Here is a 70,441-nt window from a genome sequence, read left to right on the forward strand (position 1 = left end):
TGCACGCACAGCAGCGTTTTAATTAGAACGAAACAAAATGAAATCTAATTGAACATGAAAGTGTTCCAGATCCAATTGCAAGTCCGTTTAATCTTGTTTGTCTTAGTTTGTCTTATCAAACCTATTTTACAGGGGGGGAGCCTGGCTGAGAATCAAAACAACGCAGTCTCACTCCAGATCCTTAACATGTCTTTCATTTTCCAACACACATTTTCCAACACACATTTTAACACCCGTCGCAATGCCGTGTCCACTGACTCAAAACTCTTAAAAACCCATTTGTGGTATCAGTGGGCTACACAAGTGAAACCCAGTATTCTTCTGCTCGGCGCTGACACAAAATGAATTCAATCACTGCTTCCTCCCAAACCCATGAATACCTCTCCCAGTCAATGTACGCCACCAGCGAAATTCTATGCAAATGCAACCAATTGTGCAGACAGCGGGATACTCTTTTCAAAACAGTTAAATTTCAGGTCAGAATTTATTGAAATCACATAAGTGCACAGCAGATTGAAATATGCTGCATTTTATGAGGGTGCACATTTGCTCTAACATAGATATGTATAATTCCAACCAAGAGTTAAGTAAATGTATTCTTTTGTTCCTTTGTTGCCATCTATACACATGAGATCCCACTTTTTAAATGGAGGTATCACAGTTACAGCAAGTTTGCACTCAGTAGTTGTGGGTACTTTGGTGTAAGTGGCAGAATACAGAGGACGTCATCAGTATTGGATCAGTATAACTTAGGGCTATAACAGATTTTTTATATCGATTTTTTCTCACATGAAGGTGAACCAAACACTTAATTAAATCTTTACAGTACCTAGTTGGCTCCACATCTGTGTTGGCAGTCTCATTAGCCTTTTCATTTCATACAATTCCAGCACACTGCTCTCTATTCAGCCTGAGAATAGTTGGAGCATAAAATTTGGAGCCGATTCTTTCTGAGTTAATTGGTGAACTTTCAATTTATTCTGACCTATCTTGTTTCTTTTGTCCAAAAAACAACTATAGCCTCTGCATTATTCTCTGCAAGTTCTCCGTCTCACTTTGTTCAAGCCGGAAATTTGGATCATTAATTTTGATGTTATCAAATAGACACCACAGACAAGTATAGTAGCGACAGAAAAAGTGGAAATACAGCTCACATCCCAGTCCCGTGGGATCTGAAAGGCTTTTCACCTTCCGTTATTTCTTTCAAGCAGCAATTGTAGTTTGGAGCTGACAAATTTCTGCTACCATATACCCAATATCAAACTGTTTATGCTCATATTGCATATGAGCATCAGTCATTTGATCGAAAGGGTTCATTAATTCTTGACTACATTCTCAGCTGTTCATTTAATTAAGATAATTTGTATGACATGAGCTCCACCAAAAAGGCCAAAAGAAGAGCATCTACAATGTTTAACTGTCATCTCCCCAAGGTTTTGCTCTTTCCTTTTTAAAGCCTTATCACATTTCTGAATTAAATGAGTGAATACCAAAAGATGGCAGCTTTCAATGTGCAACCCACTTCTCATGCTCATGGCTGGCCCCCGCCTGCCGCCTCTCAGCCTACAGACTTTGCTTTGTAATGGGATCCCAACAAAGAGGGTGCAGGGGGACATACAGAAATGAAACCCACTGGTATTTATTTTTCATAATATGAAATGGAAAACGCCTTTTGGTTCGGAGGGGCCCTCTTTTAAGGCAATACCATAAGTAACAATTGGCACAATTTGCTGGTGAGACACAGTGGTGAAGATGTATGAAGCTCTCTTGATCACTCTTCTGAATTACAGTTTGCAAAAAGTCCTTAAAGGAGCCTGCAGAATTCTGGAAAGAGGTGTTATGGACAGACAAAACCAAGATTAACCTGTATCAGAGCGATGGCACGAAAAAAGTGTGGAAACGAAAAAGGACTGCCCAAGATCCAAAGCATTGCAGCTCTGTTAAACATGGTGGTGGGAGTGTTATGTCCTGGGCATGTATTCACTGATGATGTAACTGCTGATGGCAGCAGCACAATGAATTTTAAAGGAGTTATCTGCTCAGGTTTCAGAAAAATGCCTCCAAACCCAAAGATAATAATCCCCAACGTACTGTTAAGGCAACACGAAAGTTTCCCAAAATATTAGTGGTCATCCAAATTATTGAATGACCACACCAGCCCAATTGAGCATACCTTGTATGTGTATACTGAAGAAAAAACTTAAAGGGGCAAGCTCTCGGATCAAGCAGGAGTTGTAGGTGGTTGCAGTAGAGGTTTGGCAGAGCATCTCCAGAGAAGACACTCAGCTCCTGGTGATGTCATCTATCGCTGACTTCAAGCTTTCAATGCATGTAAGGGATGTGCAGCAAATTGCTAAACATGACTACTTTAATGTACCTACCATTACTCTGTTCTCTGACATAAGGGGAACTATGTACAAAATGTACATGGTTGAACTGAAATGAATGAAAATGACTTTAAATTAAAGTGTGGAATGTGCACTTTTATCACGTCTAAATTGTTTAATTTAGATTTTTACCCTGAGGAGCAGTGGGGGGCTTGTTGTCCCAGACATTATGGAAGGCACTGCACTTGAGAATGTCTTCTAAATGTTATTTAATACACCTGTGTGTGACTGGCTAGCAAGTTTACAGTAACAACAGCAAATGTTAGACTGATCTCCATTCACAAAATCTTTCAAAAGAAATTTGCAAAAAAAGAAATGTAAAACGGATAGATTTTCATTTGCGGGTCTGAAGTGAATAAAGCGGGCTGTGTTGTGTTGACGCAGGGTGTCAGTGCAGCTTATGTTCCCAGTGGTTGTAATGTACTAACCTCAGAAACTAGCCTCAAGACCACCAACTGTGGTGGACATCCACAAGGGGAAAAAGCAGAGCTCTTCTTCAGGAGTTACCTTAATCCCCAGAAAGATCTGGGATATCATATATCTGTGAAGACACTGTCCAGTAGTGAGTTTATTCTTGCTGACTCAAAGAGGAAACAGACAGCAAGTCAACACTCTTTTTTTTCTTCTTACTTTTTGAGAAACAGCCATTGCCACACTGCTATTGTCTTTATGTTCCCTCTATCAGAAGCCCCATGATATAAAGTGGTGCTCTTTCATTTCTATTGGAGAGATAATGAATTACAAACAGATTGTTTTTGTGGAGTACTTTATTGAGTCAAAAACTTGAATCAAGCAAGCAATGCTGTGTGTGCATCAATGGCTTCAGTGAATACAAAACCACAATGCACACAAAAGCGACACGTCAGACAGACCATACATAAGTAAGTAGCTCTTATCTCCCCTTCTCTTCCTGGGGAAAAACAGTCTCACAAAACTTATTCTGTATATACTTTTATGGGCTCTTCAGAATCTACCAGCTGTTTATGGAGTTTATGGTAACACTGTTACCATCATGTGTGTCAGGGAAGATGATATAAAAAGAACCCAAACAACTATCTATTGCATGCTCTGTGCAATAGATTAGCACAAAAATGACATTCAGTTACAAAGAGTTACAGGAAACGCTACACTGATCTTCGTACATGTGTACATCCTGGGAATTCTTGTTAAGGAAAACAACAGATGCATTTTGAAGGTCACTTGAATCTTTTGAATAACCCTGCAAGGGACAAAAAGTCAAATGAGTACCATGCTCACTGAAGAACATGCTCGATGAAGGTGTTTTTAAGCGGCATCTAACAGGAGCGACAGATTCTGCAGTGGGGACTTACGGTGAATTGAGCTTTCACGTCCCCAATTTCTCTAAGCAGAGGATCCTTCTCTGGAAACGGATAGAGGGCATATTCAAGCCACGAGTAGTAATTATCAAAGGTTGTCTTCTGCATTTCACATGATTAGTAGTGTGGTAAAGCATCTTTCAAAACGACAAGTGTCCTTACTGTGCTGTTTCCACAACTTTTTTGCCAAGAGGACCATGGCCACAAGGAACAAGAGCGACGAACACACCACCACAGACGCGAGCATGAGGCTGGAACACAGACAGGGAGCAGTCTGAAGGCAGCCCACATTCATTTAAACTGAACAGATGAAATACCTCAAACTTACCCGTGACTATTCCACAACTCCTTAGTGATGGGTTTTGGTGGAAGCAAGTGTGCAAGAGTCTGATTTGATGTTGGTGGGGATGTCACAGATACTGCTGCTGTAAATGAGGCATTAAAGATTGAGCTGACAATACACAGTACAATATACAGAGTTCATACCATCAATATTATTGATAGGTGAGATGTAATAATCGATACCCCGCATAGTTGCAGACCCGGGAGCCCCCTGCTATGCAAACTAAATGCATATTGATGTACAAAGCTGCTTCTTGTCATTTCTGCAGCCGCAAAATGACAGCTTCTATTGGCCTTGCAATTACAGAATGGTGCTTCCTTTGTACACCTACAATGCCCAATTTTAACACTTTTCAGTGACATTTAGAAGTTTTAAGTGGCAAGTTGGTTTAGAAGAACTAAAATGTACATTTCAAGGCTGCACAGTTTTTTTTTCAATCAGACGATTAGGGAGACTGCATGAATAACAATATTGGTCAGCTCGTTGAAATGACTCACCAGTTCAGTCGGCCCATCAATCCACGCCATTTTCACAACTACGAGAAAAGGTGGCAACAAAATGTTGTGCAGATAAGTAGAGCTTCTATCACCCTTCGGTAACCTCTGACTTTTTGTATTACTTTTGTAAAATTTTCATTTTGTACAGTTTACATGGAATGTAAAATTTGAGACGTGTTAAACTGTGATATTGAAATAGTGGACATCAAACCTGTTAAAAGTCAAATATACAGTATTTTAAACCTTAACTCAGTAGCAAACAACAACGTGCTAAGTAAAGATCATAGACTGTGCACATGATGGACAGCACCATCTGCTGTTCGTAGCAGAGAGGTCTTAAATTACCAAAGTGTTTAATGACATATGTCTGAATACAGACGGTGGAAAAATGTCAGTCTTAGTTTTACTAGATCTCAGTGCTGCATTTGATACAGCTGACCACACTTTATTACTCAAACGACTGGAGAACTGGGCAGGTCTTTCCGGAACTGTACTAAACTGGTTCAAAACATACAGGAACTACTTTGTGTCAATAGGTAACTTTACGTCTGAGCAGACAACAATCACATGTGGAGTTCCCCAAGGTTCCATCCTGGGACCTCTTCTATGTAACATCGACATGTTCCCACTGGCACAGATTATAAAAAAACAACAAAATAAACTACCATAGCTATGCAGATGACACACAGATATACATTATAATGTCACCAGGAGACCGAGGCCCTGTACAGGCTCTTAGTAAATGCATTGAGGAGATTAATGACTGGATGTGCCACAACTTTCTCCAGCTGAACAAATACAAAACTGAGGTAAACGTCTTTTGAGCCAAAGAGAAACGATTACAGGTCCCCATAGAGCTTCAATCTATACACCTAAAAACTACCAACCAGGCCAGAAATCTCGGTGTAGTGATGGACTCAGACCTAAATTTGGAAAATAAACACATTAAGGCAATAACAAAGTCAGCCTACTATCACCTTAAGAATATATCAAGGTTAAAAGATCTGATGTCTCAGCAGGACCTGGAAAAACTAGTCCATGCATTCATCTTTAGTAGGCTTGATTACTGTAACAGCATCTTTACAGGTCTACCTAAAAAGTCAGTTAGACAACTGCAGCTCATTCAGAACTCTGCTGCTCGAGTCCTCACTAAGACCAAAAAAGTGGACCACATCAGTCCAGCTCTGAGGTCTTTACACTGGCTGCCTGTCCATCAGAGGATAGACTTTAAAGTTCTGATGCTGGTCTATAAAGCTCTGAATGGTCTAACACTAAAATACATCAGTGACCTCCTGACCCAGTATGAACCTTCCAGACCCCTCAGATTCATGTGGATCCGGTCTTCTATCAGTTCCCAGAGTCAGAACCAGACATGAGAAGCTGCATTCAGCTTCTATGTTCAACATGTCTGGAAAAAACTCCCAGAAAGCCTCAGATCAGCTGAAACACTCAGTGTATTTAAGTCCAGGTTGAAGACACACCTATTTTCAGCTGCATTTGAATAAAGCTCCAAATCTGAAGCTTGAATTTCAAAACATATTCATATTTTAACCACTGGTTTTATCTGATTTTATCTATAGTTCTTATTTCTTTGTTTTTGTTTAAAATTTAAATCGTGCTTTTTATTTCTACTGTTTTAATGTTCTTTGAATCGTCTTATTGTTGAATTGTGCTATACAAATAAAATTGCCTTGCCTTGCCTTGCCTTGCCTTGCCTTGCCTTGCCTTGCCTTGCCTTGCCTTGCCTTGCATTTAAGTATCATTATATAGAGATTCCTGTCATTTTTGTGAAAATAAAACATGAAATATTAAACATTGTTGGTGTGTGTGGGTATAGTCTTTTACCAAAAGTCTTCTGTACATCCAGGGACTGATAGAATTGTGGGAACTTTTTTTTTTTTTCTTAAATTAGATTAATTAATTAATCTATTTTGAGGGTCAAACCCTGGTTTTACATTTTGGTTTAGAACTACCTTAAGGTTAGAGTTAAGGTAAAGGTTTGGCATTCATTCTGGGTTTGGTGATGAGCTTGGAATGCACTAGTTCAATGTATTATGTCAAATGATGTCATGTAACTATTATCTTTTCTTCCTTTGGGATACACAATCTTTACGTTGTTGAACTGTGTTCGATGTTTATGATAGAGTGCTTTGTCATGCTTATTGTCCAACATTATCAGCAGAAAAATAACAAAATCATTTTCCTAAGGGACGTTATTAAAAACGTCCATGATAACTCTGACTAACACAGTGCAGTTTGGGGACCAATATATTATCTCACTGATAGACAAAATGTCAAGTGTAAACATGGTCATTTAGGATAAGAGATATATTTCACTTTCTTATATGATGTCTTTCTGATAAAAGTGTAAAATAATGTGACAAGGAGGATATGGAAGTAAAAATATCTAAATTACAGCTCATTTGCACATTTTCTTTCATTGTGTTGTTACAGTCTAATTACTGTTGCTGTCTAGGTCCACATTTTACGGTTATTATAATGTTTGATGTTTTATAATGATTTTTTTTTATAGTTATAGAACTTATTTGTCGATCCTGAAAAATCCCATAGTTAAGCTGCTGTAGGCCTGCTGGGGGGCCTCTTATGTCACACCTTTCCTCACTTTGCTCTCTTTTTCCCCTGTTTAATCTCTCAAATGACATTATGTACATTTGGCATTATTGCTGTCATTAACTTGTGTTTCCCTGTCTGAATGGTGTTACAGTGTTTGTTGTCCCCTCTTTTCTGTCTTCTCAAACCCCAGCTGGTCGAGGCGGATGGCCGCCCTTCCTGAGTCTGGTTCTACCAGAGGTTTCTTCCTGTTAAAAGGGAGTTTTTTCTCTCCACAGTCGCCTCATGCACGATCCTCAGGACAGGAGATTGGACTGAAGAGAAGTTTCAGTGCAATCTGTTGGTTTCCTTAGCTAGGTAATTGTTTTTGAATTGGCTCTGTATGTCTGAATTTGACTAATTTTGAATTAAATTGATTGGATTTGATTGGATTGTGATTACAACGAATTGAACTCCAGTTGGCTTGAATTGGACTGTATCATTGAAGTGCCTTGAGATGACATTTGTTGTAATTTGGCGCTATATAAATAAAACTGAACTGAATTGTCAACCTACTGGCAGTAGTTGGTCGCGGCGTGACCAGCACATGAACAGATATCTTCTGCTGCCCCGCAGAGCACCAGTACCAGGCAGTATCTTTCATCTGCAGCTTCCTAAAGGTTACAGTGAAAGCCCCAGATCTGTCATCTCTGATGGCCACTGAGGCGTCCTCGTAGCTCCCGTCAGAACCTGTCGACAGGCAGGATCTCCAGTCTCCACTCCGACACCACTTCTTCTCACTTTCTCTGTTGGCAGGGAGACACAGGGGAGTGTGTGAATGCTGACCATCTGCCGTTGTGTAACTTCAAATAAAAGATTTCCAGCAAATACAGGTAACTCTGTCCTCTGAAGTTTGCCAATCAAGGCTGTTTGAACAGCTGGTGTGACTGTACAATAGGAAACAAGCACAATAATGAAATCATGATCAAAAGGGAATTCAAATACCTGTATCTTTCACTGTAGAGGCATTCGACTGTGACACTGCTTCCCTCCTCTCCACTCAGTCTGCTGTTCACAGCCGACATACCTGCAGAAGTCATCCCAAAAAGGCAAAGTAAATCCCTTTTACCTGCATTTCAAAATGGGATTATCTGCTAAAAATACCTTTTGTTACTCACCATGAACGACTTTAATGTTTGTGAAGGCGGTATCGTCAGCATTCCACAACCCACCTATCTCTATGCCACATACGTACCACGCCGAATCGCTCTCTTTCAGGTTGTTCATGGTCACGGTGAACACCATCTGGATTGGGTCGTCAAAGATGCTCACTTTCTCCTCGGCCGGATTGATTATGTGGTGGTCGTCGGTCCGAGCTAAGCTGGTGCAGAACTCCTTTGTCCTCCCTTGACACCAGTATTTCACATAGCTGGCGTACTGAGGGTCGTAGTGACAAGGGATTCGGAGGGATTGACCCTCGAGGACCGTAAACTCTTCCTCTGTGGTTACTTTACAGAGGAAGCCTGGTAGAAAGAGGAGGTGATGAATATTGAGCACTAGTTTGAATTCTGAAGTCACCGCAGTCTGAATGGAAGAGCTATTTTCTTAGGACATTTTGTTATCTACTTTGAGGAATCAGGCAAGTGGCCTTGACCGCATTTATCATTTCAGTTTTATTTGTTACACAACACAGTTCCTTTTTTAAACTTCCCTTTCAGCGCTTCCTATTCCAAAATTGGATTATCCTTCTATAACACACAGGATTTCAAAGACCTGACAGAATAAACATTAAACACACTGTTGCCAGGGGGCAAAAAGAATGAAAGCTTGGAAGGTTTAATGAAAAAAAAAAACCCAACAACAACACGAAATCCCTCTCTGGCTCCTGCAGAAAACAACAGCTTTAACAACCTTTCAAGTCTGTCTTCGCCAAATGATTAATACGGCAAAATAATGGAATAGTAAAGTGAAGTGAGGCATAAAGAGCATCTTACATTATAGCGACAGAACTTGCCAAAAGCACTACAATAACGTGAAGAGGCGGCAGCAAAGACATTAATCATCTGTTTTTTTTTTCATGAATTATCTGCAGCTGCAAATGCTTTTTGGAAAATCTCAGTAGTCCTACCTGGGATCCATGGTAACAGGCTGAGGGTGAGTACAAGCAGCTGGTACATATTTCAACTTCAGGTTTGAGGTTTATCAAGTTGGCTTCTCTGCCCAGCGCAAACACAGACCTTAAGTTCCGCAATTCCCCTCGGTCACGTGATCATAAGTTAGGTCCAGATGTTCCAGATGTTAACCATGTAAATGCCAGCGAGATGAGGAAGAGGAATAGGCGGAAAATGAAATATAATACGCGTCACCCTGAACACTTTCCCACTTTATGAGTCACATTAAGACAACTTGTTTTTTTTATCATACGATGTTCTGAAATGTTATGTTTGAATGTGCAAATGAGGTATTACGTAGCCAAAAATGTGCAAATTTGTACACGTTTTCCAAGAAAAACAAGTCAGAACAATGGATAAAGCCAGGTTCAGTGTTCATGTTGCATGTGTTATTAACATGTTCATGTTTTTTTCAGAGAAGATTTTGGAAATCTATATTCGACACTTCACAAATGAGAATTCCCCCTCTGTAAAAAAAAATATATATATTCCGAATATTGATGGGAATGGGATTGTAAAGTTTGGTGTGTGTAAGTGCTGCCAGAGAGAAGAGTTTGAGACGCTCCCCTTTTGGAAGGAATCTCTCAAATTCTGGGATATGTGAGAAATGAAGACCTCAGAGTAGCGGTTCTCGAACTGGATTGGACCCCCTGAAGGAACATGCTGTGGAGGAACTGCAGGAATTACCAGGGGAGCAATCAGTACTGACCCCAGTTGAATGAAAATGACTTATGGCAGGAAAAATAAGTAAACAATAGCTGGGTTTGACATCAAGAACAAAAAAAAAGGATAAAGCTGTTCCTCGTTTGTTGTTTTTGCCACAAAGCCTTTCACTGTCATCCATTTTCTGGATATCCTGAAATGGAGTGTTTGTCACGAAAGTTTTCCATCCCTGCCGCTTGCGTTCACATTCATACCTTAATGCTCTTAAATTCATCTCAGCTTTCTGAAAGACTGCTTCAAATTTGTCTTTGTTACATAACCACCGCCATTTCTTTTTTCATTTTTCTTGAACTTCGCCTTGGTCCGTCAGAGCATGTTGATTAAAATGTCTGGTTCCAATGGTTTCTCTGCCATGGGTAGTGTTAAGCAAGCCTGCTCCTGTGTGGCTCATGCAAAATGGTACAACAATGCCTCCTAATGTCTGTTTTTGTTATTGTAATTGTAATATTCATTCATTACTTTGTGGTTTGTGGGAATACCAGCTCTTTGCTTAAAATTCAAATTACATGCAGATCGTGTCTTTATGTTTTCTGCTTCTCATCTTCTCATGTGCTGCACATAAATGTATGCATAATCTAATCAAATCTAATGGTAATATTTTGATCTATAACAACATTTTGCCGCGGGGCCTTCTGCCGATTACTTTTGCTTTTACACTTCAAAATCACTGATATGCATACTATTAATTTAGCTTAAAGCTGAATTTAGAAGAAAGTATTTGATTCACAACTTTCTGTCAGACAATAGAAACAAGCCCCGTCTTAGCAGCAGTTGTAAGCACTAGACTCCACCGATGATACAGTCGCTGTGGTTACCGGAGGGTCAGGAAGACTGCAGCTAAAACTAAAGCAGAAACAGTACTTTTAACAAGCAAAGGTACCACATTCAAATATCTCTAATTATACTGACATCCAACAAAACAGTATTAGAAGTACATCATACAGTTAATGTGCTATGACAGTATGTGGCAGCTGGTTAAGATGGGCCTAAACTTAAAATACAGCCATTTCTGCTTGGATGTTAGTTTAATCAGTTGCAAAGTGTCATATTTGATAAGCGTTACGTTTTGTGTGGTAATGACTAATTTATAAACCACCAGGTAGTCAATCCACGAGACATCATCAAACATGCGATACTTCACTCACTTGTATAATACAGCTCAGACTTAGAGATTTCCTACTTTTTTTTTTTTTTTCCAATCTATGCCTCAGCACTTTCAATTTGACAAAAAATGATCGTGGCCAAGTCTCGGCTGGGAGTTTGACACCATTATTGAGGGAACCAGGTGGGAGATGTAGCCCTTTTGATACATAGCACCCAGACTGCAACGGTTTAAAAGCCAAGTGGACACTTGGCTGCAGTCCACTTTCTGTTGAATGATGGCAAAGATCCCCACTGGAGCCGGCTGCAGGGAACATGTCTTGAATATCTTGGAGACTTTCAACATCTATCTGGTTATTTTTAACCGCCAAATGTTTGTGAGGAGAGCTGCACTTTTTCAGAGCCGTGCTCAACTACACAAAGGTACACAGAGAAATAAAACCGAGGCATTTAACAGTCATACACATCTGCTGCTGTACTTAAACTTGCTGTAATGGAGCCCTTTTTTTTTTTTTTTTTTTAAACCCATCTGGACATTAGATTTCCCCACTGGACTCACCTTAAAAAACAAATTTCTCTTTGCAACAACCAGCAACAAAACGAAACAAAACTCCACCACACCCAATTAAAGCGTTGCTGCATGTGTGTACAGTATATAAAGCTGTTAAATAACTATCCAACAGATGTGTTTTCACTCCATATAAAGCATGTCCAACTAAATGTATGAGATTTCTTTCGATTCACATCCTGTCTTTGAATATTTGGGATCTGCACACGTCACATTACATGTAATAGTCCAAAGACGATGATTAAGTCACTTCTTCTGCCTGAATCTTAAGACAACTTCATGAAGAAACAGATTTTAACTCAAGAACTTTCACAAAGGCCACAATTACAACTGTTTTTATTTCTTCGTCAGTGCAGAGACGGAATGCTTTACGAATGGTAACGTAAAAAATAAAAAGCCTTTTTTCTTTTTTTTCCTCAGTAAGAAAATTGTACTGCATCAAACGTAAGACGACGCATCTCATTCAGTGGTGGAAGTTTGCTGTCCAAAAACTGTGGCAGCATCATGTCTTGAAGGGGAGTTTTCGTAGCTTCTCTCTGCGTGATCTGGAAGGGGAACAAGGAAGCAGCAGTGTCTGAGTTACTGATGTTGGACATCGAAGCAACAGAGCTGTGAGACTATATGCAGGCAACTCAAAATTTTCAATGGTGACGTGTTCTTACAAAACAAAAGCAACATGTGGCATCATGCCGACCATCTTAAGCCCTATTCGGACGGGACTAGTTTAATGGGGGGACCTGGGGTAAAGTAATAATAACCGGGAAATCTAGTCCCGTCCGAACGCGCCATGTCAGTAAAGATAGCGGAGTATGTCGGTAAACTTTGCCGAGAATTCTACCTCCTGTGAAACGGTCCGGAGTATCTACCATAGGTAATACTAATCCCGTGCGAATGCGACCTTCGGTAATAAGAACGGAATATGTCGTCACATCCTTTTAAAGAGAGAAACAATTAGGTGTCTGTTTGCAAACATGGAGGTTCTGGATGAAGCAATGCTTGCAAGCACGCATGGTCGGCGCCATGTCTGTTTACAGATGGGGTTTACGGAAGTGAAATGAAGACGTGCAAAGCATCCAGGATGTGACGGTTGTGCGTAACCAACAACTCCTCCCATGTTAGATGAATATTACAGGGATTTCTTGTCCCGTCCGAATAGGGCTTAAGAAAGGCAGTTTGTTTCTATTTGGAAGAAAAAGTGATGATCTGGCAACGATGGTAAAAATGACTGAACGCCCAAAGAACGAGGGTGTAACTACTGTACATCTATTTATTTTCCATCAAAGCCTCCATATCCACACACACATCACAGATTTAAGCTGCATCCTTGTTAAGTTTGTCGTCTTCAGAGATGTTGGTAGCGTTTCTGGAAACAATAAGCAGCATGAAACTGACAACTGTAGAGTAAACCATGTAGACCAACACGTGAGAGGTGGCTACTGATGGCGTTTGAAAGCTGAGGACCAAATCATCAGTTACATGACCTTGTTGCCGTGGCAAAGTACAAATAGAAACTCGTAAAGCGAGACAGAGCACGTGTCAAATATACACCTTCTGGAAAACGAGGGGAACAATGAGAGTTCGACGCACATCTGTTTCAGCCGATGAAGTTCATCACCACAAGATCGAGGACAGTGTGAGCGAACAGGAAGTCGGCGAAGGCTCTCTCTGGGGAAATGGACAAGAAATCTCCTTTGTTCTGAGGGTTGATCTGGATGCGAAGACACACTGGAAGAAAACAAAAAGACAGAAGGTTCACTATAGCTTTTTCCTCAGCACATAAAGACATCAACTGAACATTATTTTCAAGATCATTTGAGAAGTTTGGACATTAGTTTTGCACATCAACCATCACAAATATGATGGATTATGATTTTCTTTAATTCACATTACTGCTTGTATAATGTTAGTACAGTTTCCATGTGAGCATAAAGTGCTCTCCTGCAAACATTTTCATTTTACCGTACTTTGTGCCAGCTAAATAACTATATTCTCAGCTGTCTGTCCAGTGAGGTGCTCCTCCTGCAGATGCGCTCAAACTCTAAAATCTTGGGACAGCAGCTGGCGACGATAATCCTTGTTCAGCAGCTTGACTCATAGTTGCACAGGAACCACCTCCGCCAGCTGCAGGTTCTGGCTGGACAGTCTGTCCAGGCCGCACCGATTCTCCCAGAGAGCAAAACAAGGACTGCCGTGGCCAGCTGCACCTCCCATTGAGTTGCAGTCTGTCGCCAAATTTAGTTTAGTTTGGTACAAATACATCATTGCAGGGAACACGCTGATATATGAGTTATTGCTTCCTCAAAAATATTTTAAAAAGTGAGAAAAATATTACTTTACAGATTTACACAAATGCTAACTTTGTGTCTTGGGCGTCCCACCCATGACAGTGAGTACTGAACTGAAGCTATCACGCTGTTGCTCTGACTAAGGGGAGAAAATGATACTGGCACGTGATTAGGGATGTGTGGTAAATCAAACATCAGAAAAAAAATCTGTATGATGCATCTCTCGATAACAATCTCAGTTTTAAATGTAATAAAGTTAAAATGATATATTTGACATGCAAGTTTAAAGAAGCTTTGTTATATTGCCCATGTCTGGGAGGTTAAGGAAAAATCCAACATTATCATGTAAAACAGCTACATTGCACAGCATTATGGTGTGTGTGTGTGTGTTGGTGATCCTGTAAATCAATAATACTGATCATCTATATAATACAAGTATGACATGCATACTTGAAATATACTGATCAATTTTTAATTGTACAGGACCGATCAAACCTGACTTGCATCAACAGCTTTGACTTGATCCAGCATTTTTGTTTTCTTTAGGTTCTGGTGATGCAATGACTAGATCATGCCAAAAGACTACATTCCACTCTGTTTACTGTCCGTGTCAGAGTTAACAGATAATCTGCCGGGGTCACAAAGACCTTTGAGAGACGAGGTTGTCATCCTCATCCACTGCGGGAACTCTAATTGAAATAAATGCTAATGTGTTAGCAGTTGGCAGGTTGTTCGCTGAACTAATGCACAATAAAACATGCAATCGTTAGAATTTTACCATGCTGTTTTTGGTTTTTTGTTTGCTGTAACTCTGTTCAGAAAAGTTAAATCCATTATACAAGTTGTAGTTTTTTTTTTTTACAGTGATATTACACCGAATTGCACAATACAGTTCCAAGTGCATGATACTCGGGTGTCTTTCACATTAGCCTTGATCAAAACTGCACTGCATTTGTATAAAACTATGAGAGTAGCAGCAAGACTAAATTGGTAACTGTTCACTCATTTTGAACATTGTAAAATAATTAACTATCTGTATAAAGAAAACAGCTCTATTTATTTTAATTTTTTTACATATTTGCAACTCACGTCATCGTTTGTTTTAGCTTGGCTAGCTAGCCTGCGTCTGCACGCACGTTCAAAGACCCCAAATCCTTTTACTGACAGAATGCCGTTAAAAACTGAAGGATAGTGTAATTCGTGGCATGTAAAAATTAACTGAGTCATTACCTGCGAGAATGAAAGAGCCCACGCATGAGATGAAGCCCGACAGAAAGCTATTGAATGGGAAGGTGCCGACGAGGAGACAGTACAGGAACTGCAGCGCTCCTGTTAACAAGATGTACAGCAAATATGCGTCCACCACCTTCAGCCTGTTGGGCGTTGTTGAGGTGTACTCCTCCAGAAACCGGGAAATAACAGACAGGACCGAGTTCGACATGATTTTTCTTGATTGTGTTACAAATCAGGGAAACAACGAGCTCTGCACTGGTCCTTTTCCTTAGTCGAATGAGTGACGTGTCCTCATTAACCGGAAGCGAACTTGGTGTTGCACCGAAAATGTTCCGAGTAGTTCCGAATGACGACATAGGAGACCTTGGGCATCTCCCACTCTGCTCACACTGTACATCACAGACGGGCAAACGAGAGACAGAGGGATAACTCTGGCCATATTTCAAGGTACACTCGTGTCAGTTTTATCCTCAAGTATTTGGTATATGAAAGACGCCAGTTCATGAAGCACAGTTTTTATGAATGTGCCAATTTCTATTTAGCTTGAATTTCAAACGTATAACTCACTAGGAACATTTTAAGGGGCAATATATATTTACGTACGGGTGGCGCATCCTATCAAAAGACGTTCTTTGCATCCGATCAGCTGACGTAGGAATGCACGGGTTACAAAACACGAGAAACTAGCTTATAGGACTTGATGTAATTTCGAGGCAGGCACAGGATAGTGTGTCATAAACCTTGTTCCAACTAAATGTAGTAACCGGAATATGTCAACCAATGGATCCAGCAGCAACCACGGCTCCAATGCAGAACGACTGTGAAACAGAGTGAGTAACTAAGCTAAATATGATACAGTTTGGGTTTGCTTACATCATTAATTAATTTAGCCATGAATTCATTTAAAAAAAAACGATTAGAAAAAAAAATGGATCTATAAGGACATTTGTTGGGTGTGTGTAGAATATAATCATAGTAGTTATGTGACATTGTACTTGAAATTATTTTATGGGCTGAACAAAAACATGAGTGTTCTTATCCTAATCTTTTACCTTTGACTGTCTCGCAAGGTATTACACACGGGAAATGAATCCAGGTATTTAACACGTAGAGAGGTTGTCATCAAAAGTTATAGTATTATGACAGCAAAATCATTGCCCCCAAGCGGTGTGTAATTAGGAGTACATTTTTTTCATACATTCGTTGACTCTGTATTGTGTAATCAGTTAAATAACCAGTACCCTACAGGGATTCTGTAGTTAATAGTGATTGAACTAGATTTTCTTAATCTAGATAAACATGTTTTTCATAATTGCAATCTGCTGAATAATGGAGGATCAGCTGTGAGCGGCACTAGTGACTCAGCAAAACTGAGGTGCATTGTTGATATGTGAACAGGTGACGGCTTGCTACCTGGTTGTTGACAGAGGAAGTAGAAATGTCACACCTGCCCATTTTCTACCTGTAGGCAGGTTCAGGAACCAAAGAATAAGTCCAATTTGGCGTCGCTTACCCACTCTCTTTGTTTCAGGTTGGAAACTAAGAAAATTGGGTAAGACACCTGTTGTATTGTTCTGTGATGAATACTAACAAGAGGTCATAGGTAACCGCAGTCTGTATGAGCTGCTCCATCACTGCTGGGGGGGCCTTGTTTTGGATTTACAGCATGATGGCTTTGAAATGTGACTTTGCTGTGAAGCTTTTGTGTGTGCTCCATGCAAATAATGATAACATTGACTACACTTCCTCTAACCTTGGAGTTGCGCCACGAGGATTGGTATAATGTTTCAGCATGTGCTGAACTTTTCCTCCGCTATATACCATGTCTACCATTCTTTACATGCTTTCCTTTCCATTTTAATTTGTTTAGGTCAAGTTCAGTCTGGAGCTGGTGGCCGTCCTGGCGTCCGACCTCCATGTCCCTGCTGAAGACTACAGAGTCCAAGATTCTTGCCTGTAAGACCGTGTTCACATAAAGGGCGCTGGGTGATTACATAACCACGGAGAACTAATTTAGGATGGTGGCTCACTCCTCCTTTACTTATCGTAACAGGCATTCAGAATGATCTGTGGGCAAGGTTCGTGACCCTTCCAAACCAAGACAGAATATGGACTCTAACCCTCACCAAGAAGATGGTTCGCAAATCTTCAGAAAAACGTACTCAGTCCTTTCATTCTTGCTCCAGCCTTTGCTTGTTTTATGGGTGGGGTGTCCATTATACCATAGCATACATAATACCAGTAAAACAAGTTTTATCTATCTCTTTACTTTTCCTGTTTTTCTTCTAGCACCTAAGACTCCCCTGGTTATGGTGCACGGCTTCGGAGGAGGAGTCGGATTGTGGATCAGGAATCTGGATGCACTGAGCCACTCGCGACCCATCTACGCCTTTGACCTCTTGGGTTTTGGCAGAAGTTCCCGGCCTCACTTCCCCTCAGATGCTACCAAGGCGGAGGAGCAGTTTGTGGACTCCATCGAACAATGGAGGCAATCTGTAGGTCTGGAGAACATGATTCTGCTGGGACACAGTCTTGGTGGCTACCTGGCTACCTCTTACGCCATCCAGTACCCCTCTAGGTAATGATACAGTTCCGATATTAACCACACAATAACCAAAACAACATGGAAAACAGGGGCCTCCGAACTTAATACCTGCGTTTCAGTGTTTTATTTGGACGATGATCAACTTCGTCAGTCTTTATAAAAACACAAGTAAAGTCTAAGATTGCACTTGAATCACATACAACGGTGCTTAAAGTTTGTGAACCCTATACAAGTTTTTTTTGCCTAAAAGTAGAAAAGAGGATATTTAACAGATTACACAAATTTTTTTTTTCAGAATTTTTGTTTTGGCGAGATTCAGTGAAACCGATGCAATACAACGGGCCCACACCATAATACTGCCACCACCGCGTTTCACAGATACAATGGTGTTCTTGAGTTTGATTGCAGTGTTTTTCTTTTCCAAACACATACGATTTATACCGGAACCTGCTTTTTTTGATCGCACTCGTCAACAAAAAATTTAGCCCAACACTCTCCGCGTGATCTTTGCTACACTAAATATGGAGGGCAACTTTCTTTTTGGAAAGAAGAAGAAGGGTTCTGCAGCCCTCTCACGTACACCTGTGTTGTTCAGCGCTCTCCTGACGACGGGCTTATGAATATTTCTATTGGCAAATGTGACACTTTTAGTTGCTTAGAAGTTACTTTTGGTTCCTTTGACTGTCCCCTGCCTTGCTCTGGGATTGGTCTTTGGTTGTTTACCACTGCAAAGGGAAGGTAATGGGGGTCTTGAATTCGTCCTACTCGTAAACCGTCTGTATAATTGCGGCTTGTTGGACTCGATAGAAATGGTTTTGCAAGCTTTTCCACCCTGATGAGCTTCAGCAAACCACAAACATGTTGTTAAAATCAGACTTTGATGGATCCCTGTTCTTTAACCCATTACGATTTAATGCATTATGCACATGGCGTACTTGTCTTTCAAACTTTTATATTTTTCAAAAGAATATTGAAAAAAAATGTGGGCAACTTCAGCCATGTACAGAAAAATTTGAAGATTTTCTAGATGTTTGTAGTTTCTGCAAAGGTTGATAAATAAATAGTTTTAATGGACAGTTTGACGTTTTCCGAAAAACTCTCAGGTTTTCAGACGTTTTTTTTTTCAACAAATCCTCAGATTGTGTTCTGTCCTACAGGGCCCACTCACACTGACTTGCCATAGATTGAAACCACCTAACTCTTATTATACCCATAAATTAAATGCTCCTAGAAGTTCACATACTTACTGATAATTTTTCTCAGCAAATTAATTATTAGATATAATATTTTTGTCTTACTCTATTTATAGGAAATCTGATGACAACATGCCCAACATTAGCAACACAATTAAACACTCACTGTTAAAGGAATAGTTAGTGTAACGTGTGTGCGTGGTGAATATAGAGCTGATGTGCACACATAGTCTTCTGGTTATATTTAAAGATAATTATCTAGCTATTGTAATTATGCAGTTATATAAGTTTCAGTTAGTGAGCTTGAGAAAGGCTTTTAGGAGGACTTTATTACTTTCTGTCAGCCAGTCTCCATGCTAAGCTAAGCTACGCTAAGCTAACTCATTTCTGGCTGAAACTTAATTCTACCACGAAGATGCTCGAGTGGCGTCAGTCATTTTGTCATGTTTAATTCCCCCAAAACATTTTTCCCTCAAATGACCATGTAAAGCTGCATAAATCTATTTTCATATATCCGCAATGGGTACGTTTGCTGTATGCGATGTGAAAAGCCACAACTGTAGCGATGAACGTTTGGAGAATCGTGATCAAAGACACGTCAGATATATCATCATTTGATTTAATGCAAATAAGCAATGGTGTCTCACTATGTAATCCAATGTCTGAAAGATGTTAAAAAAGCAGCTTGTGTTTCAAGATGATTCCACTTAACCTGGAGGGGGACCACACTTGAAAGCTATTGCTGCTTTTAAGCTGCTATTGATAGAAAATATAGTATGGCACACATAAGCGTATGACATTATTATGACATACTGACTATGCCGTTGTTCTATTGTGCCGTATCCTGGCAGGGTGTCGCATCTTATCCTGGTGGACCCCTGGGGCTTCCCCGAGCGACCTCAGGCACAGGCCCAGGAGGGTCAGGGCACAGAGATGGCGAAGAGGCCATCTCCTCCCCGATGGGTGAAAGTTATCGCCGCGGTTTTTTCCCTCTTCAACCCGTTGGCTGTCATCAGAGCAGCAGGCCCATGGGGTAAGAAGTGGAAATCTTTATCTGCTGTTGTGCTGCGACGCATGTGAAGTTCTCCCGTCATCTCACGGTGTGTCATTGATTCAGGCCCGGGCTTGGTGAACAGATTCCGTCCTGATTTCAAAAGGAAATTTGAGGATCTGTTTGACGACGACACTATGACGCAGTACATCTACCACTGCAATGCTCAAACCCCAAGGTATGTCCACAATCCACATGTTCTGGAATCTAATTTATGGCAACAGTATGGAAAAAGGGGACATTTTTCAATTCCCCATTTTGCTCTTTTCTGTCTCCCTACCAGTGGGGAGGTGGGTTTCCGGGCCTTGTCGGAGTCCCTGGGCTGGGCTAAGAGGCCCATGCTGCAGCGGGTTAATCTGCTGCCTCCCTCCATGCCTGTCACAATGCTGTATGGAGCTCGGTCCTGGGTGAGCAGCTCGTCTGGGGACAAAATGGCCGAGATTAGGAACCAGGCCCACACCAAAGTGATGGTGAGTGGAGACACAACTTTTACATGTAGGGGCAAAAACATATTCATCCAACTGTTAATCTGAAATGTCCAGTTGAGCTTTGAATTAGTGTCTTTGACTAAAATTCAAGTTAGTGACAGTACTAAGCAGGGCTGTATATAATTATTAACAGTTTTTATTGTCTTTATTTCCTTATCTGTTCCATTTTGCAGCTAATAAATGATGCGTCACACCATGTGTATGCTGATCAGCCAGAAGAGTTCAACAGAGTGGTCAAAAATATATGTAAATCTGTGGACTGACTGTGTGGGTCTACATGGACTGAAAGTACTGTAAATAGATGATTCATTCTGGTGGTTTTAACGCTGCGACTTTAGCATGTGAAGCATGCTGAATTAAGTTGCTTTGAGGCATTCGTAGTCATCATAAGTTTGAATGTAATTATGTTGTTAATAGTACTGCAGTAAATGTCTTCAGCAAAATGTATTTATACCACGATGAACTTTATTTCTGTTCACACCGAGCATTAGCCAAACCACTTTTTCCAATGCAAAATTATGTTGTATTAGTTGACTTTTTTGGCAACAGAAAGTGAAAGACTGATATCTTAGAAAGCACTGGCTTTATTTATCACTGAGCAGCCTCATGGCCACTGGTTCACACCTTAACATGTGCCTGACACAGTACATTTCGTTGTCGCCTTTGTCTCTCTAATCTATTTCTCAATGTATTGCGCAGCCTGTCTGTGTTTTGTACCTTTTAAAAGAATAAATGTGTTTATTGGACAAACTGTCATGTGTGTTGTAATTCACACCAGTAGAGGGCAGTAACGAGTGTCATTTATTTAAAGTTCGTCCTGTTGGCGCAGTTCTGTTTGCAGTTCTCTCCAGACCAGCGGGCATCACTGTTGAGGAAACAAGCTGAAGAACCGGACGAAGAAAAGCATACGAAGAAAGCATACACAATGCCACCTGTGGTGTCACGTCAGCAGAGGCTGGCACATCTGATGCGGAATGAATTTACTCTGGGTGTAGAACTGTATATGTATCTCAGAGCTAAGCGGCTGCGGCAAAAACAGAAGAGAAGGTGGAATGTTCGTCCTTTGCAACAAGACGAACTTTGTCAAACGTTGTCCCAGTGTAACTTCATAGACGTGTCGTACAGATGTTTGTAGAGGCGCATCCTCTCGGTCACCGCGGTCTCTGCAGTGTTCATGTTTTCTTTTTCTTGGTCAGCAGTTTCCGGTTGAGCGCGCGTGAAGTCAGAAAAAAAGTTGTGTGCGCGCCCTTGGCCGCGCGAGGATTTTCTAGCTTGCGAAGGGGGGCGTGGCGGAATTTTGGGACACGTGACCGTTTGCGCCATTTGCGACCAGCTAGTATGAGCGAGGTCGCGCCGAGTATGAATCAGGTTTAAGTGGTCGGGGGCGTCCAATGCAAATTTTGTATGACGTTTGCAGAAAGAAGAAAAAAAACACTTCAGATGAACTAAAAAAACAAAAACACAGCATGTACTTTAGTTTAAAGTACATGTTTATTTGCCTGCTATAAGTAGAATTGAATATGATGCTCATAACTTACTACTGTTGCTGTTTTCAACACTCCAATACTGTTGAAGTGAAACACGGAGAGAGAGAAGTAGGTGAAAGATAGAAACACTTTGTTTTATTCCTGTCATTGAGTGAAGTCTTTTTTGGGTGCAGCTGACTGTGCCACGGCATACCTGTCAGGGCCTGTCCGTACTGATTGCACACTGTCTGCATTAAATATAAGAGGTTTGCTTACAGAGAGCGTGTCCCCAGGTGTGTGTTACTGAAGGGAAAAGAATGCTGTGCTGAGATGGAGAGCGCCACAATGTGTTTGACGCAAAAATAAATATTGGAAGATACAGAGTTGGCCAGACAAGATGGTTACATTTTGCTACCATTGAAAACTCTGACAGCTGTTGGGATGAATGGCCCAGTATACCGTTTGCACTCCTTCCTGCACTGTGGGAGATGCAGTCTGTTGCTAAAGGAGCTGTTCAGAGCTTCAACAGTCAAGTAAGGGATAAGAGATGTTGGCCATGCTAGCTTTGCTAAAATCCTCCTTTCACCCACCTCCTCTAAGGAGTCCAAACCTCAAAATGGCCTCATGGCCTTAAAAGGGCCATGTTATTACACCCTGTTCCCCATTCTGTGAATAAGGATCTATAAGTATGCTTGGCTGCCTCCTCCCACATATCGGTCCACCAGCAACAGCTAGTACCCTCCCTTTCCCTTGTTCTGACTAATCCCGGCAGTTAGCAATTGGTACCCTATCTCATGTGTACCATGGTGTCCTGCTCCTTTAAAGTTTAAATCCAACATCTAACGGACTTCTGTACAAGCTGAAGAAAGATTACACAGTGGGTCCCTTTATCAGAAATACATTCTTTAGGTACCATGGCGCATTTGATATAAATAACACTGAAACTTCTGAGTTTTCACACAGAAGTGGCTGCAAGCCACAGGATATCCATGTGAGAAAGAGGAGGGCTGGTGATAAGGGAGAGACTCCCGGCCGAAAGATGAGATGAAAGGAACCTCATCGACTTCACGGAACACAGGACAGTTACAGTGGAGGTTTCATCCAGGAAGCGGAAAAGAAAGGCCAGTGTTGAAGCCAGGACATCAAACAATAAGGAGAGATGCTAAAAAAAAACTCCATCTCCCTTGCCAGGGCTGGAAAAAGAAAGGCCAACAATGATGGTGAAAGTCTTGAGAAAAGGAACATATGTGACAGAATGAATGCCACTGAACCCCCAGCAACAGAAGTGGAGAATGTTTCTGTGGAGACAAAAAAGCAAAAAGATGAGCAATGATGCTGACATCAGGAGACACATCAACAGTGCTGAAGATGAAGAAGGCAGATATTCTTTGACCAGTTTTCTACCATGTTTTACCTGAGGAGAAATTAATCCATTGGATGTCTCAACAAGCACAAATAAGTGGGAAACAATACGAAAAAAATCAGTTTGTGGAACTTACAGCAAATGGCTTTCTGTGTATTTTCAGCTCATTTGAGGGCAAGTATTTCCAGCTCAGGCCAACTGGTGCAGGAGGCTTTAGCTCAGTTTACTTACAGCTGGCAGTTTCTGTGTTGCTTACGTAAACTTTTACATAACTCACTGATTTACACACAGAAAAAAATTAACAAATGACTTCACCCAAATCGCCATCTAGTACATTCTTGCAGAAAAAGTGAGGACAGCACAAGTGGTGAGCCATTCAAACTAACGTTAAACACTGTTAAAGGTGAAGCCTAAATGCTAGACATTTCACTGCAGACTTCAATATGCCTTGCTTAAACTGCTTATCATTCCGAACCAGTAAGGTATGCATGTATTTATTTTCTGCAGCCGTGCAATGGGGAGCTGTGCTATCATTGTGGAGCTGGTCGTGATGTGAAAACAAGCTCCAAAGTTCCATCTATTAGCACCTTTTTTTTAAAAAAACAGTAATCAGCGGCTCTCATTCACATTATTTTCTGTTACTTTTGTTTGACGGTCGCACAAAGTTGTGACTGAAAAGCACCCCATTGAGACGTGCTCACTGAAAGCCAGATTTTGTAGCCGCTGCATCATCAGTCAGAATGCTAATTTTGGTTGTTTTAAAAACATGTTACAGTGTATTCGGCTATAGTAGAAGCTGAAGAATATCTTGAGCTTTTCGGACATACTTTAGTCATTACCTCGGATCCACTCCTGTGCAGGCATGCTGGGAAATGGACAGATGTCCTGTTAAATGGTGCTGGAACTGTAGCTCAGCTTAACTGTGCACATTACCCTGCTGACTGTGTCCACTTTTCACTTGTACACTCTGGATGGTGAGCTGAAACTTGTTATGAAGAGATGGATGGATGAACAAGAGGCCAAAGTCTGAAACATTCTGCTCGTGTCTTGTTAGAGTTTATTCAGCTGAAAAGTAACACTTTTTTCTTTTAATTGACTTGCTTTGTTGATTGACAGCACTATTTAGGACTAATGCCACCAGAAAGTTTTTTTTATTATTACCTTTTTGAAATAAGCAATTTTAAAAGTTTTGCTGAAATAACTTGGCTTCTACTCTAAACTTATAATTGGCACTCAAGAAGTCCTCTGGCTCTGATGGGATGGGTTTTTTTTATCCTGCGTTTTCATGAGAGGTCTCTGACAAAAAATGATAGTTTATCAAGACTATTCATTTTTGCTTTATATGGAAAAATAGGCACCACTATATAAGAAGAGCAGAGGCAGTTAAGAGCATTGAGGAGGCTGGTTTGAACACCTTTGCTGTAATGAATTCAGATTTACAACTAAAGTGGCTCAATTCCTTTGTTCCACCTAAGGATTCCTTTTGGTTATGCATTCCCAATGCAGGAATTGACTTTTTATTATGATGTGACTATGATTTATGCAAATTAGCTGTGACATTGTCCAGCAGCAAGTTCTCTCTTTATTGGAAATTATAATATAACCATTATGTTACACCCTGCCATATGGCTCTGTGGAACAACAGATATTTTTCTTTGCTATAAGAAATCATTATTTTTGAGATCAAGAGTGGAAAAAGCAATTTGTTTTATCTCTCAACCAATGGATGACTCGGGTGAATTACTAAATTATCAAGACTTTTGTTGAAAATTTGATCATCATTGTAGCGTTATTGGGCATTTATATATGCATCAAATATAAGGATTTATAAGACGTTCTCACTGTCTCAATACCTTAAACCTCGAATTTAGGGCACCACCTTCCTTTGTTTCAACTTGTTTTAAGTTACAGTCAGGGAGGAAAACTGTTAAAATCTTACGATCCTGGTATGTTAAATTAATAATCAATTTAATAATCAATTAATAATCAGTCTCATATCTCGCTACTTTCGTGAAGTTCTCGTTTGGTTGGACAGACATTACGTAAAGAAAGCATACGACACAATCTGTGATTATAACATATATATAGATATATGAGCTGTTTATTACAATGATATGATCTTAGACATGAACCTTTAAAACAAACAGGAGATGCATTGAATATGGGTGATTATATAAAACACTTAGTGAATGGAAAATAAAATATGGGGAATGGAGAGATACTGGATGTGTTCAAATAGTTTAGGTTGGCTGACTATTTGACGCTAAATACTGACATTTCGGATTAATTTATCATTCTGTGAAAGCCTCGAGACATCCATCAAACCCACTTTAAGGTGAAAACGGGTCGGTCTTACTGTGCTGAAGTTCTGCTTAGTCAGCTCGGAAACACGGCAGCGGCCACGCGGGGTCCGAGGGGATTTTTCTTCCGCTCTCTGGGCCTTCCTGGTTGTGGTGGCTGACTTTAGCGGACTTCTCAGTTGCTTCTTTTCACCGGGAAACGGGAACGATGGTGCCGAGGGCTGTGGTTAGATGATCAAATCCTCCGAGTGTCAGAGTTGGTCCGTTGCTTCTCTGATGAAGTGAACTTAAGTTCACAGAAGATTAATAAAAGGTTGCTTGGAGTTGGCTTCTTGGTAGGAAAAGGTGATGGTGGCGTGTAACGGCGGAGGATAGAGCGTGCGACGTGAAAAAGGACATGGATGACGATGGACGAACAAAAACACGAAAAACGTGCATCTTCAGACTTCATTCTGTTTCTTTCTTCGAGTCTTTCTTCCTTGGGTCCTTCTGCCATCTCCTTCCTCCCTTTTGTCGTATTCTGCACGGCTCATCCTCTCATCTTTCCGCTCTCTTCAAATCTCGCCAGATCTGAGAAACTGAACAACTGAAAATCACATCTAATCTGCTCCCTGAGCAACTGTGATCTCATCCATTCTCTGCTCTGCTCTCTGTGTCGAATCTCCTTCTTCTCTCTCTTCTCTTCCTTCTTTCTTCTGCGTTTGGATTCGCGGGTTCCGTGGTTTGACACTCGGAGGCGGGGCATGACGTAAGCTTACACTACTCTTTCAGCCAATGATATGCCTGAACTGTGGTGAACGTCTGCCTGGGTTTCTCTATGTAAGATGATCTACTCAGCCTTTTATGTGGGGATTTCTGGATAGAACAAAGAAAACTCTTATTTCTCCATTACTCTGTCTCATAGAACATTTGTCTCGGTGATTCTGAAAACACCACATCTTGTTAAAATATGCAGATTAAAGATATAACATAGACTTGCAATATAAAGACATCAAAATAACACACACAACATAATAGAGACGATTATGAGTTTCAAAATTCAGATGGATATCTATGAAGTCGTGACATATGAATAGCGAACCACACAATGTTGATTTTCTGTGTTAACAATGGGGACACTAAACAAATACCAAATAGATACTGAAGGGACATCGTTAAAAGTTAAATTGTTGCATATATCTTGTCCGGTTGACTGGGTCTGTGGGGATTTAAATGTTCAACACTACAGACCACTAGGGGGCAATGTTGTTCCGTCGGCGGGTTTGTCTTTTCCCAACAAGATTATTTCTCAGTCAATATTTAAGCCAGAATCGTACAAATTGTCTTTAGATGCGTCTTGTGATCTAGCTGGAAACCTGAAAGAACTTGTATACGGTTATCAAACACAGTTAATACAGTTTTAAGATTCGACTAAAAGTAAGTATTAGTACAGTCTTCTCAGTTCGTGTGTAGCCATCTGGTCGGTTCTCTGGTGGAAAAGGGTGTTAAAGTGTCAACTTCGATTTATGGTGAAGATAAGATAGTACGGTGTCCCACTTTTCCAACAGAAAGATCCTTTGTTCATTTTAGTTTATCCCAATTTTATGGCAAGCATCTGTTGGAGTTCCACTCCACGAAAAGCTTTCAAAGGGCCGAAGGTTGTTGTAAATTAGGCAGTTTCTGTCTCTTTTTCCCTTTGTGGAAAGAAAATGGAGATCTGTTTTTTTATCCACATACGTAAACATCCCCCACAGGAATGTTGGTTTCGTCAAAGTTTGAAGAACTCTTAATCCACACGGCACTGTGACTGCTACATTATCCAACCCAAGAATATAACATGAAAATAATTCCATTCCCTATAAAAAAAAATTGATTCAACAGACTACGGTGCACTCTGAGGGCGCCTACCATTAATGGAGTCCAGTTAGGCACTTTGCCATTCACTGATAAATTAGTTCCAAAGAACTTAACAGCTCATTATCACCCTTACCATTTGAAAAGGAAATACATTCTCCGGGACTACAATGAAGAAGAAGCCAGTTCTACCTCAAACTAAAGAAGTTTCATTTAAAATGATGGATCAAATTTATCCATCTAACAACTTCCTACATGACAGAGTTAATTTAAACTTCAACTCATATGGATTCTGTGGAAGAGATATTTAAACAACCCAGCATATGTTCTACACACAAAATTGGCTTCACTCAAATAATCTCAGTGCAAATAATAATCTCAGTGCATCCAGTTGATATTCTATCCATCAAAGTTGGCGTCATACTGAAAGAAAATAACTTCTTTCTTTTAAAAACCTGCAACTGGTGAATGCAGCGGTCGGCATGCACTCCAAGGTTATCTCTCATCGAGTTGAAAAATTCTGAATTCCTGTCCTGACGTCCTGAATTCATCTCTGATGAACTGAGAGAGCAACTCACTGAGTCCAGCTGTGGCGATTTCTCCACTGAGAAGACCGTACAGAGCTTCTGCTCTTTACTGTTTCACCTGTGTAATTTCCCTTCATCTCTTAGAATATATCTGTCTCTCAGAATATTCTGATCAGTGCAGGTACCAGGCCTGTCCCCCCACCACCAGGCAGCTGGGAGTGCTGTTTAACTCACTGCTCAGAGAACTAAATGGCTTTACTACCCCAGACTGCACACACCACAAGACTCAGATAAACTTTGCATCGTCCGCAGGGAGGAAATACACACAGTTTTCTACAAGCTTTCTTTCTTTAACTGTATGGAAGCAGATCGTGACATATTCTTCTCGACACATTCCCATGTTCGTCCTTGAAGCGTTTGATTTCCTCTCTCTGCTGTTAAGCATGTGTTTGGACAGAGATGCAACAAAGGGTGCCATTCAAGAGAAGTAACAGACCTGCCCTGCCCTCACATCAGCCAGCCCTCAAACCATCTGAACAGTAAGGGGGTAAAGTTCACTTCAGTTCTTCCATCCAGGCCTTAAAGGCAATTCAAGGTTTCCAACCTTATTCTCCCCTTCAGGACACAGCAGCACAAACTACTTCAGCTTCAGAAAAGAGAACAGTGCATACATTGTGCATGATGCCCTTTCTCTGCTTGGAATTTGCTTCAACTCTGTTTCTCTTCTTTACCTCTTAACGAAATCTCTTCATATTGATTTTGTAAATCAATGGATATCAATTTTTTTAAATGTACTTTGGATCTTGCATGTTTGTTTTCACAGACTTAAAAAAAAAATCCACATACCAGCTACTAAAACAAAGAAAAATCTCCTCTAATCTCCTCTGAAGCCACCTCATCAGACTCCTTTCGACTTTGTAACAATGAGCTCCTCCCTCTCTCCCTAAGGATGACACCCTTTTGAGGAAGCTAATCTTTTGCTGCTTGAATTAGCAGTTTCTCCATTTTGGTCACTACCCACAGTTCATAACCAAAGGTGAGGGATGGAGTCTAGACTGACTGGTAAATTGATAGCATTGTCGTGAAGCTGAGCTCTGAGATGGAGGCGCTAATTCTCTTGATGAGTGCCTCACACGCTGTTTTTTAACCACCTTAGTGCCTGTATAAGGTCTCAGCTCAGAGAAGCTAACAGGACCCCATCATCTGCAAAAAGGAAACATGCGATCTGAGGCCAAATGGAAACCTTCAGCCAATTGGTTACGCTCATCTAAATATGTTGATTATAGAAAGAAAAAAAGACACTGAAGCTCATTAAGGAAGGAGATTAAACTCCTTACTATAATGAAAATGAGGAACTGATAAACTGTGGAAGTGTAAGTACATGTTCCTCATAGCGAAGCGGGGACTGTATGATTTTATTAGTCAATGAATGAATGAAAAGGAGCTATCGACTAACAGTGTTAAATCAGTATTACTGTGTAAGATGTTGCAATATCAGTCACTGCTTTTGTGCAGTTGGCTTAAAGCAGCTGTAAATACGTCGCTGCTCTTTAATGACGACATGCAGCTAAGGAGTGGAACCTGCCTTGACTTGCACACCTGAGTGCAGTGATGGTTGAGTAAGCCTCTTCTCGGTTCAGTGTTGCTGTGAAAATCAAAATGACAGAAATGGAAAGTTACACTTGTTTCCTGCATGAAGCTTAAATCCCCTCAGCTCCACCTACCGGACTTTTAACCAATATTACATCCCGATAGAAGTGATTCACGGGGTCAGGCTGACATTTCAGTGAGTTTTATTACAGACACAACATAAATGATAAAAAACATTCAGGGTAAATAAGATAGATAAATACTGTGTTGGTTAAATATAGTTTGCTTCACATTATATGTCGAGTGCTGAAGTTAAAGAGACTAGAACCAGGAAAAGCTAAGGTGAATGAAGGCCACTGTGGTGTCGAATCAAATACAAACAGTAAAGCTTTTGTCACTGTTATCATACACAGAATGAAGAAACACACACATTTATATAAGAGAAATGTCCTGAGGGCAACTTTTTGCAAAGTTTTTTTGAGCACAAACCTTTTGCTTCTGAATGTAAAGGAGGCATCGTGAAATTACATTTCACCTCATGGTTAAATAACTTCGAGCCACACTGGAGCCCTTAACACTTTATTGTGTTCAGTGGGCCGGTCGGGATATAATACCTTATTTTTCAAATCAAATGTGGCTGAAGAAAAACTTCATGAAAATGAAAACAAACTTTTGCAAACATCAATTTGAACATTCCCTTTCCAAACATTTGGCAGTACCCTCCCTTCGTTATAGCCACGTGAGGTTCATTTTGTCAGTGCTTTTCACATTAAGACATGCTAAATGAAAAATACACATACAGTATGTACAAAAAAAATCACTTTGCACCTTCACATGCTTTGTTCAGTGTCCTTAATTGCACAAGCGTTAGAGCGGATTTACAATTTCAACATAAGAACGTTTGATAATCAAATTTTGGTTGCTCTGCATACATTTGCTGTAAATCCTGTTGCGTACTTCACCAAAGCAACTCAGCAGTGTAAGTTCATAATGTTTAAATCTTAAAAAAATACTCATAATGCTACAGTTGTTAATTGTCCATTCATAGTTTTAGAATATCAAAAAGGTCAATTTTTTTTTCTGAAATACAAAAAAAGATTGCTTAAGGTACAGGAACTTAACATACTATATAATCAGAAGCTCTTGGCTTATTTTCTCTCAGTGATGTGAGACAAGTCGAGCCTTTTAGCTTCTTTTCACTGTCCAAGGACAACAATGTCAGCCACTCCGTGCACTTGTGTGAGCTGTTTACAGTCGAGAGACGCCACAAGCTTCCTGGGTCCTGGTTGGCTCGGAATGAAGTGCTCTGTCAGTGTCACTGTCGAGTGACCACCAACATCACTGAAAGGGGCAATAAGGAGTGAAAGGTCAATCTGGAGAAGAAGAGGTGTGGGGAAGAGATAGGGATGCTCGAAAAGAGAAGGAAGTGTTCTTACCCTACAACCACTTCATGGCCATTCTGAAGACCCAGGCCCTCCACTCTGAACACCACCTCCTTTAGTGTACGTGGCAGGGGGTTGGTGAAGGTAATCTTGGCTGCCATTTCCTTACCAACCACAGCTTCTCCAAGAGGCTGTCGAAAAAAAACAAAAAAGTAAAGTCAAGGACAACTAAACAAGGTTTTTATTCTGTAGGACATGGGCTGTTTTTGTAAAATGATATCAATTTTACCAACAAAAAAAAACATGTTGATGGAAATATTACCTTAATGTTAAGGTCAGGTGTACGGAGCCTGAAGGTGGTCTGGTTGGCTAACACTTGCTTTGTTTCAGTGACTCTTCCAGACAGTGTTAGCATCAGCGCTGCCTGATCCATCAGTTGGTCCTGGTACTGCTGGTAGGGCAGGACCCATTCAATGGTCTTTTCTGTTTGCAGAATTGAGAGGGGAAGGTTTTGAAAGGAAAAACACTTCAACATTGACTCAATTGACAGATATTTGTTCTCTTGCTGCCACTTAAATGCAGCTATGCCACTATCTTTTCTGTACCGTTGACATGAAGCTACGACCAACAGCTGGTGAGGTTAGGCTACTATTAGCTTAGCTTAACAGAAGACTGAAAATGGGGAAACAACTACTTTGCCTCTCCCTAACCTACAAAACTACATGTGCAACTATAAATATCAATTTTCAAACAAGAATGAACTCATCCTTCCACTGAAGTCATAAAAAATAAAATATACAACCCCCCCCCAGGAAATGTGCTGCTTTGGGAGCTATTTGCTGATGTTAGCTAGTTTTAGCAAACTTTAGAGCAAAACGTCTATGTTACGAGCTCATTTTCACCTATTAACTCTGCAGTTACTTATTTACATCTTGAAAACATATTTATCAATATTATTACAGTATCTCTTCGGCTGCTAAATCATCCTGTTTGTTCACAACTTGACTTTTAATATGTTTGGTACTGAATATCTTATGCAGTAAGGTCAGAACAATAAAGGTGAATACAGGAGAAGACATACAAATCATGCATACTGTCATTTACCGTATGTTCATATATATATACTGTAAATGTATATTAAAACATGTGTGAAGCAAAATGGGAATCTAACCTTCATTGGGCAAAAGCTCCACAGGTATTTTTTCTTTCTTAATAGCGTTCCTCAGCACGCCGGTGTAGTACATGACAGCCACCTGGCTGTGCAGAGTTGTCTGACGGGGCTGTGAGCTCAGGTTCTTCACCACAATACTCAGCTGGGCGTCATTGCCCATTCTGGGCCCCTCGCCCTCCATTTTAACCTCCACATACACATCCTCTGCCATGGGTGCAGAATACATGTTTGGCTTGCTGCCATAGCGAGAAGCAGTCTCCACAGCAATACGTTCCTCCTCTGAACCTGTTAGAGGAGAGGAAGGAGGAGATGAGTGCGTCCCGTTCTGTCGAGGGATCCACGATTTATTGAAAAAATGTACAAGAGATTTGGCACACAGTGCTTCCAAATAAAGCAAACAGAGAAGCATTTTTTTCATGTTGCGAAGAAGAACTGAGCAGTTGAAGGGTGGCAGGGGAATATGTGTAGAGCAAGATGATCTATGCAGGATGAAATGATTTAATCATCTCTTTTCAGGATAGTTCCAGGAAGTTCAGAAGTTTTTCTTGTCTGGTTCTGGGACATCAATCAATGGTGAGTCAGGTAAAATGCGCTCGTACCTTCTTGATATTTGTACAGGTGTGTGATGTCCTCCCGTTCCTCAGAGCCTATTGCTTTGGTGCTAATGCAGTGGCCAACAGCTTTCTTTTCACTGTGGATCTGACTGAATGTACCGTCCAGGTTCTTCTGCCAGTAGATTTTATCACTGTTGACCTGACATGAAAATACCAATAAAGATGATTCGTTTTTCACACTGATTATGAAGTTGCAGATGTGCGTCATACTTATCATTCTTATTCTTTTTTTACACCTGGAAAGCTGTGAAATTCCACTTCATAATACCATTGTAAATAACATATCTCAGGATGATCTTTTTGCAGTACAGTACAAAAGATGATATGCAAATCCTAGATAATAGTAACCTATAATCATTGGGATATCTAGTTAAGAGCACCTGCATATTTCAAGCACCTCACCTCAGCAAAGACGAAAGGCGTGTCGTGTTTGAGGTAGACCTGACCAGAGCGGATGCCGTTGACAGAGGCGGGTCCACAGCGGAAGGTGCCCTGACTCGTCTCCTGGGGTGTGGAGTCAACAGCCTGCCAGCCTCCATGGCCGGGAGGCAGGTCCGGTCTGGCCATCCAACAATCATTCCAGACATGGAAATTCCTAAAGGTAGATTGGTTTGAGATGTTTTTATTTTACATTTTACAAGCCACACTTATTTTCCAATGAAGAAGAAAGAAGAAAGGAATGACGCCTCTCTTGTATTTGTCAGCATGACATCACAGCTAGGTTAGCTTAGCCTGGACGAGAAAACAGGGAGAAACACCTAGACTGAGCCGCTCCACTTTTTACACCTAAGTTTGTTTTACGAGACACAACGTATTACCTTGATGACATTAGTGGTAGTTGAAGCTGGATTTTTATACATATAAAATTTAAACAGACAGGGTTAGTTACTGAAAAACGCTAATTGTAATGTACACACGTTTAAAATTCAGCAAAATTATTTACACAATTGGAGCTGGTTAATGTGCTTCCTTCACAGTAGCCACATTCTATCCAGGGCCTGTTTCCTATTCATGGATAAAGAGTCTATTAAATGGCCAAAGTCAGTGAGATATGGCACTCAAACAGTCCTAAGGCATACTGAGGACACCAGCTGATAGCAGACGGATTGCAGACTGGCTCCTGCAGTTTCAGAAGAGCCGCTGATAACTGAAAGCGCATGATTTATCTGGGCTTTCAAGTTGGACAAGAGTGCTTTTGGAATGGCTCTAAAAATACAGTACATTCTCAAAGTATGGATTTAGCAGCAGGTATTTTCACTGGAACAGTGCCCTGTCCCTGAGAAGCTTCACATCTTACCAGACAGAGTCCCTATTGAGGTAGTCAATCGGCTGCATATTCTCATCAAAATACACGTCTGTAGTCAGGGACACATCGGTGTCATGCGCAGACTGGAAGTTGGTCACACTGCGGGCGGGTATGCCCAGACAGCGCAGCACTGAAAGCAAGGACAGACAGAAAGTTAGACAGATGCTTTACAATTGCATTCGCAAGGCCATTTCATAGCTAAACTATTGAATTTGACCATAGTAATATTTCTGCCAGTATGACAGGGTGAACGTAATTATTCTGGGTGAATGAAAGCAACACATGCAGCTTTACTTGTGACAAAAGTAGTAGGTATGCTAGGACTGCTAGAGTGAGGTATTTACGGTGTACATGAGCTATGGCATGCAATCAGGGGCAATGCTATGTGCTAAAGTGAGCTAGCAATCACATGGGGTTCCCTGAATACACACGATGAAGAGTTCTGTTACAGAGTTACAGTGAAAACTAATGAAAAGGGCCTGATGGGATCGCAATTACGTGTGGATTGTTAATTGAGTTGAGGAAAGCACTGGGGAACACTCTTGGGTATATGTGGCTCCTTCACATGCGCACACAGAGCAAACGCACACAGTAAATGATTTTCACATGCCTCCCACCATACAGCTTACCACAACCCACTGTGGTCAGTGTGTACGGCCAACTATTTCTAATGTAAGGTAGCTAGAGTCTGCTAAAAAAAAGTCCCTAAATGTTGCCAGATGAAGTCATCTGCCAAATTAGTATTTTCATGACATCACGACGACACATACGCATTCTGCTTTGTTCGAGCCCTTTACATATTTTTATTTTTTTTGGTTTCTGTTGTCAAACGGGTTAACAGCCCTGAAACTGTGACTGAAAAGCGGCCCACGGAGACTAAGTGTTCAGCCGGGGTCCATTTAAAATCAGCACAAAGCCGCTGCAGTAAAGCAGTAAATTCAGCTACATTTATATGTATGAAAATCAGAGAGAGAAATGGCAAAGAGTGGCTTTAGGGCTTCCTCTATGTGATAGACATCTACCAGCTGCCCTACGGTGGCTGCAGCCTCTACATAAACACATCCATTTTGCTCAGGCACGCCATGAAATGCAGCTCCTGTCTTTGCTTTTTTGCTCTCGTGCTAACCTGATGTAGTGACCCCGGAGAAGACCCAGCACTGTCCGTAGGACACGGGTGTTCCGTTTGAGGAGTGGTATTTCCTCAGGATCTCCACGCTGCTGCTCCATGCCGAGGGAGAGACGCCGTCACTGTAAACCCCTGACCAGTTCCCAACCAGCACACCGAAGTCATCCTGAGCATTTATCTGAGAACGGAACACACATAAGTCACACAGTCATTTATTTGTTTTATTTTTTTTTGTCAGGAATGTGAGATATTGGTCAGAACACTTTCTTCTTTTCTCTTTGTGTGTTCTGTACTGTACTAATGCTCACCATGGCAGATATGACTCTGACCACATTCACAGGATCCCCTCGCCCAGATGGAGGTATGTCACTCTTCTCCAGGATGAACAGGCATGCTTCCAGGACTCCGTCGTGAAACTAAAATTAAGAAGAGATGATACTTGTCCTGTCTTGAGCCACTCTTGATTTTTTCACACTTATCAAAAACCAGTATTTGTTGCAACTAACGCTCCGAAACACACGCGTGCATCACTTTCCAATCACACTCAGTCTGTACCTGCCCAAAGTTCCACGTGCGGGCGCCGATTTGCTTCTCTGTGCCGTAGTAGATCCGCCCAGTGTCATTCAGCACATACTCCTTCCTCTGCTCCTCATCATCCAGGAACACAGTGTCCTCTGGAAATGCACATATCACCTTATAAATATACATGCCGTGTTTTTGTTTCATTTGGCACGAAAACAGTTCTCTGCATAGTGAATGCAGTATTTCTCCAGGATCGCTTGTTCAACCCACAACCTTTTTGTAGGATTTATTTCAACATGGACTCATTGAGATTTTTGCTTCACACCTACCTTTGAAAATAACTCAGAACCTCTTAAAAAAAAAAATACAGTGACTTAAGAACAGAAGAATGTGATTTTTTTTTCTTCACCCCCCCCCCCCCCACATATTGTGTGAACAAGTCCCCAAGGTCAGGAAATAGTTAAAAATCACAATGAGTCTGCGGACCTTGCTGTGGGGCCCTCAGTTATTTGAGGGAAACCGTCTGTTCTGAGAGGAGTCTGTTCTTGGGTGTAGACCCTTCACACGAGCTTTGCAAATCCGTGCATTTCTTTTTTCCATCCTTTTTTATCTCTTGCTATCACCAGCATGATTACCCGCGGGTGGGGGAAAGCAGTAAAAGTAGCAGAGTGTTCAAGACGGACATGGGAAAACACAAGTGGAAGGAAAAAGGTTTAAAAGTCACAGGGGGGGGGGACTGGGAGAACGAGGGGAAGTTATGCTTGGGAGGGTAAAAGGCTGGGCAGGAGTAGAAGAAAAACACAGTGCCTTAAGACTTTTAGGAGAAAGCAGCGGGAGATGAATCAAATGGTATCTGTCAGCTGTGACAATTGCTGTTTTCACTTCTTACTGAAATTCCTGGAATGTAGAAGAAACACACAGGAGGGGATGAGGGAGGAGGCCCGAGAGCGGAGCGATGGGCCGATGGAGTGAGGGCTGGGTCAGTAGATAGCGATAAAGGAGCAAGGCTGGGAGGGAGAGGCATAAAAAAGCAGGAAATACATGCGGGGGCAGTAAAGGCAAGGGAGAGGACAGATTGTCACCAGCTGCACGGATTACTCTGTACTGGGCCTGTGGCGTTTTATACAGCGATTGTAGGATTTTGATTTTCATGAGCGTGAGGGAGAGATTGGTCTCAGGGAAAAAGGGGATTGAAAGAGGGAAAAAGAGATCGGGCACACCGCCAAAAGCAGTGAATCCATGATGAAAGACAGACAGTTATTTTCTTTCTTTTATCAAAGCCAGGCCGACAGGTTTTTTTTACTCTTCTTTCTGTCAAATATCCTGTGTGGGTACTTTACCGGACTGAGGCGCATAAAACAACGAGCCTCATTTCCTAATGTCTTCTTAGCTGAATAAAAACAGTAAATAAACACGCACGAAGAAAAATAAGACGGATTTCTTTTTGCAGAAAAATTTCAAAAACATTGGGAATCAAATCGAACCCAGAATACGGTGACTCAAAAATCATCTCAACCCTTCATTCAAAGTCCTTTGATTGGAAATAAAACACAAACAAGATAACAGATGTTGAAAATGTGATTTGTTTGTTTCGTGTGAGAATATGCTTTGCAACAGATGACGGCGACATGTTTCAAATTGTTGGGAAACAGTAAGAACTGACTGGAAAAATGGTGCAATGCCAAAAAAGATCAAATCAGGTTAAAGGTGGGGTATGAGATGTTTTTTGGAGCATTTTTTATCATATTGTCTGAAAACCTCCTCACGACCCCATTGTACCCATTAAAAGAGAACGTTTGGGAAAAAAAAAAATTATATTTTAGTTCATTGTAGAGGGTATAGCAAGAGGAAATGTCTGACCAATAGAAGTAATGATGAGAGTTACTTCTATTGGATTATGACATGCCAATCAACCGACAGCCCCCCTCCCCCCCTCCCCCCTGCGCGTTCACAGACTCGTGACTCGTTCGTGTGTTTTGAAGGCGTGGTTTCGAGGGGAGGGCTGAAGGGAGAGGCAAGGTTGTGTATTTTCAAAAATATAGCTTGCAGGAACCGTTTTTCAAAGATCTCATACCCCACCTTTAAGTGGAAAAGGTCATTTATAACATTATTGGGTATAAGAAGAGCATCCCTGAGAAGCTCAGAGGTAGGGATGTGGATGGGTTCATCATAGTTTGGCAGCCTAAGAATGACGTTTCTCATCGTAGAAATTGCCAAGAATTTCCAGAGAAATCCGTTCAGAGGAACCTCTGTAAACAGACAACATTTTGTTGGGAGGGAGAGAAAAAAAAGCTTTGGGACATTAACTGAATTTCAACTTGTACTGTGAGTCCTCTTTTTGTTTGGTGAACTTTCTGCTGGCCTGACTCAAACATACAGTATCTGCAGCTATGCCTGAATCGAACCCAACAAACCTATCCAAGTGGCTATTTAATTGTTATTTAAAGCGATTAGCCATAAGGTATGCCTAATGTTGCTCATGTGACCTGAAAGTAACTAACAACATTAAGGCCAGCTGACAGCTGGATTCACTGTTGATTACAAAGATTATCGGAATCATTAATCTCATAATGAAACATAAACAATAGTGTAAAAGCAAACATCTGCAGTGATGCATGTATTGTTCCATTTGTATGATCAAACAAACAAAACCAAAATGTTTCTGTTAGTACAACTCCATTGATTCATAGCCGACTTGAGGAGATTGATTCTTCAGTTTTTTTGCTGCTGTTTTGTTTTTAAATGCTTCTCTTCTTGCACATCACTCACGTCTCAGGGCAACAGCAGGTTAAAAGTCACGACCGTAAGAAGAAAAAAACGTTGCGTAAATGAGGCGGCTTAAATATAACAGAGAGCAGTGCTTGAGTTGGCAATGCAAGTGTTCCAGAAGTCTTGAATGGAAGCCAGTGGACTTACATAACTCCCATAGTTACACACAGTCAGGCTGCAGCCACTTGATGGACAGCAACACACCCATGGATTTGGCTGTCCTTTCTCACCCACGTGTAACATTATATCAGGACTCCTTTCAGAGATTAAATAGCCGAATAGACGTCTATTTTCACCAAGTATTTGCTATCAAGCTGATAGAAAGATATTTGCAACACAGCCACTATGTTCATGGTACATTACCCAGAGACCGAGCTGCCCCAGACAACTTTTCCCCCAAATAACATTGACGTTTTATGAAATATCTTTCTCAATCTTCATACGAATCCAAAAAAATAGTCCGTTCATTCACCGCCTTTCTTTTCTTCCCTCATTGCTCTCCTCTTATGTGTTGTAACTCATCCTCTTTCCACATTCCTACCCTCCATCCATGTGAACTCCCTGCCCTTAATCCACCCTCTGCCAGCAGCTTACCTTCACACCAAGGGTTGAACAGCATGACAATGTTCTTGCTGGAGTTGTGAGTCGTTGCCGAGTCACCCTTCAGGGAGCATGTCGTCACGGTCAGCCCGTACAGGCCGATCACGGCACTGGCCGGAGAGTTCACGGACAGCTTGATCTTGTTGCCGTCCTGCTTGGTGATCTTGGCCTCCCAGCGTTCATCCTCCAGGTGTTCCACCAGGGGAATGATGACATGGGTCCCTTTGGACACCATGGGCAATGGACCTACAACACACAGGTTACACCTTTGTATCAGCCTGATATAAAGCAGCATATATATATATACAGTATATTTTTTTATTCTTTATGCTAATTTACAACTCCTTTAAATGTATGTTTATATTTTTACCCAATGAAATAAATATGTAGACATTTTTGTGCACTAATGGCATCACTTATGCCACTCTCACATCTGGTCTCCTGGCGGTAGCTTTGTGTAGTAAACAATGCAAATACAAATAGTCTCATTCTTGTCTTGTCTTGCTGTTCTGTTGAATGAGGTAAAAGTCAAAATGCATCCAATGGCTTTGCTGTGAGACACCCCGATTTTAATGCCCGTGCAACCATTTAAGAAATACAACCTTCCAAAAATCAAACAGCCGTATGAAAACAGACACCAAAGTCGTCCTTTTAAATGTTTCTTTTAGTTCTCAGCTCGGTTACATGCATGTCAGGATACATTGCAGCTTCGCAGCATTTAACGGGACCACAGGAGCCGAATCAAGTCATCGAGAAACGGAAAGAAAATGTGCAGAACAGTTTTATTGGAAAATTTGGTTGCATTAATATACATTTCTGCTTTACTGTTGCTACAAAATGATGCAAAATATGGAACTTTTGGAACTTTGGACAGAGCTCCTATGGCTCATTTGAATCGAGTTGGGTGCATACACACAGGAGTGATTCAGTCCAAAACTGTTAGTCTAACTGTGTTAGTTAACTGCGTTAGTCCGGTTTTGAAAAGCTAGATCTTGTATGACTTCGGTTTGGACGAACAAAATAATTCATCTTCAACTGGTGTCGTGTCAATATGTTTTATGAATATTTGGATGACGTCAAATGAGATGGAAGCAGCGGCAGTGGAGAGATTTCCATGCGACGCATAGCTGGAAAGAGAGTAAACGTATTCCTGTAACAGTAATTGTTTGTCAGTTCTAGTAGATGACATTAAACTGTACTCCACACGAACACCACCGCCTCTCTCCTATCTGCACATGATTTCTCTCCTGAGGCTGGAAAACCTCCAGAAATTGCACAGCACATGCCCCTCTTGAAAAGCAGTCTCAGGACAAAAGGCTCAATGCCCCTTTTTTAATGTAACATAACATTGTTCTATCGGATAACGAGCTTCTTTAAAACACACTCGGGGCTTTCTCTGAGCTCTTTACTTTGTAGCACCGTGTTGGGCACAGTTTCTACGGCAGATTTACCAAGAAGCCATTGTTCTCCATCTGATAGGATCCAGGGCTCCCCACCCTTCCTCTCTCACCTTGGAATATTTATTCAGAAGGAAATCTATTGAAAACAGTGTCAGAGGGAATTACATTCTATATGGATTTTTGTTATCAAGTCTTTGTTTAGCTTCCTATTTTAGAAAGCTCGACTTAGAAAAATCCTTGGGGTAAAAAAAAAATAAAAATGTGACTGGGAAAGTTATGGTAGTTATCTCAGCAGTGGTTGACAGAAACTTGCTATGGTGACGTATTACTCCCAAGTGTGTAGTATGAGGCCGGTAAATACCAGAGGGAGGTGTCCGATGTCCTGAGGTCTGGAAACTGTTAACACTGAGAGCTTCTGGGTGGAATCCAAAGCTTGTGTTGCAGCTATTGCTGAACTGCTGCTCGATTTAAACGTGCTCGCTATGCGTAGTATTTTGACCACATTTCCCACGCTTTGTGCAGTCGTGGGCTTGTTCTGCTGTGTTTTCACACGCAGCTAATACTGGTTAAAGAGCCTCTTCATCAATTTTACAAGAGGAAATGGTGGAGAGCAATAATCAGCAGTCTGAAAACAGTCATCTGTGGCCTCAGAGCAGCGGTTCCCAGCTTTTGTTATTGTATGAAGCCAGCACCGCCCGCCCCCGTGGTAGTACCACCCATAATGTTCCACATACTCCAACCATTTATCTGGTACACTGCACAAACTATCTGTTTCTTTTAGCTAACTCTTTCAACTGCTTATGTCTTTTAAGCTAATGACTATAAGCGCTAACTTTCAGCTAGCTTTTTCAGCTGCTAATCCTCTCATTTAAGATATGAGAATGTTTTCCATTACTTGTAGATGTTGTATCATTTACTTTTTGCTTTTCACCCTTAACATCCAAGTAATATCCATTACTTTTAGCTAACTTGGTACTTTAGAACTACTTTGTCAAAGCATTTGGATCATTTTCAAATCAAAATTGACTTTTTTTCTACTAAATGAGTTGAGTCACTCTACATTTCCTGGTTTTGTGTCCTTAAATGTATCAGTTGGCGTGGCACCACGATAGTTGGGTTTCCATTCACAACAGAAGTGAATATGAAGTGATCTTTTGAATTAGACGGGTTTGCATCGAGTGGCTTAGAGTGAATAAACTGAGTTGTGAAGGGTCACCAGAGGGTGGCAGTTTGGGTATGTTAAAAATGGCTGTAACTGAGTAGATAAACAAGTTGTCTGCACCAGAAACAACCTTCAAAGAAGGAAGAAAAAACAAAAGCAAGCGAAAAGGATATCAGCAAGAGGAAAAAACGAAGAGATCCTCTTCAGCAATGACTTCAATCTCTGGGAATATCTGAGATATTAGATTACTTGTGGGGGTCAGCCGGTCACATGATTTTCTTCATTGCTGGTTCAGAGCTGCTGAGTCAGGTCAATTTAATCTTTGCCTGGGCAGAAGTTGTTTTTATTTCCCCAAATGTGTAAAAACTCCTCTTCAAAACAGGGAAAAACCACCTCAAGTTAGCATACAAACTTTTAGTTGAAGTTTTTCCCGTTTTTGCTTTTTCCAGTCATCTTTTCTTATTCACACATTCAAAAGGTGAATGTAAAAACTACAATACAAACGCAGTGATTGATTTTTGCCTCTATCCTCTAACTGATGATGATATTCCTTTATATTAATATTATTGTTGTTGTTGTTGTGTGTTACCTGTTTTCAAGTCCATGTGCATTTTATCATTGTCAGCATTGAAGGGCCGGCTCAGCTCCATCTCTATCTGGAAGGTCTGTCCTCTGCGGATGATCAGCTCCTCTCCATGAAACAGATCAGTGTGATGCTCCACTCTGTTCTGACCGGTCTTGGAGCTCAGGAGGTCCACCGATGACACAGACAGCTTAACCTCTGAGGGAGGACATTTGGGTATCACATTGTCAGGATATGTTCAGGAAGCTAAGTACCGTCCGATGAGCTGGACTAGATATTTTTACAAGGCTTAAAAGTCAATGATTTTACCCTCCATATCCTTTGCTTCTCCATTCTCGGGCATTGGCTTTGTGGGCTCTGGAGCAGGGGCCGTGGAAGGGGCAGGGGTCGGGGTTACGGGCTTGGTCATTTCCACCTTATCCGTAACATCATAGGACGTACTGTTCTGGCGCTTACAGCAGCACGGACACATCTTCCGGAACCATCGACGGCAGCCTCCTTCTTCCTGCTTCTTCTCCCCCTCTTTCTGAATGCTGAGCTCCACCCTCGTGGGCGGGGCCGCGCCGGGGAAACGCCCGATCTCCGACGTGCCTCTGACTGTCAGCCGCTCACCTGGCATTCTGAATGACACATCAAAATAAATGGTGATTATATTTGCAGGGGTAAAATTTGAGACACTAATCCCTGTTCGTACCTCAAGACCATTTTAAGGAATAATTGAACAACTGTGGCGGCAAAATGTGAAAATATGTAAAAATTACACATCTGATTACAGAGCTCCTATTGAACATTTAGAAAAGATGTATTAGCATGATAAAAGTCTTCAAAGAACTCTACTCGCAAACCTCCCTTCCCCACAGATGCCTGTGCGTTGGATTTTTTGTTCACCGCCTGATAACACAAGCAGGCGCCCTTTATCTCAAAGTGAAAGAATGAAGGCCACATCGGCCCCTTTGTTACAAACTCACGTGTCGTTAAAGATGACTTTTTTTTTTACCGGGAGAACCGGTATCAGCTTGTTAACCAAATTGCTTAAACAACAGAGTGTAGTGGTGGTGTGCTTCAGAACATTCCACTCCACTCCACTGAGACGCTGTATTCATAACAATGTGATTAACCAAACATCTGTTCAGCCCTCTCTTACTTTCATCTCTCCTTCATAAAGTAATCATGTAATTTTTCCCACAATTACCACATTCCTGACTTGGACTCTCCTCGACTGTCACACGTTCCCAAAGCATTCTGGGATATCAAGCCATCCTTTTAGGGTACGCTCCCTTTGTGATCTAACTTAACTCCTACGAGCAGCTGGATTCCAGCTGCTGCAGAGTAATGTGATGTTTGCTTTGGGTGCACACACAGTATGTAGGTGGACGGTAATGTGCATCCTAAGGAAATTAATCACACTGCCACACCCTGGACTTAAACAGTGCAATAATAATCACAGAGAAATTAGATCATGCCTTACATTTCAAATAAGCCTCTCCTTGCAGCCCATCCCTTCATTTGTAACTCGGGTTCAAATGTCATACCTCAAATGGCATAGAAAAAAAAAAAGCTGTGGGAGGGGGTCTACGCTCTCATTTCTCTCTGCGCTCTTACCTTCTCTCAACTTTAACGTAACAACAACAAAAAAAATCTATTTCACCCAAACGATGACGCTCCAGTGAAACTTTGTGAGCTCTCGTAAAACTCCCACAAACAGTAATGAGCTGCAGAGAGGTACGTGGGCAGGAGAAACAGTAGGGGTTCGGTTTATTGGAGCAATTACACTCAGCTTTAAAGTAAACATCTTAGCACTGCTGCAATTCCTCTTAAGCATTACATTGAAAAAAAATGTCATCTATAGAGTATATGATTACCCCATGACTGCAAATGCCAAAGAACTGGTCTGTGACTTCATCCACTAAATTTTCAGTGGAGGATTTTATCTGCTGTAAACGTTATTTTTGCATCGCGTGGTAAAGCTGGTAAGCAGTGGGATTATTGCAAAGCAACGTGGACAAAAATCTGATGACAAGTTTCTATCAGTTAGATCTATGCTTTATCGAGTGAAAAGCCAGGGCTAATGATGTCTTGGGGTACAAATTTGGCTGGGTTAGTGAACCCTAAACACCCCATAATCCAAGAATCTGCAAGCATCTTCGCTTCTACACAAGACTAAATAGTTCTTATCATCCTGTGCCACGATGCTCCCAAGGTCACTTTGGTTGGCAGTGTCCAAGCAAGCTAACTTTTCTGTCTCAGTTTGGTGGCAGAGCTGTAATCGGATGGTAGCTGTTTGTTGAGGGATTGGCAGACGGTCAATTGGCATCTCGGAAAATCTTTGTCTTGAGTTTTCAAAACCAATTTTACCTCCTCTCTCAGTCAGCTGAAGCTAGTGTGGTGAGAAGGGACAGGTGATGTGAAGGGATGCGGTCGCCTGAGGAAGGTGACGGCGCACAGACGAGCTGCAGGGATAGGCCTAACCTCTGGTGAAGTGTAGCTTCTCCGTGATTGATTTTCGTGGTCAAATATTTGCAACGAGGCAGCGGGTCAAACAAGCTGAGCCAACCGATTTGGGAAAGGGGTAGAGATAGTAGAGCTATGCGCCTGGGGTCAAAGGGCAGACAACAGCTGAGGAGATGTAAAGGGAGGGGCCCCTCACAGCATCAAACCCCTCAAAATCAATGTGTCAGAAGAATGTGTGCGTGTGATGGGGGGGGGGGCAAGATGTTACACTTGTGATTTCTCAACTATGTGACCTGCTTAGTTCATCTGTCGGTCAGAAGGCATTTCCCTTCCTTCGCCGGTTTCCAGACCCTCCGAATATTTGGCAGAAACATCCATAATCATTGTGACAGACACAATGGACCAAATCAGCTGTTTCAACTATCAACAAGTCCCCACACCCATAAATGAAGTTACACCCTCTGACTCAATTTTTGGAAAAGAGGAACTAACACAGGATAAAAGCTTAGTTTCAGCAAGTCCCTTGAATAGCAACTGAAACGCCACTTCTTAGAGAGAAGGAGAAAGATAAGAATCAGCTTGGCCACAAGCCATAGAAGTACCTCAACTAATTCAATAATGACAAAATGATAATAACAATTCAAGCAAAGTCTTGGAGTTTGTACGGATGGTGAGGTGACTAAAATGATTTATGCTAGAGCTGATTACATGAGATAACTGATGGATGGGATAAGATCAGATTTCAAAGAGTGATATAGTCAAGTCAACTTTATTGTCAATGCTGCCATGTGCAGGACATACACAGAATTGAAATAGTGTATCCCTCTTATCCCTGGTTTAAAACAGCAATAAACATGAAGTAAAATATATATATAAAGTAGGAGGTAAAAAAAAAAAGAAAAAATATATATACTAAAAGATATATAAAAACAGCAGTGGCAAATCTGTATATATATATGGCAGTATAAACAGAATTTACAGTATAATAGCCAGTATAATATAACCTGTCATCTGTTGTTTTCCGAACGTGCCAGATTATTGTATGAGATGTCGATCAGGGAAGAATCGCCCAATAGAACATCATGGGCGCACTGCTCCAAGTTTACATTAAATCAAACACATCAAATCACTGCAAGTATAAGACAGGAGAGGAGAGGAGAGGAGAGGCTAAAACTCTTACTTTCTCTTTGTGGATTCTTTCTCAGGTCAATGTTGAAACCTCTTCTTCTTCCCGTGTAATTACACCTCGGGTCTGCCAAAAACTTTGGGATACTTTTTGTCCTGACTCGCTCCGCTCTTGGACCAGAATACTTTGTAAGCCTGTCCTGGAATGTACTGCGGTACTTAAAGCTGATACACACACGCCTCTGCCCCGCTGCTCGGCCCACCCCGCCCCATTTTAGGGGCTGAAGTTTCCCCGCTCCCCACCAGGAGGTCCCCTCCGCTGCTTCAAGGAGCGCGCGCACTGGTGAGCGATACGCACACTCGCACACAGACACGCGCACGGGTGGAGTAAAAGTAAGAAGTTTGATATGCGCTTATTTATGCTGGAAGGAGAAACAGTCAGTGGAGGGGCAGACAGATTGCTCAGACCGCGTGTCTGTAATAGAAACAACCCAAAAAACCCAATGCAAGAAATTAAAGAGAATCCTTCCAAACTCTGGTTTCGTGTCTTGAGCCTGCAGTGAAGGAAAGCCCTCTTTTTCAGGTTTGTGGCAAAGCTGTTGTTCTAAGACATTTAAATATAATTTCCTTGTCACTTCTCCTCTCTTGGTTAGTCAACAAAGAGCCCCCCCCCTTCTGACTCATTTAAGCCCCACTATAGGTCTAAACCAATGGCAACATCAAACTCAAAAGAGGATTTGAAATTTAGCATCCTGTGACTGAAGTGATGGAAACTTTGTGGTTTGGCAAGAGGGCATGGTGAGGTCACATCGAAATGATTGTGGCCCTGCAATCTGAAGCCTTGATGCCTGTTGAAGCTTGTCTACCCCAGACTCTCAGAGATAAACGAGTGGCTCCTGTAATAAATTCAGAGAACTAGAGTAAAAAGGCTCTGTTGGTGGGAAGCTACTTACAGTGTTTTGCAATGACACTTTTACTTTCAGGAATGTAAAAGTACTACACTTCTGAGCTCATGAGTCATTTGTTGTCAGGTAGTTGGTTAGGGTTAGGCATAAAATACATATGGTTAGGATTAGATATTAATACATATATACAGCAAGGGTTAGGGATAAAGAAACACACATTAACTTCAATAATAATAAAAGGCATGAATACAGGTTTGCACGACATCACCTTTATGCTGCCCCACACAAAACAGTTTCTGTGTTGTGACACTAACATTTAATAAATCATTATTCTAAGTTTTGCTGTGTAACTGGGGTGGTATTCCCGATATTAATATCAAAATGAAAATATTCATCAGTTTTTTTGTTGTTAGTTTTTCACCATGTTCACCATCTTTGTTTAAAGCTGCAGTCGGCAAACCTCTGACAAGCTGCCATTCCAATAAAAAAAAATAAAACGAGTCAGCTCTTCATCAAACTATTCAGAAGTCTGACCCGTTCCGGCCTCGTTTTGGCGTTGACGAAAGTAGTCCGGCTAGTTGGCCGGTTACCTAAATACTTAAAGTGCTGTTTCCTAAGTGCACACACCATGAACTTACTTTTCTTCAGAGGTGACACTTTTCATTGCAGGACTTCTCCTGAATCAGTACAGCGTGTCCATGGACAGCTGCTTTAACATTTACTGTGTAAACTGCTTTACATAGAGACCTCTAACATCATTCCTTATGGTCAAAACTTATCAGAACCGGTAGGTGCAATGTTTCCACAGTAACATTCTTTATGAGTAGAAATGACATCTTAAGATGTCTTTAACTTAGTTTGCACTTGTCGAAACCAAAAAAGGGATCATTCTCAGTGATGATGGTGGATGTGCAGCGCAGATAAACATCAAATCAGCCCTTTAAAATACTCATTTCATATTATTTTTTTTTACCTTTTGCTGAATTTCTTTGTTAAACATATCTGTTGGATTTTATTGTTATTTATTTATGTAAAGCACTTTGGTCAACCCAGGTTGTTATAAGGTGCTATATAAATAAACATGACCTTGACCATGACCTTATTTGTCCTTGGAAGAACTTTTGCCGCCATGTGTGGGGTTATGGATTTTAAATATCCACAAATACATTTTTATTCTTATTGAATAGTCTAGATTCCTGGAACATGCTTCCTCATAGATTTCTCTTTGTAACAAGTTTAATTTCTAAAATCTAAATCTAATCCAGACAACCAGAATGCAATCTGACATATCTGACCAGTAAATACAAACCGTAGATGTATCAAAGTGCAAGAATAACCATAACATGAATAACAAGTAAGAATTACACTGCAGATATTCAAATTTCACATCAGATATCAACAATATTTCAATTTGTTTAAAGAAAATCACCTTTTAACCTTATTTTGATAACAGTAATTGTGTAATTTAGTTTTTTTTATAATTTATTCTATTTAAACACATAAATCAATGCAATGATGATTAGTGAAGGAACATATCTTCATGTTCTTATCTGAATGACACATTAATGCTGTTAACAGCTGAGAGAACAATGCACTGATGCTTTCAGGCAGTTGTTCAGGATGAAAAGATGCAGATGAACAAAAGTTATATGAATTTTAATCATATTTTATTGATGTTATAATATGATGTATGGAGAAGGTTTTATATCAATTTTCAATTCAATTCAATTCATTTTTATTTATATAGCGCCAAATGCAACAAATGTCATCTCAAGGCACTTAGATAATATAGTCCAATTCAAGGCAATTGGAATTCAATTCATTGTAATCATAATTATTCATAAAATAATTTAATTTGTTCATATAGAGCCAATTCAAAAACAATTTCCTAGCTAAGGAAACCAACAGATTGCACTGAAAATTTTTTCTTTTTCGGTCCAATCTCCCGTCCTGAGCGTGCCTGAGGCGACTGTGGAGAGAAACGACTCCCTTTTAACAGGAAGAAACCTCTGGCAGAACCAGACTCAGGAAGGGTGGCCATCCGCCTCGACCAGCTGGGGTTTGAGAAGACAGAAAGGGGGGGGGGGGGTGGGGGGGGGGGTGTTTCTGAGACATCTTTTGACTGTTGGACTAATTCCACTTCGACTTGACTCACCAGTTCTGGCACCGTGTCCGATCCAGCCTGATGAGCCAAGTCTAATGGAACCACTTCCTGTCTGTCTGCAGAGGCCGTTTCTGGTCCTGTTTCCTCTTCCACGGGTTCGAAGATCTTTGGTTCCTGGACATCGATCGGTGATGGAATGTCCTCCGTGTCTTGTTGCTCCTGGATGATTTCAGGCTCGTTGTTCTTTACGATTGTTTTTGGCGTCTTCTTGTTCTTGCACCGACGCTTCTTTGATGTAACTTTCTCCTTTGGTTGGTCAGGGATCTTTTGTGGTTTTGTTTCGGTAACTTCCTCCACTTCTAGATTCAATACTTCTTGTGAAGCCGACTCTTCTACAGTTGGGATCTTTGGTGGTTCTGTTTGGGTAACTTTCTCCACTTCTAGATTCAATACTTCTTGTGAAGCCGACTCTTCTACAGTTGGGATCTTTGGTGGAACAATGATCTGATCTAAATGGAGTTGTGGGATGATGTACATCTCTCTTTGTTCTTCTGGCTTGTTGATGACAGATTGCATAACAGCCTTCATGAAATCTGCCACCTTCTTCTCCTGAGTCTTTGTTGCCTCCTCCTGTGATGTTAGTTTGGAGGCCAGATTTATGTTGGCAGCAGTCTGTTCTCTCAGTTGTTCTTTCAGGTTCTCGACCTGATTTATGTTGGCAGCAGTCTGTTCTCTCAGTTGTTCTTTCAGGTTCTCGACCTCTTTCAGAACTGCCTGGTATTCAGTTTCTGCTACTGCTGGTTTTAAAGGTTGACTCTGTTCTGCAATAACTTGGTTGCACTGTTTGAGCTCCAGCTCGCACTTCTGGCGGAGATGACGCTCAGAGGTCAAACAGTTTTCCAGGTTGTTTAGCTTTTCCTCAGTCGTGGAGAGGGCGCTCTCTGCTGCGACTCTTCTGTCTGTCTCTTTTGTCAGAAAGAAGTTTTTCTTCTGCAGCTTTGTCTTTAGAATATCCAGGTTGTTTAGCTTTTCCTCGGTCATGATTAGCCTTTCCTTAGTGTTGAAGAGGGCCCTCTCTGCTGCGACTCTTCTGTCTGTCTCTTTTGTCAGAAATAAGTTTTTCTTCTGCAGCTTTGTCTTTAGAATATCCAGGTTGTTTAGCTTTTCCTCGGTCATGATTAGCCTTTCCTTAGTGTTGAAGAGGGCCCTCTCTGCTGCGACTCTTCTGTCTGTCTCTTTTGTCAGAAAGTTTTTCTTCTGCAGCTTTGCCTTTAGAATATCCATCTGATGGTAGAGATAGTTTATCTCGTCATTCTTCTGCTGGTATGAGTTGTGGGATTTCTCTGATCCATAATCTCGGTCGGCAGCAGAGGCGTCAGATGGAATCCCCTCTGTTTTCAGTCCATCTCAAAATGTTATCGTCCAGGTCGGTTTTAATGTATTAATTGTATGTTATGGTACTCACGACTGCTTTTGGACCTTATTCTGGGATGATCTGCAGGTTTGAAGGCTTCTGTTTTGTGGTTCCAACCACAGATTCTGGATGGAACTGAAGTCCAGATTCCAGAATGTTGATTTGTGTTCTCTGTTAATCTCTGGACAACTTCAGCTGAATACTTCCTGCCACTGTCACGTTGGAAGGTTCAATTCTGCCAGCTTTTCAGCAGCCAGTATCATGTTTTCCACCAGCAGTGTTTTCCAAGACAGAATAATGTCAGTTTTTTTTTTTTTAAATGTTGCCAAAATAAACTTTTCTTTTTCCACATTTGATATGTTTCACTTGCAATTCAATTCAGTTCAGTTTTATTTATATAACGGCCAAATTACAACAAATGTCATCTCAGGGCACTTCAATGATAAAGTCCAATTCAGGCCAATTGGAGTTCCATTCATTGTCATAATCACATTCATTCATACAGAGCAATTCAAAAACCATTTCCTGGCTAAGGAAACCAACAGATTGCACCGAACTTGCACTATTTCTAATTAGATATAACTTTTTAATAGTTCTAAGATCATATCTTTCTGGTTTTATTTGCATTTTACAAAGAGTTTGTGCAACAAGCAGCTCATCACAGACGAAATGTAGAGGGATGTAGCTTCATCTTGCTCTGCGTTCAACATTTTCTCGAATACCTGAGTTTGTTGTTGTTGTTGGTGGTGAAGAGGTCAACAGGAAGTGGCTCTATTGGCAATAGTTGGAATGGGCACAGCGCCACCTATCATATATGACATGCTTTGTGCCTATGATTCCATTCATTCACCGCCATATATCCAAGGATAATTACCCTTGCTCAAATAAGGAGCAACTCAGTCTTATTGTAATTTAGCCAATAATCTGATCCTTTCAGTGCCATGTAACCCCACTGAATGTTCATGCACAATATTGCTAGTATGGGATGTCACACAGCTTCATGTCAAAAGAGGCAAACTATCCCTTTCAGGTCCACGTTTAAAAAAACAAAACAAAAAACTTCCCCTTTAACGGGTACTTCTTCAACGCAGTGGAGTTATTTAGCCACTTACAGGACCTGTTCCCCGCCAGTTAGGCTTGGACTAGCTCACATCTCCTTCTGCCTGTGAGGCGAGCTACGGCTGGATCAATACGCCCCTCCTTCAGACGCTAGTTTGAAGGTCGTGTGTGTGGAGCTTTTTTTTTTAAATCTGAAAATAAAAGCAACACTAAATCCGACATAGCGTTCGGGTTCATCTCGACTGGCTCGTTCTGCAGCTCAGCTTCCATAATTTCAAATAAAAATGCAGGCTGTCAGCAGATGATTTTGTTTTAATTTTTCACTTTTATTACAACTGAACTCTTGGTTCATTTTCTGTTCATCTCTTCATCCACAGCTCATAACCCACTTCAGTCTGATGCCAAATTGCTTCGTTTAGTAATCGTTCAATCGGCTGCGTGTTCCACCGGTTGAGTTCTCAACATTGTGTCTTTTGATATAAACCCAAAAGGCAACAATCCACCGTGGGGCAAGAGCAATTTAGCACCTTTTAATGCAAAGTGTTTACCAGTGTGTGGGAATGATGCTCGATCGATAGAATATACATCTTTTAACACCAGACTCCCCGGGCTGCTCTCAGGCTTGTAATTGTTTCTCGGTTACATGGAAAATCAATCCAGCAATGACTGGATCCCCATCCTGACCCCTCCCTGCCCACGTCCTCTTATTAAAGTCCCATTATATGCTCTGGGTGACGTATTGGTGTAAGTTGTTTGTCGAGGTTCTTTAGTTTTTATTTTCTTATTGCGTTCGGTGGTACCCAACACCTTACCTTCCCTTCGATCTGAAAAATGTCAAGCTTTTTGGGTTGGATTGAAGGCCTAAATTGGTTGAAATTTGAATTCTGATTGCATTTAAGGAAAGTTAGCTCTTTTAAAAGGCAAATTTTTCTACATTGACATGCAGTGTAATGGTGTTTGATGCTTGTGAAATGATAGCATTGTTAATAATGTATGAATCTAATGTTATATACACAGCCACTTTATTTGTTTTAAAGATTGTGTTTGAGCTATAGTGGCCTTCATAGAAAAGTGATGACATGAATCCTTGTTAATGCACTTCGGTGTACCCATGGGTACACTCCCCAGGGTCCTAAAGAGGAACGGGTTGCTGCACATGTGTGTTGGTGGGTGATTGGTATTCCGGACAGTTTCATAATGTACGGCTGGTGTTAATCGGATCGGCCTTTGTTTCACAATGTTCAGTGTTGTTTATCCATGACTTCAAATAATTCTACAACGGCTTTTTAGTGCAAACTATTGGCCCATAGAGGATTACAAAAAGTAACGACTTGAGCGCCAGTTAATGCCCAAATTACTCAAAAATAATTGAGTTGAAATCATTTGTTGACAGCTTGTTCCCCCCCAGCTCAAAAATCCCATCTGCACTCCTGAGCGTAACCATTTAAGTATTGTTTTATTAATTTACCATAATCAGTTGTTTAACTGCATCCATCAAAGCAGAGATTCCCTCCCTCAGAAGCAAAGAAGCACACTCTGACCTTCTTCCCTGACGCACACACTCTCAGTCTCGCCATTTGCAGCTTCTCCTGCTGCATTTTCAGCCTCAGTCTCCCTCTTTCTCCTCACACTCCTCAGAAACTTTGAACATCCTACATCAAATGAAGTCTCAGTGAGCATCTTTCTCCCATCCTCTTCATCTGTATCTCTTTTTGGGACCCTTCATGCCAGCTGCCAAGGCAGGGCTTTGGAATGGTTATGATTTTAGAGGAATGATCAAATAAATCTGGCAGAAACTCAATGATTCCTGAAGTTGTTTATTTACAGAGATGATCCTGGTTGTAAAAAAACAGCTAAATTATCAGTGCTGCAACACTGACTGTAACAAAGACACAAACAAAAGTCCTTACATCTGTTATTCGTCCTGGTGTTTGTACAAAAAAACGTGTTCTTCTGGGATTTTAAGAAGTGGCCCAGTCCTTGTGTTGTCCCTTCACCCGAACAGTTTGCAGCATGATGGAGCGGGAATGCTGATAAGCTCCATCATTGCTCCATCTTGGATTAGAACAGCATGCTCTTTCAGTTGAGGCGTGACAGTCGATAGTATTTATTGTCTGTTCACAAGTGAAAGCAACAGGGGGATCGATTGTAGGTTAGGTGAAGCTACTGAAGTCACTCTGAAGCTAAACCTTCGTGGTGATGTGGGACCCAATAGGGCACATTCCTTTAGAGCATATATGTCAAACTCAAGGCCAAATGTGGCCCGCCACGTCATTTTATGTGGCCCACGAGAGCTTAAAAGGTCTGATTGAAGTCAAATACGTGCAGTGACCAAAAACTACATTTCTCACAATGCATGCCGATTATGTTACGCGCAAAGTGACGGTCCCCCGCCACTGGACTGCAATGTTTCCGAATCGATGCGATTTTTCCCAACAAGTGGAATTGAGAAATACAAATGATGATCCCAAAATGTCCAGGAAGAATTCTCTTCCTGAATTTTTCTTTTTCAAGAAAGATTGGAAGGCTAATACATGTTTGTGCTTCAAGGATAAAAAACGATATGTCTTTTGTGTTATGAGGCGGTGGCGGTTGTCAAAGACTACGATCTACGTCCGCATTCTGAGACCAAACGCAGAGCTGAGTGTGCCAACATTAGGCCTCAAGAAAAACGACAAACTGCCCAAGAATTAAAAGGCAAACTGCGATCGAATGTGTTCGCGAAAGCCACAACCAAAAACAATGCGGCAGCAAAAGCTAGCTTTGTTTGATATTTCAAGTTTTGAACAAAGTAAATGTCATAACTTGTGTTTGACGTTATTTTTCTTTATTCACTTGGATAGTTTGATTGTTGATTGATGAAGTGATGTGGCTTTCATAACCTGACAAATAAAACGGATTTATGATAAAATAACAGAGCAACAAGCAAACATGTTTTTTTTTTACATCTATGCAAATATAAATGCAATATTTGTAACTTGAATAAGTCATAAATTAAGAGTTATTTAACATTAAGGAGTAGTTACATTTATAAGTTACATCTGGCCCTTTTGAGGGCAACAATTATGCTGACGATGCCCTCGGTGAAAATGAGTTTGACATCCCTGGCCTAGAACATATTGTTAAAACATTTAACTATACCCACTATTATTGAAACATTTGTGATCATTAATTGCAATCATTTTAGATAACTGATGATTTTAGATGAACTTGCAATCATTAGACTACACATAAAGGACATCACCATATAAATATAAATACACATTAGAGAGTACCATGATGTTCCTTTATTGAACAAGGATGAATGAAAGCAAGTAAACCATCAGCTCCTTTCAAAACTGAAGTCCGTTTGTCCGTTTTGGCCCAGTCATGTTAAATCTACACACACAAAAACACACGCACACACACACAATGAAACAGTGGAAGAGCATGGAGTTACATTTAGATAGTTCACTCACATGCAGTAAATTTCAACTTATTCATAATCAAAGTAGGCTACAAATGTGTTTTTAAATATGTTAATTAACATTTTATTTGGATTGTAGCCTAATTGTGATAGTTTCAGTGGAGTGGTGAGTGTGTATTTGTGCACTACTTACGCATTCAGGCGGTCAGCAATGGTTTGCCACGCTTGCTCAATTGTTTTTTAACTGTGGCAGTATTTCCTTTTTGTTTTATTTTCTCCTTCACCTCTTCATATGCTTCCATTAATAGTTCTTGCTCCGCTGGGGAGAAATACGCCGCCCTTGTTGCCATGGTGAATCAGTGAATCTATGATCGATCATGGGGTCTATTTAAGCAAGCCGTGTGCAGCACTTATCCAGGATCGGTTTCACCTGGCTTGATGAATCCGTGTCTGCTCATCCTGGCTTGGCCTTTGTGCAACCAACTAAGCCTGGGCGCCCATGTTTTGGATTCCTTGAACCTGGCTAAGTAATTCATCCTGGATGTCTAAATCCTACTTTTGTGCAACGGGCCCCAGGAAAGAATTAAACCATTGACACCCAGAAAACAGTAAATATTAAAGAAACAGAGTTCAAATAAACTACCGAATCCAGCAGTGCAGCCATAACTGTCATCTTCCTCAACTCTGAATAAATGTATTCAAACTGAACTGTTTAGCGTTCTGATTCAACTTTAGAATTATTTTGGTTGGGTTATGGTGTTACGTGGAACTAGATCTAACGCCAAGATGTTAAGATTCATCATGAATCTTGACATGAGTTGATCCCCATAAGATCTCACAGATAATGTGTTTTTAAACAGGGTATTTTCATATGGTATCCAGTCATCACTTTTTTATTTGTGTCCATTTTGTGGCCTCCCAACAGTGGCGCTGGAATCTGCTGCTACACTTTTTCACCCCACAAAAGATAAACACAAAAGAAACTGAATATTTTGCACACTTTTGCACACAAAGTTCACTTTTTGCTGGTACACCGTTGCAGCATCAGAAGCATTTTACCTGCTTCTGCACCAGTATTCAGCACACAGAGAAATCCATTGCAGATGGAGCAGTGTTTTAAGGATTTGTCATCCAGTTCGGCATCAATACACCAGAGTAATGAAGCCACAACTGGGTTAGAATTGGATATGGTTTAGAGAAAACAACAAAGTGAGCGAAGGACACTTCATGATGCATGATACATCTAAGCATATTCAAGGTGGGATCCAAAACAGTCCTGAAACTTAAAGCATCCACAGTGTTCACAGGGATGTTTCCCTGCAGATCTGAACAAGGCTTGTGGAAACACCTTGGAAGCCCAGATGGGTCAGAACTTTTCCCTGCAGCCCCTGCACATTGCAGCCTGCAGCCTCCCTGAGCACACTCTCACCAGCGTGAGCAATCAGTCACACTACAAACATAGGCAGTGGGATGAGACCGTCTATCTTGCTTAGTTCTCGAGTTGATAATTACCCTGCACGTGAGAAGCCCAGTTTTTAACAGGAATTGTATAAAACGTTTAGATAACCATTGCCGGTTGTTTCCTAGGCGAAAGCTCGCATGTTTAGGAGTATTTGAGATTAAATTGGCGAAAATTAATACCAACGTATTCCGGGGTGTGGTCCAATCAAAACGCTAGTTGAGCTGGATTCACCAATTGTGTTCTTCGGCGAATCGGCGAATCTACGTCACTCAAGGAAGTAAACACTCTCGTGCTGGTGTTGGCTTGAAATCTCCGTGGAACAACTTTCAGGTAAGACTTCATAATGTTTCATAATGACAACACATTTTGACATGCGAGTATCATTTATTGTGTTTGCCATCTGTTTAATGCTACAGCTCATTTTCTCTGCCATTGATGAGGGTGGGTGTGAGACAGCTAGTAGGTAGGCTACAGAGTATGGACAAACAAGTCCATCATTGCCATTCAGTTTTAATGGACCAGCTGATAATAACTTATAGATATAAAGACCAGCTGATAACTCTTTTTCTGCAGTGCCATGGACTCTGGGACCAAACAGACCGACGCTCTCTGTCACCACGATGATGAAGCCGACACCACCCACAGGAGCACCGACACCACCCACATGTTTCTTTATAATAATGTTCATTTATTGTGTCTTGGAAATTATCTGAATAAAAATCAATAACATTCAGCACTGTCCGTGCCTTGCTTTATTCAGGGGTCACTTCTATTAAAGCTGCAGTTGGCAGGTTTTCAAAATTGCGAGTCTAAAGTCGGAAAATTCGAACTGATACAACTTTCAGGTCCCTCCCCCAACCTCTAACAAGCTCCGTATCGCCCCCCAAACCCCTCCCCCTCTGTGGACGAGGTTGTGCACGTGAGTTCACACCAGTGTGAGCGCACACAAGCTGGGGCAGACTCACGCTCAGCAGCGTGTGCACAAGCTGTGATTGACAGGTAGGATTCCTCCACCCTAACTTGATTGGTTAAAAACAGCCGGGAGCGCTCGGTTTTTGCAAGCATGATTACAGGCTTCAGAGGGAGCTACAGATTTCGTTATTTTTCCTAAACAGCCTATTTAATATTCTACTTCCAGAATCCCATGACAGTTCAAGCTAATATGACTAAAAAAAAGTTGCCGACCGCAGCTTTAACTTAGCATGCTAGCGCCAGCTAATTTAGCGATATAGCACAAATGCTGCAGTTAGTAGACATGTTATTGAGCCAGTTTTGCAACTAATTCACCACAAAAGAACTGGACAAATATTGACCATATATTGGCACAGAATTTAATGTTGGAAGATCACCATAGTCACAGGAACACATTCTTATTACTTTTCAACATATTGTACTCAACACTGGGAATGTCAGGGAAATTCAAAAATAATTTCTATACTTCCTCTGAAAACCTTACATGTCATGAAATGTCTTTATCACGTCAGGGAGTTACCATAGTTTAGTTCAGTTTTGGTTTATAGTCAGGAAGTCACAGTCTATAACTATAACTATATCTATAACTACTAGTAGTTTGTCAGAATCATTCTCCAACTTCCCTGCTTCATTGGCTGAAGTGTCCATTGTCCATTACAGGAAAAAAACATCTCCTCCCAGACTGCTGCAAGTAATATGGGTCTTGACTGGAGATAATCTGTCTGACAGAGTATGCTAACAACAAATACAAGAAGACAGTACAGGAAAAGAAGGACGTAAAGCACTGAACTGTCATGTTGCACAGATATTTTCCTTAATTCTTCATCATAATGGAGTTTTCCGTTTTGTTTTGTTACGGATTTACTATAATCCAGTAGCCTATTATATTCTGGCATTAAATCACTGAGCAAGTGTCAGGAATTGAAATGGCGCTGTCATGGTCCCAGTTTAAATGTAACAGAACTCTCGTGAATTTAAAGTTACATCTGTGCTGTCCCTGAAATCAAAACATCTACCGTGAAAATCACTTACTTTGAAGCAAAACTCTAAAACGTGATGGACGACATTGAGGTACCAATACAGGCATTTTCCTACAGTATAGTTTTCTAAAAATCATATGTTGGAATTTCGACACGGCTGCTTGTATTTTGGAAAAATGAAGACTGTTTTGCAGACCTATTGTTGATGCCTCCGGCCTAATGTTGGCGTGAGAAATTGCAAGGGCAACATTTGCAGCTTCTGTGGAGCTGTGGTCACGGAGGGAAACACCAAGGTGACTTGGGTTCGCCGAGTATCTGAGCATAACAGATGGGATAAGGTCCTGGCTCTCATACTGTGCGTGGAAAGCAAACAGCCGGCAGCAGGCCAAGGCAAACTTCCTTTGTATGGAAGCCATATCAGGGTTAGGGGAAAAAAAGTGCCCTTTTTGTGATATGAGATTTTACAGAGGAAAGCTAGCTGAGCATTTCATTCAATTTAAAAAAAAGCTGGGATGAACATACAGTACAGAAGGGCACTGTGTAGCTTCATTGTTAAAGAGTGTTAGTGGGAATATTTTTGGTATGTGCTGTACTGACACATCTCTGTTAAATAATAACCAAGTTCCTCTGACCTTTTCTGTCAGGAGAATCAGAGAGACACGGCAAACCCATTCTGTGGGCCCATATGGAGAAATTCAATAAAGAATGTGAAGATATGTCATGCTGTGTTGAATGCAGGGCCAAGGGTGCCATACTGAAAGGAATAATCTCCCGTAACCTCTGCCCGTTGCTTCTGTTGCCCGTTTGTTTTGCTTGAATGAAAACAGACAAATCTATTGGAGATTTTTTTTCATTTCCATGGTGAGATAGACACAGTATTTCGATTCTCCCGTATGTCGTGTTGATGATAAAATCTTTTAAGAAAAGAGAGAGAAGATGGACCGAACCAATAGTAATTTCATCACCCTGCTAAATGCAATTCTTCTAATGAAACAATTCAACCAACTGTTAGGCTAAAAGGCAGTTTGTTAGCTAGTATCAAACATAGCACAGGAAAAGCCTTAGCATCTCCATATCAATGGGAAAATAGCTAACTAAAAAAAAAGTTTACCAGCACGTCTTCTTTTATATTTTTCTACTTTTTTTTTTAATACCAAGATACAACAAATACTTATGCAAGGCTTTTATTTAACGAATCAGCTTGTGGACGTAGCTTTCAGCAGATAGGTACAATATCCTCTTTTGACTCAGCATTTAAACGCCACTTTTGCTCATACCCTTTTACTATTGACGTCATATTTTCCATCACCTGGAACAGACACAATTAGCAGTCAGAGGATATTCTTCCCAATTTCACCAAAATGAACGATGATCTGAAATAAACACAGAGGTATCCGTTTTGATGGTTGTGTCTCGACGAATGCCCACTCTTCTAGTTTAGCGGGAGTGGCATATTTGATGTTGAAATTTACACTGTTGCTCTGATTGATATGACTCATGATGAGGAGTTGCCTACGACATCAAGAGGTCTGTGCGATTACAATGGTGTGATGTAATGTGTCTCTGGGCACAGTTTACTCAACCATAGCATTCATTCCCAGTTTTGTGAGCTGGAGCTGATTCATGCGTTGCCGCAGTTGCTGTGGAGATGAACACAAACAGACAAAGCCAACTGGAGCTCTGCTGATTTATCTGCTGCTCTGGCTGCTCTCAACCCCCAGTTCTTGCATTCAAATGAGAAAAAACTTTTGTTGGCCCATTAAGATTCTCTTCTATTCTTAATTTTCTGTATTTTTGCCTGAAATGCCAAGTACATCAATCTGACCACCATTACAGCAATAGAGCTTGGAGCTACATATACAAAGCGGATTCCAAAAAAGTTGGGACACTCAACAAATTGTGAATAAAAACTGAATGTAGTGATGTGGAGATGGCAAATGTCAATATTTTATTCCTAATAGAACATAGATGACAGATCAAAAGTTTAATCTGAGTAAATGTAACATTTTAAAGGAAAAATATGTTGATTCAAAATTTCACAGTGTCAACAAATCCCAAAAAAGTTGGGACAAGTAGCAATAAGTGGCTGGAAAAAGGAAATTGAGCACATAACGAACAGCTGGAAGACCAATTAACACTAATTAGGTCAATTGACAACATGATTGGGTATAAAAAGAGCTTCTGAGAGTGTCAGAGTCTCTCAGAAGCCAAGATGGTAAGAGGATCACCAATTCCACCATTGTTGCGCAGAAAGATAGTGCAGTAATACCAGAATGGTGTTACCCAGCGTAAAATAGCAAAGACTTTTGTTATCATCATCAACCGTGCATAACATCATCAAAAGATTTAGAGAATCTGGAACAATCGCTGTGCGTAAGGTTCAAGGCCGTAAAACTCTACTGGATGCTCGTGATCTCCGGGCCCTTAAACGTCACTGCATATCAAACAGGAACGCCACTGTCAAGGAAATAACAGAATGGGCTCAGGAATACTTCCAGAAAGCATTGTCAGTGAACACAATCCACCCGTGCCATCCGCCGCTGCCAGCTGAAACTCTACGGTGCAAAGAGGAAGCCATTTCTAAGCAAGCTCCACAAGCTCAGACGTTTGCACTGGGCCAGGGGTCATTTAAAATAGAGTGTGGCAAGATGGAAGACTGTTTCTGTGGTCAGATGAGTCACGATTTGAAGTTCTTTATGGAACACTGGGACGTCATGTCATCCGGACCAGAGAGGACAAGGATAACCCAAGTTGTCATCAACGCTCCGTTCAGAAGCCTGCATCACTGATGGTATGGGGTTGCATGAGTGCTTGTGGCATGGGCAGCTTGCATGTCTGGAAAGGCACCATTAATGCAGAGAACTATGTTCAGGGAAGATCCTGCATTTTTCAACAAGATAATGCCAGACCACATTCTGCAGCAATCACAACATCATGGCTACGTAGGAGAAGGATCCGGGTACTAAAATAGCCAGCCTGCAGTCCAGATCTTTCACCTATAGAGAACATTTGGCGTATCATAAAGAGGAAGGTGTGACAAAGAAGGCCCAAGACGATTGAACAGTTAGAGGCCTGTATTAGACATGAATGGGAGAGCATTCCTATTTCTAAACTTGAGAAACTGGTCTCCTCTGTCCCCAGACGTCTGTTGAGTGTTATAAGAAGAAGGGGGGATGCCACACAGTGGTAAAAATGGCCTTGTCCCAACCTTTTTGGGATTTGTTGACGCCATGAAAAACATATTTTTCCCTTAAAATGATACATTCTCTCAGTTTAAACTTTTGATCTGCGATTTGTGTTCTATTCTGAATAAAATATTAGATGTTGGCACCTCCACATCATTGCATTCAGTTTTTATTCACAATTTGTTTAGTGTCCCAACTTTTTTGGAATCCGGTTTGTAACATCAGAAAGGTAATAAGCAGAGAACAATTATACTCGTGCTGATGTTGAAGTCATCTTGAAATTAAGTTCAATGTACAACCCCAAATCTCAAAAAGGATGCGTCGCTGTGTAAAATGTAAATAAATGTCACCCTACTACATTCTACTACAAAGTCATGCTGTTGTAATAGATGCAATATGCAATTTAGCATAATTTTGCTTAAATATATAAGGCCCTGAAAAGGAGGTTGTTTGGATGGGAACACAAGTTGCTTCAAACACCTTTTGGCATTAATGGTGACTTTCTATTTGGGCAAGTTGGCAGTTCAATAAGCACTGATGCACTCCATTCCATCAGACATGCAGGCTTTTGAACTAAGTACTGATAACCAGCTGAACGATCGCTCTTCTCTTCCGTCCAGAGAATGAGATGTCCCTGATTTCCAAAACCTATTTCAAATTTCAATTTATCTGAACACAGAAGAGTTTTCCACTTTGCCTCAGTCCATCTTAAATAAGCGTAAGCCCAGAGAAGACCGTGGTGTTTATGGGTCATGGGGGAATATGGTTTCTTGTTTGCACGATAAAGCTTAAACCTGAACTTGTGGATGGCGCGGTGAATTGTGTTCATAGGCACCAATTTCAGGAAGTGTTCCTGAGAAAAGGATTTCTGTGACAGAATCCTGTCTGCTTTTAATTGCGTGCTGCCAAAGAACATTAACATCCGATATGGATTTTTAGCTGTATCCCTTGCCCACAGATGTCGTTGGATTTTTTTCTTTATTTTGATATGTACTGCAGATGATTAAAAATTCAAAGTCTCAAGAAACATTATTTCAAAATTACTCTAGATGCTGTTTTCTTTTTCTTTTTTTGTAGATTGCTGAACTGCCCATCTTTATTCCTGAGAGACTCTGGCTCTCTAAGGTGCTCTTTTTATACCCAATCATGTTGCTGACCCGTTACCAATAACCTAATTAGTTGCAGTATGTTCCTCCAGCTGTTTCCTCTATGGCACTTCTTACATGTTTTTCAGTCATGTTATTGCCAAAAAATTCAAGATGATCTAATATTTTTCAGGAAATAGTAAAATGTCTCACTTTCAATACTTGATATGGTTTCATATGTTCTATCGTGAACAATATATTGGTTTGTTAGATTTCCAAATCACTGCATTCTTTCTTAACTTATTAAGCATCACATTTTTTTTATGATCCGTCTAGTGTCATACATCATCTATGACAATGTCTCTCTAACAAAATGAATGTTGCTTACGCAGACTTAATGAAACCAAGGGCTTCTCATTCAGCAGTTCTGGCACGTCTTCCTCACATCTGTCTTGCACATCCTTGCTGGAAGAATATTAGATGTGTGAGAGAGACTTGTTAGTATAATGAAAAGCATCCAATGTCTAACATATTTGCTACCTCAGTTTAGGTCATCATTTTATAATTATTACTGCGTTTTCTGCTTCAAGTTGGGACAAAATGGTCAGGATGCGCAACTGTGACTGAAAGTTTCCTTCTTAACCAGATGATACTTGGCCTACTAGTTATCTATTGAATAAAGAATTCACACGGAAGGATCGGACTGTTCCTGAATTGTGCAAAGCGGTATCGATAAGATAATGTTTGGAAGCCTGAGTCAGTACGGTAAAGCTAACTTTATAGCTAGCAAGTTTGTAGCACAACCAATCTGTGTGGAAAAGCGCTTGACATGGAGCTAGCTTAACAAAAAGTAGTAACTGACTGCTTTATTTCAAAATAGAAAGTATAGAGCACTATGTTGTGTCTACAACAGTCAAATGAAGACCGTAATTGTTGCGCTACATGAATTTCAAGGACAGGAGCTTTCATTTGTGTATTCAATCCCGTTTGTTCCCGTGGTCACTACTTCTCACACTTACTCCCCACTCCACCCAACAATTTGATCTCCCTTCCATAAATCGGAAATTGGTGGTGACATCTTGTTTATTTCTAACTACAGTTAACTTTTTATCATGTATTAACAGTCTATATATGTAGTTCTTTTTCTACTGATAGGCTATTATTTGGGGTGAATGTGGCAGGTTCAGTATCATGCCCAAGGACACTTTGACATGTGGAGGGTCAAGGGATCGAATTATTCGTCCCCTTACTGAAGGATGGCCGCTTCTACCACCTGACACACAGCTGCTTGTTCGTAGGAAGTCGTAGGAAGGTAGCAAATTCATCCACGGGGTGCCACGAATGTAATGTCTGTGCAGGTGCTTGGTGGCTCAAGGCCGTAAAATCTACGAAAAATATGAGTCAGCTTGCAAACAGACTGAATGGATGACTGTCACGTCGCTTTTGAAGCTGTGCCAATAGCGTGGTTAAAATCAAAATGATCTCCTTACTGCCTGTTTTTCTTTGTAATTTGGTTAGATCTAATAAATCACTTTCACTTTTGTACATCTTTGTATAAATTTTAGTAAAGAGGAATTTTGACGACACACATTTTTTCCTTGATACTCCATTTTATTGTGTTTTATTGGCTATGTACTTGCAAAAAATGTCACGAGCCGTGTTCCTCGACGGTCATTAGAAATTTCAACATCTCCACTTGCTTCACCTCTGATTCATTTACCTACACACCCCAGCATAAACTGTAAATAGAGTAACGACACTTTCCAGACAAAGAGCAATGATGTTATCTGAATAAGGGTGAATTGGTCATTGTTTCGTCATAAATGTCAAGTCCCAACACAGAACCTTAGATTTTGGTGTTTGATATTAGATGCATCAGTGTGAAAAAAAAGTCCTACATGGAATTGTGTGTGTGCTCTCAATAATGAAACCAAATCACACATAAAAACACTTCAGCCATCCAAAGACATTAATCTATTCACACTAATTGAAGAACCAAAGAATACTCTGATTTAGTCACAATGTTTTTTTGTAGGAAACAATATAAGCTTCAACCTAAAAAGATATCTCCCCTTGACTCGTCTCTTTTAAAAAGCAAAATCTCTCATTTAAACAGTCTAGACGCTCGGTTTTATTGCCATTTTTACATACACAGTCAGAGGGTGAAGAGGATTTTTTTTTATACCATGTTTTATTCCACTTATACCACGTAATGTAAAAATACAATAATATACACTGTATACACAGTGTATTCGTTTATTTGTTTTTACTTAGTCACAAGCCTCGTCATACGGGTCCACACCCATGTTAGTCCAATTAGGGATAACGGATTAATTCTGTGAACAATTTCCAGGCATGACTCATTCTGCCACGGAAGTTGCCCTGCTGCCCTCTGCTGGCGATAATAGAGAAGGACAAATATATCAGTTTGCTTTTGTAGCGATTATTTTACACATTCACACGAGCAGAACGAGGTTCGGGAAAGAGGCCCGTTAGAAAATGTATTATTATTTCCTGAGCATTTATTTGCGTCACTGTTTATTTTATTTTTCATTTTTTTAGTTCTGTTGGTTTCTGAGTAACAGTGGAGAGAAAAAGAAGAAGACGAAGAAGAAGAAGAAGAAAAAAAAAATAAACGACATACTACGTCATCATCATGCGTCAACAACAGAACCGCTCCCGTTAGGTCCACAAGTCCCACACGTGAGTTAAATATTATTTCTTTTTTCTCAAATTGAGTCTGAAATTAGGGCTTTTTGCGAATACTCTCAGCCTCAACGGCCTGTGAAACGTCTGTTTGTTCCGGAAAAAAATATCCATGTGGTTTATGTCGCTGTGTCGGTGCAGCGACTTAAGCATGGACGCTTTTTTAGCCGAGCTGCTTGTGCAGAATGTCGTTTAATTTTTGTTAGGGATAACCACAGTATAACCACTGTACCGCCCGACTTATAAAGTGTATCTGAAACATCAGTAGCAAGCGATAAATTCGGCTTGGATTCACGTAATCGAACAGATAAACATCCCTTGAATTGAAGTTTTAATTTCTCTTCCTCTCTAATGTTCAGCCACGATATTTGACCAGATCGAAAACACACTCATCTACACTGAGACAATTCAACATTACCTTTCTTGTAGCTAATATACATTTATATCGATCTAGATACCAGGGTACCCGCTTCCTCTCTGTATAGTAGTTATTTTCAGTTTAATTGGCAGGATATTTGCACTATAACCACTGTTGAATAAAAACACCCAATGATGAAGATCAAATTGAGCATCTTCTTTTACAGACCATGAAATTGTACTTTGTACTTGTGATATTCGTGTTTTAAGGTTCAAGATATGCTGTCAAAAGAGGAGGGAAGGAGTCCGCAGAAAGGGGGAGGAAAGAAGAGGACGCACCCAGGTAAAGATGGAGGAGAAGCAGGAGCAGAGAAGAAGAGGAGGGGAGGTGAAGAAGGATCAAAAAGCCATGGAGATGGTGGCAAGAAGCGCCTGGATGCTCTGAGTGTGGGCTATTTCCGCAGAGTGGGGGAAAGACTCGGTGAAGGCTTCGAAGGGGACGAGGAAAGAGGTAGGAGGATGGAGTGAAGTTGGAGAATAAACAGTGCCGGGCTCGTGTGGATATTAGCTGTTAGTAGTATTTAAAACCACTGGTGCACACCAGGATCACAAGTTTATACTTTTCCAAAGATCGAAATGCAGTTGCGGAACAATCTTTGTCACAGGTGAAAGTGAGCAGGTACGTCTGCGTGAAGACCTCGTTGTTTTGGGTGTCTGCACCTAAAAAAGAAAGCTGTGAAAGTATGGAGCCAAGATGGAGACTTACGTTTTCAAGCTCGTCTCGCAGCGCTTGAACAAGTGCAACTGGAATTCTTTTTCCTGATTCCCGAAAGATGTTTCCTTTCTCATCTGAAAGGCCTCTTCAGGTCTTCAAAAGTCAAGAAAAAGAAGTCCACTTGCCCTCATTCAAGCTCTCAGGATTTCCTGATCCAGAGTTTACTTTTAGTACACTGTCGTACATTTCAGAAGAATCCAGGGAGCTTGACTATTTAGAAAAGAAACTATGAAGTCACTTCTGTTGGGTTAGTTCAATAACCTAACACTCTGCATTACAATTGAGTGGCAAGGTTCCTCAAAAGCTGCCTTCATGTGCTTTTTGACCGAATCACTTCCACATGCACACAGACAACCTTCACCTATCAGCGGGCGCAGCTGGTCACGGTTAACCCCGAGTCAGTTCCACTCTGCCCCCAACTTACGGGTGGCGGTGCTCCTGAGTACAACACATAAATCAGCAGCTGGATTCACCTCTAGTTATACATTTATGATCATGTTGATGAAAAACTAATGGGAAAGAATAGAAATGCCATATGAGAAAAAATTAAACTGCTTTTAAAATGATGTTCAATCCTTCTTTTGGCCGAACGATCGGTTACAATATGTTCACTGATGAAGATTTCACTCACTTTGAGATATTCTCCTTCTGGTTGCATATGAATGTGATATTATTCTGCCGATTACAGACTTATTGCTGATGTTTCCTCGCATAAGACAAGCAGGTTCAGCTGCCAACTCCATCGTTTTGAACTTCCCACTCTCTGAATATTTTATCTAGAGATGTTTGTGGAGAACGTCCTAACGGAAGTAAAAGGCAAAGCGTCACTGGTGGCGATGGACCAAACGGGAAGCATCACGCTGCAGCGCCTGCTCCCGCTGTCCAGCCTCGACCAGGTGGGGGGCGTGCTGGCCGAATTGGGTGGCGAATCGGGCTCGGAGTTAAAGGCGGTCTCCTGCGACCGTTGCGGGGGGCATGTGGTGGAGAGTGCGCTCAGACAGGCGTCCAGATGGATGGGTAAGATAACGCGTGTGATTTAGGAAGTTTTATTTTTGTTTGTTTGTTTGTTTTTTTCTGTCGGAATGAAATCGCATGAAAACCAAGTCTGAGTGTGAGCTGTGCATTTGTGCTGCAGAGTCATCACAAAGGGATCCATCTTCCACCACAGAAGAAGAAGAGGAGGAGGAGGAGAGCAGTGGAGTGTTGGAGGCCCAGGTGTTGTCTCTGAGTCAGGTGGTGCGAGAGAACAGCGCAGAGTTCATTAGGCACGTTCACGGCTCACATGTGGTCCGCACTCTTTTACACGTGCTGGGAGGCTGCATCGGACCTCCACGCACCGAGGCCCGAGCAGGTAAAGACACACACACACACACACGCTGTGACATATTCCTAACGGATGGGGGTTATAGATTATTGACTTTATTAAGTGAAAGCCCAGATGAAGGCAGGTGATAGACCAGTGTCCAAAATGTGGACGCTGGTGTTTGGGTTGAATCAGTCCACCCATCCTTTGCTGCACGACAGTCTTTCTGAAACACAGACGGCTAATATTTCATTTGTGTTTAAGGAAACAGGGACTATGTTAAAATTGGAAATGTGAGGGTTTTAGCAGAAAGGCAAAGTGGAAGCGAAAAAAAACCCTCCAACAGCAGGAAGGAAGAAGACACTCGCCCACAGATGAAACCCATCGAGGTTTTAGGGGAATGCGAACAGACTGTGTAATGTTACTCCTTTTCTCTTTTACTCTTTTACAAATTTGTAGATTGGCAACATGTTAATTTGTTAAAACTTGAGGTGGCCCCTACATATGTGAACACTCATTTAGATGGGGTAAAGTACGACAAATTAGCAGGTATAACCTTTTCTTTCCACGTGATCGGGCACCTAATGAAGCAATCACTGGGTTACTTTGAGAAAGAGGGAAAACTCAAAAAGCGGGAGCTTGTAGCTCTGTAGTCATGCACATCATCTTCTTTCTGTGCCAGTTCCTCTTTGTTCATGTGATTCATGCCTGAGATAATGATGTCCCGAGACATGGCAGTCGCTCAGAATCTCTCTGCTGTGCCGCCAACTCGGAGAAGGAGTTTAACTTTGGGTGAAAAACATCAGCAGTCGGTTGCTAAAAGACGCAGATCAGTAACAATAACTGTCAGTGCACTTGGGCCAACAGCACCGGAACTTCAACAGCTGGAGGCTCTTGTTCCAGAAATGAAAAGATCATTTGGACCTTTGAAGCAGTCAGAGATCATTGTTATACTGCTGTAAATCCCATCTTTGCTCCTGCCTGTGCTGTGCTGGAACAAAGCAGCCTACAGTACAAACCAGTTGGCGTGCAGTCGCAGGTATACGGAAAGCTTTCTGAAGGGGATGTTTCTTGTAAAAATACAGGATTTCTTCCAATTGTTCTTCTCCCTTTTTCCTTTTCTTCAGCTGTATTAACTCAAAATCTGTCCCTGTTATGTAATTCTGTGGGATTTAGAGTGTGAGACAACCAATCTCTCATTCTGGAAGTGATCATCAGCTCTGTTCACTTAAAATCTGTTCATGTCACACGTTTAAAGGGTTTTTCTGTGATTTTAATTTACGCTAATCACAACGTCTCTCACCCCCGTGGTGCTGAAAGATGGACACTGCATGGACGTTAGGCTACAATTCGCACAATAAGCTCATCATAACCATTCATGATCTTTATAAAAAGGTAAAAGATGGGCCGTGTTCTTTGTTAGTGCCATGGTTTCTAAATAGCTGTTTTATCTGAGCTAAATGATGATGATGGACATGGCTTTTTGAATTCCCTGTCTTGACTGCGGTTTTCCACTGTTTGAATTAAACTAACATCATTACGTTCGGCCTAACGTGACACGTAAAAAAAGCCTCAGATTACCTGCGACACGCTGCCCGGAGTTCTTTAGGTCTAACGGGGTCTCTGAAGTTTGTTTGTTGCTGACTTCCTGTGTAACAAATTCCAAGAAGTAGTCAAAACTGATGTTTTGAAAAAAAGAACTGAAAGTGTAAAATTCCCCAAACTTCCCTCGTCTTTGTGGCCTTTTGTGACCTCCACGTGCTTCTGGTTTTCTTTCCTCTGTCCCTCTCTGTACGTATAGTAGCAGGACCTCGTTAAAATCCACTTTGGGGCCTTGGTGCAGCTGTTTGCCGTCACGGCTTACAGATCGTTATCGCCCAGCAGTGTGGATGCGCACGTCATCATCATCATCACAGTTAATGTTCGTGGTGGGGACGGCCCTTAAGGGTGGAAAGTACTTTAATTGCCTTCCATGAGCAACACCGGCAGACAATTTAGGAAGGGGATTCTTCTCCCAAAAAACAGTTTCTACCATTTCTTTTTTCCAACCTCACGATCCTTTTCCGTGGGAAACATAAACAAAGAAAGAGAAAATAAAGCGGTTGTTGGTTCTCTGAGGCCACATTTACACATAGCCGGATATTTAGAGAAACAAATACCCCCCCCCCCCCCCCCTTCCGTTTTCAATAATAACATCGTGCACACAACATCGTTTTCAAAAAACTTGTCATTTACATCAACCCGCATAAATACGCCGTCAAGCGCCATAATAACTATGCCAAACCTATTGGCGGCAGTGTAGGGAAAGGAATAAAGCCATGCAAGCCAATAAAAATCCTCAGAATCGAGGACTTTCCTCATGTGAAGGAGGAGATAACGCGAGCAAATATCACAACAAAACTGAAGGCAATAAGGGAAATATAGACAGTCAGTGCATACTGGACGCAGGAGCGGCCACGGAAGAGTGGTGCTCCTCTATTTTGAACTGTGCGAGCAGGTTTGGGGTGGCAAATGCAATAAGGCCACAAACGTAAAAATTAGTAGAACTTTAACATCATCCATGATAATCCTGATCAGTAGCCAAACAAACTGTAAACATAAGGCGCTCGCATGACGTTAAGCATTTTCTGGCGCATAATGTGACGTTTAAGAGCCTAAAACGCCGTTTCTCCCAGTTGACACGGCAACACATAACCGGCGTTATCAGAAATCTCCACTTTGGCCGGAGGTTTTAGAAATAATCGTTTTCTGTGATTAAAAACGGGGTTTTGGTGTAAATGAGAGGCCAAACCGCAGGAAAATATCTGCGTCTTCCTATCGTGTAAACGGGGCCTGAGGCCGTGTCGGGACCTCTGCACCCAGAGGTGTGTTCACTTTGAGTTTTGTGTTCGTGTCGTCGTTTCTCTTTTGATATTCTTGTTTTTTTTATTTAACAATTCTTGTTTTTCTTTCTTTTTTTTTTTTTT

At 41.1% G+C, this 70,441-nt stretch overlaps 5 protein-coding genes across 8 annotated transcripts in view; 2 read left to right on the forward strand and 3 right to left on the reverse strand.

Moving 5' to 3' along the window:
* Window positions 1–3,150: 3,150 nt before the first annotated feature.
* pigr (polymeric immunoglobulin receptor) lies at window positions 3,151–9,393 on the reverse strand. Of its 2 annotated transcripts, none has more exons than XM_075483803.1 (8): window positions 9,243–9,393; window positions 8,293–8,637; window positions 8,120–8,201; window positions 7,691–7,920; window positions 4,053–4,146; window positions 3,887–3,975; window positions 3,719–3,768; window positions 3,151–3,606 (listed from the first exon to the last, which is right to left on the reverse strand). In XM_075483803.1, the coding sequence occupies exons 1-8, from the start codon at window positions 9,289–9,291 to the stop codon at window positions 3,490–3,492; spliced, it is 1,056 nt and encodes a 351-aa protein (XP_075339918.1). In that variant the 5' UTR covers window positions 9,292–9,393; the 3' UTR covers window positions 3,151–3,489. The 2 variants fall into 2 exon arrangements, with proteins under 2 accessions (XP_075339918.1, XP_075339917.1); XM_075483802.1 differs by having other exon boundaries at window positions 4,053–4,149; window positions 9,243–9,390.
* Window positions 9,394–11,996: 2,603 nt separating this feature from the next.
* On the reverse strand, window positions 11,997–15,508 carry dad1 (defender against cell death 1). 2 transcript variants are annotated; one of them, XM_075483807.1, is made up of 3 exons: window positions 15,193–15,508; window positions 13,265–13,402; window positions 11,997–12,222 (listed from the first exon to the last, which is right to left on the reverse strand). In XM_075483807.1, exons 1-2 carry the CDS (start codon window positions 15,401–15,403, stop codon window positions 13,272–13,274), a joined length of 342 nt encoding a protein of 113 aa, XP_075339922.1. In that variant the 5' UTR covers window positions 15,404–15,508; the 3' UTR covers window positions 11,997–12,222; window positions 13,265–13,271. The 2 variants fall into 2 exon arrangements, with proteins under 2 accessions (XP_075339922.1, XP_075339921.1); XM_075483806.1 differs by having other exon boundaries at window positions 13,226–13,402.
* A 331-nt stretch (window positions 15,509–15,839) lies between these two features.
* abhd4 (abhydrolase domain containing 4, N-acyl phospholipase B) lies at window positions 15,840–21,222 on the forward strand. 2 transcript variants are annotated; one of them, XM_075483804.1, is made up of 9 exons: window positions 15,840–16,025; window positions 16,727–16,747; window positions 17,066–17,151; window positions 17,249–17,353; window positions 17,485–17,773; window positions 19,785–19,966; window positions 20,051–20,162; window positions 20,268–20,454; window positions 20,646–21,222. In XM_075483804.1, the coding sequence occupies exons 1-9, from the start codon at window positions 15,976–15,978 to the stop codon at window positions 20,733–20,735; spliced, it is 1,122 nt and encodes a 373-aa protein (XP_075339919.1). In that variant the 5' UTR covers window positions 15,840–15,975; the 3' UTR covers window positions 20,736–21,222. The 2 variants fall into 2 exon arrangements, with proteins under 2 accessions (XP_075339919.1, XP_075339920.1); XM_075483805.1 differs by lacking the exon at window positions 16,727–16,747.
* Window positions 21,223–29,737: 8,515 nt separating this feature from the next.
* tgm1l1 (transglutaminase 1 like 1) lies at window positions 29,738–45,963 on the reverse strand. The gene is made up of 14 exons (XM_075483808.1): window positions 45,818–45,963; window positions 42,496–42,806; window positions 42,193–42,384; window positions 39,036–39,287; window positions 35,706–35,824; window positions 35,459–35,566; window positions 35,151–35,328; window positions 34,016–34,154; window positions 33,121–33,313; window positions 32,704–32,857; window positions 32,105–32,389; window positions 31,256–31,416; window positions 30,988–31,124; window positions 29,738–30,892 (listed from the first exon to the last, which is right to left on the reverse strand). Exons 2-14 carry the CDS (start codon window positions 42,803–42,805, stop codon window positions 30,748–30,750), a joined length of 2,373 nt encoding a protein of 790 aa, XP_075339923.1. The 5' UTR covers window position 42,806; window positions 45,818–45,963; the 3' UTR covers window positions 29,738–30,747.
* Window positions 45,964–64,952: 18,989 nt separating this feature from the next.
* Window positions 64,953–70,441, forward strand: part of nop9 (NOP9 nucleolar protein) — a 12,663-nt gene continuing 7,174 nt past the window's right edge. Inside the window, exons 1-4 of the mRNA XM_075483810.1 lie at window positions 64,953–65,037; window positions 65,668–65,908; window positions 66,953–67,189; window positions 67,308–67,523. Coding sequence (XP_075339925.1) covers window positions 65,677–65,908; window positions 66,953–67,189; window positions 67,308–67,523 — 685 coding nt within the window. The 5' untranslated portion in view covers window positions 64,953–65,037; window positions 65,668–65,676. The remainder of the gene's footprint in view (window positions 65,038–65,667; window positions 65,909–66,952; window positions 67,190–67,307; window positions 67,524–70,441) is intronic.

Source organism: Odontesthes bonariensis, chromosome 14 (genome assembly GCF_027942865.1).
Source record: "Odontesthes bonariensis isolate fOdoBon6 chromosome 14, fOdoBon6.hap1, whole genome shotgun sequence".
NCBI classification, from domain to species: Eukaryota; Metazoa; Chordata; class Actinopteri; order Atheriniformes; family Atherinopsidae; genus Odontesthes; species Odontesthes bonariensis.

Excerpts from the sequence above, each read along its gene's own strand:
- tgm1l1 (XM_075483808.1), bottom strand. The coding sequence starts at position 42,805 with ATGCCAGGTGAGCGGCTGACAGTCAGAGGCACGTCGGAGATCGGGCGT. Across the intron at positions 34,155-35,150 it reads CTCCGGGGTCACTACATCAG|TGCTGCGCTGTCTGGGCATA; the intron begins GTTAGCACGAGA and ends CCTTGCTTTCAG. Across the intron at positions 33,314-34,015 it reads CTCAATAGGGACTCTGTCTG|GAATTTCCATGTCTGGAATG; the intron begins GTAAGATGTGAA and ends ATCTACCTTTAG.
- pigr (XM_075483802.1), bottom strand. The coding sequence starts at position 9,291 with ATGTACCAGCTGCTTGTACTCACCCTCAGCCTGTTACCATGGATCCCA. Across the intron at positions 7,921-8,119 it reads CTCTACAGTGAAAGATACAG|AGAAAGTGAGAAGAAGTGGT; the intron begins GTATTTGAATTC and ends CCCTGCCAACAG. Across the intron at positions 3,607-3,718 it reads ACGTGAAAGCTCAATTCACC|GGTTATTCAAAAGATTCAAG; the intron begins GTAAGTCCCCAC and ends TGTCCCTTGCAG.
- dad1 (XM_075483807.1), bottom strand. The coding sequence starts at position 15,403 with ATGTCGAACTCGGTCCTGTCTGTTATTTCCCGGTTTCTGGAGGAGTAC. Across the intron at positions 13,403-15,192 it reads GGGCTCTTTCATTCTCGCAG|TGTGTCTTCGCATCCAGATC; the intron begins GTAATGACTCAG and ends GTTTTCTTCCAG.
- abhd4 (XM_075483804.1), top strand. The coding sequence starts at position 15,976 with ATGGATCCAGCAGCAACCACGGCTCCAATGCAGAACGACTGTGAAACA. Across the intron at positions 17,354-17,484 it reads TCGCAAATCTTCAGAAAAAC|CACCTAAGACTCCCCTGGTT; the intron begins GTACTCAGTCCT and ends TTTTTCTTCTAG. Across the intron at positions 20,163-20,267 it reads TGCAATGCTCAAACCCCAAG|TGGGGAGGTGGGTTTCCGGG; the intron begins GTATGTCCACAA and ends TCTCCCTACCAG.